The sequence below is a fragment of the Rhodamnia argentea genome, chromosome 4 (assembly GCF_020921035.1).
Source record: "Rhodamnia argentea isolate NSW1041297 chromosome 4, ASM2092103v1, whole genome shotgun sequence".
NCBI classification, from domain to species: Eukaryota; Viridiplantae; Streptophyta; class Magnoliopsida; order Myrtales; family Myrtaceae; genus Rhodamnia; species Rhodamnia argentea.
The window spans coordinates 1,702,353-1,774,441 of record NC_063153.1 but is presented as its reverse complement, the minus strand read 5'-3'; the positions used below and the strand labels follow the sequence as shown (position 1 = coordinate 1,774,441).

General features: G+C 39.9%; 1 protein-coding gene and 3 long non-coding RNA genes across 4 annotated transcripts; 3 read left to right on the top strand and 1 right to left on the bottom strand.

Moving 5' to 3' along the window:
* Positions 1 to 29,600: 29,600 nt before the first annotated feature.
* On the top strand, positions 29,601 to 31,925 carry LOC115753847. The gene is made up of 3 exons (XR_004016912.2): positions 29,601 to 29,683; positions 31,553 to 31,718; positions 31,878 to 31,925. It is a non-coding gene; the product is annotated as an uncharacterized LOC115753847 (long non-coding RNA).
* A 14,241-nt stretch (positions 31,926 to 46,166) lies between these two features.
* On the top strand, positions 46,167 to 61,280 carry LOC115753844. The gene is made up of 3 exons (XR_004016910.2): positions 46,167 to 46,176; positions 50,254 to 50,259; positions 60,745 to 61,280. It is a non-coding gene; the product is annotated as an uncharacterized LOC115753844 (long non-coding RNA).
* On the bottom strand, positions 47,159 to 58,366 carry LOC115753845. The gene is made up of 3 exons (XR_004016911.2): positions 58,255 to 58,366; positions 54,795 to 54,797; positions 47,159 to 47,169 (listed from the first exon to the last, which is right to left on the bottom strand). It is a non-coding gene; the product is annotated as an uncharacterized LOC115753845 (long non-coding RNA).
* Positions 61,281 to 65,190: 3,910 nt separating the features above from the next.
* On the top strand, positions 65,191 to 67,352 carry LOC115753846 (protein ALUMINUM SENSITIVE 3-like). Its single transcript, XM_030692671.2, has 3 exons — positions 65,191 to 65,454; positions 66,434 to 66,679; positions 66,945 to 67,352. The coding sequence occupies exons 1-3, from the start codon at positions 65,227 to 65,229 to the stop codon at positions 67,257 to 67,259; spliced, it is 789 nt and encodes a 262-aa protein (XP_030548531.1). The 5' UTR covers positions 65,191 to 65,226; the 3' UTR covers positions 67,260 to 67,352.
* Positions 67,353 to 72,089: the final 4,737 nt, after the last annotated feature.

The window sequence follows — 72,089 nt, the reverse complement described above, 5'->3', positions numbered from 1 at the left end:
ACGACTTGGGTCGGAGGCCCGCCGAGGTCGCAGGTCGCGGGTTGGTGAGGCATGACGGTGGTGGACTCGCGACAAGTGGGTGAGTTAGCGGTCTTGTCGAAACTCCGGGCGAGCAGATTTGCTCGAGCTCTGTTGCTCACGGATTTGAGTCGCGATGAGCTCGGGTCTCGCAGTTGTCGGATCCTCGCGGCTTACGGCTAGGACGAAACGGCGAGTGGGGACCGGCAACGGAGGGAGTGGCGGACAGTGGTGTGCGGTGAGATGGTGGTGCAGGCGTCGGCAACATAACCCAAAAGAAGAAGAAGATGAAGAATGAAGAAGACGAAGAACAGTAGAGGGAGGGAGGAAAAAGTCGCACGGCAGGAGAGAGAGAGAGAGAGAGAGAGAGAGAGAGAGGAGAAAAAAAGGAAAAGGAAGAGAAAGAGAGAGCTGGTTACGTGGGGGGAAGGAAGAGAGAAGATGATGGTGATGGGTTGGTGGGAGATGGATGGGATGAGGGGACAAGTGGGGCCCACTATTTGGGGTTCTTTTTTTTATAAAAAATGTGTCTTCATGTGTATCATTGAGGGGTAAAATGGTCTTTAAAAAAATCAGGACTGAACGAATAATTGTGTTAACTGGCTAAGAATAGAATTGGTTTTCGTGGGCTAGGCTCGATCCGGACTAGGCTTAGGCACGAGGATTAAAAATCCTAAAGTGCGACGACTACGATTTTCTAAACCTAATCTAAACTGAACTACAAATCGGGAATCATCCAATTAATCGTCACTTACATCCTTACGATCTGAAATTTTTCACATACTGAAATTCAATTTTTAGTTCTTTTATTGAATTCAGTCTCTTGACAGATGGTCTAATTTCCAGGGTGTCACAATAAGGAACTAGATTTTGTGAGAAAATACAACGGGATTGGATGTCCCAAGGCCCACCTCAACTTCTACTTATGAAGGATGGCGAAATACTCGGATAATATCCTGCTACCGATTAATGCCTTCCAAGAGAGTCCGGCTGGCGCCGCTTTTTCATGGTTCATAAAGCTGGATACTGAAAGTTTTGTTGACTGGGATAAACTGGCGGATGAATTTCTCTAGTAAAATAAGTTTAACACTATGACAGCCCTTTCCCCAATTGATGATGGTCCGGCCTAGTCCAAGCTATCCAATGGATACAATTAGACTGCTTTCACTCCTAAGAATGTGTAGAATTTCGCGGATCAAGGTTTGGACTTTCATTACAAGATAGTTTGATTTTCGAAGTTCGCAGATTTTAGTACCAATTGTAATTGCCACTAAGAAGTTCCGTGGTGTATTTTGCCAGTCGTCAAACCAGATTTTAGGTTAGGGGAGCTTTGGATGTTGTAGTACTCCAAAATTTTTTTAAACATATTGTCTGCTTGAAATAGAATTTTGTAAAGAGAGCTATGACAAGCCAAAGTTCGTCGCGCCATCTGAGCTCGCTACTCCATTTGCTACAACAAGTTTGGTACTTGTGTGAACGATCTGCCAAAAATAACGTCACCTAATAGAGTTTTAATAGAGTTAATTTGTGTGTAAGTTTGCCATTAAGTTAATGCTTCCTTGGTAAGATTTTGAAGCTTTCCGAGCGGCTCCACCTTCTGTTTCAGTTTTGGCTTGTGTGAGTGGTGGTTTAATCTTTCACCAATTTCAGAATATCATATCTTGAAGATCTAGCAAAGATTACGGTATAAGATGCACACATCATGACATGGCATTTTAAAATCCGGATCGGACATTGACTATCTTTTTTAGCACTAGGATGTGTGCATGTGGTTTGATTACGGTGACTCTTGCATGTTATACTGATGGTGATTCATGATTTGGTGTCCTAGGACCTCCGGGCTGTGGCATGCTCTGAGTCTTGTGGCGATCGTTGGTTGTTCATGCATGGGCCATAGGTCGACAAATTTTTCATTATAAGATAAAATGGACAATGAATGCGTGTGAAAGTGGAATGGAAACCGACACTTCAGTTGGTTTGGTATCGAACATAGTCTTCAGTTGGCTTGGTATTGTGGCATTACTTCGATTGGTTTGGTAACGTTGTTACGTCGGATGTGTTCTAACGATGCCCCATTAGAGCCAGATCGGAAGGCGGGATATCGTTGGTCGATGCCCGATGATGCGTTTGTCGGATGCCGCGGAGAGAGATACCCTGATTGGTTCCGGAAGATTCAGATTGGTCCAAGACTTGATCACCGGGATAGGTCCCGATAATGATACATTTGACACCCGATTTTTAATTAGTCTTTTTACGTAGAAAAATCATTAAAAATACAATAAAAATTCATCAAATTAAAAAATCAACTTTGGAAGCCTTAGCCAAGCCTAAGGAACCATTTTTGAACAAAAACTGTTTTTCAGTATTTTCTTGAATTTTTTCAATTTCTTTGAATTAGAAAATAACCCAAAAATAAAAAATAGAATTTGTGGCCAAAAAAATATGAAAAAATAGCCAATATTTTTATTTTAATTCCATTTTCATTTTGGCCATTTAAAATTTTGAAAATTCAATTTGAGGTCACAAGAGTCTTCATAAACATTAACTCAAATTGAGCGAAAAAATTACATTTTTTAGCCTTTTTATTTTTTTTTCACTTTTTCCAAGTCATGACATTTTTCTCTAATGCCACATATTGCATTTCGGTCCAATTATTTTTGAAATTATGTAATTTTGGAAAAAATAACTTAACCGCACTTTTTATTTTCAATTTAGTCTATGGTTTTCACTCTAAGTGCAATTAATCCTTTTTCAGAGAATTTCATTCAGATCTAATACCACGAACCTATGTTTTTCATCATTCTTAGAATATTGGTGGGTTCGGTTTCATTCAATTCGATCATTAAGGGGGTCAATTATTCAAAAATCATTTTTGGGCCAAACTTAAAAATTGGGGGTTATGCATAAAAATAAACCTAGAAATATTAAACAATGTCATCCTCTTTTTTTTTTTTTTTTTTTTGGGTAAAAACTCATCTTCTTTTAATATGGTCATATTTCCCAACAAATATATGTTTTGTTTTTCTATCTACGAATTTATTTTACTTCTGTTCCTCATGTTTTGAAATGTATAATGGTGGTTGAAATATACTTCCTCACATGCAGGTCAAAGTTGCCTCGTGAGACTTGATTGTCTCTGATTATGCAAAGAAGAACAACATCCATATATGTACTAATCTGTCCTTGGATATGGAGTATTGCTAAAAGAAAGGGCTGTGTCTCTGGCCTAAATGGCTAACTTGGTATTTTATTTTGAGGCAAAAGAAGCAAATTAGCTTACAATAGTCACAACAAGGACTACCGATGTGCAGCATGGTGAGGAACTAATTGTAACCATAAGTGCTTTTGGACTAGCTGCAAGTCTAAGACTGATTGGGTTGTGAGGGAAAAATTACCTAAAAAGTTATGTTCCTACATCTCATCTTCACCAGAGACACAAGGTATGTTCCTTCTCCTCGTCTTTTTACACGAGACATTTGCTTACTGCTGTTTTGGCTTTTGTGCAAAGGAGGCCTCCGAAATTCAATGTCCTTTTTATACTCTTTTATTTGCATGACCATATTAGCATTTCAGACTTAGAATTTACTTGCATAATGTTGACACCTGAGTTTCGCTGATACATTTTTTTTTGAGGAAAATGATTCACAAATGAGGGATTATAATATTGACACCTTTGGGCCAACCATTTAGTAAGTCACAAATTGGAAAGCATTGTAGCCTATTTGGGGCAAAGTTTTGGCAATAAACAAAAAGCATTATCTATTCACACGTTTGTTTTTCCAAAGGTCATGATGCGTGTTAAAAGAACCTTGATTTATATCAAGTCTTAACACAATCACGGGACGTAGCAAAGCGATTGCTAGGACTTGTGTAGAAAATTGCTAATGATATACTGTAACGTTAATAAAAGGGCTTTGTTAGATCAGAGCTAGGAGAGTCGGAATCACCAGAAGTTGCGCAATAGGTGGTATCCCATGATGTTTAGGTACTAAATCACCTGTCTGACGGGCCTAGATTTAGCTAAATAGAGTTTAAAGTGGGCGCCACTTGCACCCTAAAATATACATAATAAAGAAGTTTTATCATTCTTCAAATAATAATTGTGCATAACACAAGAAAAATAATAATTTGATCCGCAAAATTCTAAATGTAAAAAAAAAAATGAATTTTGATGTGGCGGCCCGCGCTTGCATTAGTGTTGATTGGCCTAATCACCATGTGAAATAAGCATAAGAGCAATGATAAATTTTTTTATTATTATGCAATGGATATATATGTTTTAACGGTCACGCAATTCTTTTTTTTTTTATTTTTAAATTTTCAATGACAAAGGGAGATGATCCTGAGTTCACTTCGAAACGAAATTTTAAGGATTTTGCTAAGAAAAACGAAAAATGTTAAAAGAATTTTCATATCTCCATGTACAAATGTGAATATATAGATATATATATATATATATATAATGAATTTTTTTTTTGTAAATCTAAATCAACGGCACATAAAAGATTTTTTTGTTATTATTTCCATACAAGTTGAAGCACGTCAGAATTTTTTTTAATTAATGACATTTGAATAAAGAATGGAAGAAAAATAAAAAACCACGCAACGCATGGATAACAACGTTAGTTTTAGTTTAATTGTAAACCAACCTAGTTTGTAATTAAGAAAAGTTGAAAATAAACTAAAACAAGCTACTCGAATTTTTCTTTTGCAAAATATTTAGAAGCCAATTAACATACATTGGACATAAAAAGAAAGAGCACGTGCCATGCGAGGTGTCGACGTGTCGTCGCTCTAGAACTGGAAAGCAACACGCGTGACTCGTGACGCGACCTTAATTCAAACGAAGTCCCTTCTCTCTCTCTTTCCCTCTCGAGACTTCAAGTCAAATTCGATTCCACACCTTCAACTGCACCGTCGACGACGGACTCAGCAAGTGCATGGCCGCTTCGTATCTCCTCTTACGTGAATGATGATTGATGATGACGATCGAGCCTTGTCATGAAACCCAAAATGGGTTTTACCAAAAAGTTGAGCAGACCCACGAAGCCATCGCCGCCGTTTGAATTCTGAAACCCTCTTCCGATTGTCCTCAATCTCTCCAGTGGCCGGCGATCCTACCAAGAAACGCGAACCATCTCCGTCTCAGGCGACGATGTCTCCACTGGCTGAGCAGACCCACGAAGCCATCGCCGCCGTTTCCCGGGGCTGTTCAGATCCGATCATCTCCGATTCTCCGTTCGGTTCGTTTCCGAGATTCCCGTTTCGGTTGGTGTTTTCTTCGTCCGGAATCTCTCTTCTGATTCTCCTCAACCTGTCCAGTGGCGACTATCCTATCCAGAAACGCGAACCATCTCTGTCTCGGGCGATGATGTCTACACTCGCTGAGCAGACCCACGAAAGCCATAGCCGCCGTTTCCCGGGGCTGTTCAGAGCCGACCCTCTCTGATTCTCCATTCTGTTCGTATTCGAAATTTCCCATTTTGCTTGATGTTTTCTCCGTATGGAATCTATCCATTCTCCAACGTTGGCTGTTTTCTCGATTTTCTTGTACTCTTTCCTCTTGATTTCGTAATCTATTGTTAACTCCCTTATGCTATGTTTGGAAGAAACGCGTGTGGAAGCATACGTGATTCAATGTTGCAAACAGGAGATGCGAGTATACCAAGTCATCACCTGTCATCGTCACTTCTTCTTGCGAATAAGTTTTTGGTTCTTAATTGCATGTGAACGAACCTTTGCCCCTTTTTTTAATCATTTCTACTGTTCTTCCAGTGGTTAGAGGAAACTGTTTGTCTTGCTTAATTATTTAATGTGCTTCTTCATGGGTTGCTTTGAAAGATATCTTTGCTCCAGTTGTTTCATGTCATATATCTGCAGTACTATCTATTAGTGGGCCAAGTTTTGTTTTGAGGCATATGTGGTTGATGACTTGACTGGGCATTTAATAGAGGATACTATGTATCGACTTACCATTCCTTGAAATTACCTCAGTATCGCTTTTGCTGATCTCATGAAACTGTAGCTTTTAAACAAGTGAATTCGTTCTTTCTGCCACTTGATAAATTGCTGTAAGCTCTTCTTGAAGCAATACGCTATCAACTGGCTGCAGGATGCGACAATATTGAGGAAAAAGCTGGATGAATTTTCTGGCAAAGGTGATTTTTGGCTTGTTACTATCACTTGTATATGGCCTGCAATTTAGTGAAATTCCTTGGTGTTATCTTCAATATAAGATTTTGCTACATACTTGTGACTTATAACTGGAAGTATAAGGGGAGAAAACTTATCTTATAGCTGGGTGTTGGGGCGCCTGTTCAATTAGCAACTTTTGGTAAAACCCACTTTGGCGGCCTTTGTTGTTCGATTACTATTTTATCAACCTTGATCTGGCTCTTCGTTGACCTCAAGTAATGATTTGGAATTGGTGATTTATGCGTCCACGGGTATTGGAAGTGTCATATTTGTCCTTGTCTAGTTATTATAATAGACATGACGGAAATTGCACCGATGCAGAGACATGCATGATGAATGGGATGTGCTTAACTATGTTTCTTTTCGCTTTAAATTACTTCTGTTCGAGCGTTCTCATGCAAATGGGATGGTCAGTCTCGAAGTAACCACTGTGAAGATAGATCGATGAACCATCTTTTCAGTGTTTTTCTTGAGGGTATCCAAAATTAAATCAGTAATAGTATTGCCATAAAGACCCTACGTCTACATAAAAGGTCCTATAATGCACTTAAAGTGTGGTTACGACGTATTTTGACTGAGCTATTAGAGCTATTGCGTCAACTTCCTTTCCCTCCAGAAATGTTTTACTGTATCTTGGTGTGGTTATTTGTTGTTTTATATATTTGGAGGATGGAGATGAGGGTGGAACATCTGTTCTTAATTCGAGACTTGTGAATATTAGCTTGGATGCTGTGTCTTCTGATCTTCATAGGTATTTCCAGACCACTGTACAGGTAATATAACGTTCTAATCAGTGTTTTGTCCCTTGGTATGATAATATCCACCAGGCTGTAGATAGAGTCAGCTATTTGCGTTCCTTGTCAACACAGCCACTTGATACGGAACCAAAGTGGTCAGGAACATCCTTTGCAGCAATTCTTAGAAGATATCACGCAGAGTATGATGACATAGCTGACTGCATGCTGAAAGACGTCCTTGTCCTAAGCTCCTCCACTTCAAGCGTTAAACAGGTCAGATACTCATCCATTCTGCTGCAGGTTATATTTTCTCACAGCTGCATTACTTTCCACTCAGAGAACATTTTACCTTTACGTCTTCTAATTTACAACAGTCCTGAATAATTGAAAAATCATTTATATATTTATTTCGTGGAGAATTTCGTTTGGCTTGTAGGAGTGACTATACAGCAAAAGTGCTTCTCAACAGTACTACTCCCAATAAGGTACTTTGTTTTTTATTTTTATTTTTAAATTTCATTTTTTAAATTAAGTAATCTAGTTTTATATCATCCGCATCTGCTTAAGTTGAAAGCTGCCTCTTTTGTGCATCCACAGATTACTACAACTTTCTTCCTGGAGATATGTTCATGTTGTGGTTCTGGTCGGGAGACTTTAAAATCTCTAATGCACAGTGTGATAAAGGTGAGAGGACTATTCTTCCTATAGTCTTTCTTTTACTCAACACTTGTAAAGTGTTACGGTGGGTTATATCTTCTTAACTTTTATCCTTTAATGTACAATGTAGGTTAATCCCATGAAAAATGTGGTTGTAGGGCTTAATGGTGTCTTGGTTATTCATGCCTTGATTAGCATACATGAATTGTGCATTAGACGTGCACAGCATTGTTCATGGTGAGCCCCATCGTGCCCCTTATGTTTAATCTTGATAGTTACCCCAGTTGTAGATTAAAGGAGATCGTGCAGGTACGCCATGAGGGCTATCTGCATAGCAAAAGGAAACCCGCTACTTCCACCTGGTTTTGCATCAATTTTTGATGATATGGCTTCATCATCACTTGACGTCTTCCTTGATCCATCCCACTGTTTGATGAAGCTTCCAGGCTTCACATCTGGTACATCATTTTAACTCCATCTGTCATTCCTTATCTAGATATGCTACTTGACATTCTCATCAATACCGATCAATAATATTTCAACCCTGTATATAAATATTAGGGGCAACTCAGTTGCTTTTGTTTTGATTAGCTTGTGTGTTGCATAATGGACGTGACAGAAATTGCACCGATGCAGAGACATGCATGATGAATGGGATATGCTTAACTATGGTTCTCTTCGCTTTAAATAACTTCTGTTCGAGCGTTCTCATCCAAATGGGATGATGAGTCTTGAAGAAACCACCATCAAGATAGATCGATGAACCATCTTTTCAGTGTTTTTCTTGAGCGTGTCCAAAATTAGATCAGTAATATTATTGCCATAAAGACCCCATGTATACATAAAAGGTTCTATAATGCACTTAAGTGTGGTTACTACGTATTTTGACTGAGCTATTAGAACTGTTGCCGCAACTTCTTTTTCCTCCAGAAGTGTTTTACTGTATCTTAGTATGGTTATTTGTTGTTTTGTACAATTGAAGGTTGGAGATGAGGGTGGAACATCTGTTTTTACGTCTGTTCTTAATTCAAGACTTGTGATTATCAGATTGGATGCTGTGTCTACTGATCTTCATAGGTATTTCCAGACCACTGTACAGGTAATATAACGTTTTCATCTGTGTTTTTTTCCCTTGGTATGATAATATCCACCAGGCTGTAGACACAGGCAGTTAATTCCTTTCCTTGTCAAAGCAGTCAGTAGATATGGAACCAAAGTGGTCAGGAACATCCTTTGCAACACTTCTTAGAAGACATCACGCTGAGTATGATGACACAGCACTGCATGCTGAAAGACGTCCTTGTCCTAAGCTCCTCCACTTCAAACGTTAAACAAGTCAGATATTCATCCATTCTGCTGCAGGTTATATTTTCTCACAGCTACATTACTTTCCACTCAGAGAACATTTTACCTTTATGTCTTACAACAGTATTTGAATAGTTCAACAATCATTTATATATTTACTTCCTGGAGTATTTTGTTTGGCTTATAGTGTAGTCTGACTTCACTGTGTTTGTATACAGCCAGTTGATTTGAGCATAGAGGGGGGCACACTAATAAGAATTGCCCCTTTTTTGGATCATCTCTTAATGAATCACTAAGTGCTTCTCAACAGTGCTACTTTGATCATTTTGAAATACACCCAATAAAGGTACTAGTCTCCTTTTTTTTTTTTACTTTTAATTGAGTGATCTAGCTTTAAAGCATACGCATCTACTTACTTTGGTAGCTGCCTCTTTTGTGCATCCATTGATTACTAGAACTTTCTTCCAGGAGATTCATATTCATGTTATGGTTCTGGTCAGGAGACTAGCAGACATGAGCTTCTAAGTACTCTCTTTGTAGCTGGTCGATGTGCATGTGTAAATTTTTGAAAACAACCTTCTTTCTTGACCACCATGCTGGTATTTTCTCGGTGGAGCTAATGTTGATCTACACCATTCTGTTGGATCCATTTCTAATGCTTATAACTTGATTAAATTTCAGCTCCCCCCAAAGTGGCACAGGTGAAATTAATTGGTGATTTGAGAGAGAATCGTAAGATTACAGTTCCAGTAGGGTGCAATGGTTCAAAACAAGTTCTTCCATTTTGATGATCTAGAAGAATTGAGCGCTTGACAAACTGCCAAGGTAATTTGCATGCGTAGATCGCTTGTGTATCATATCCTTAACTCTTCGGTTAACTGCAATGGTTTACTTCGTTAAGAAAAAAGTTTGGTTGCTGTGTAATTTGCATTTTAAATGACGTGTTGGAAGACTTGTTAAGCTAATTTTACCACATAGTGCTCAAATGTCAGCTGTATTTATCTCCTTCAGGTGCCACAGGTTCCCCACTGTCTTATTGTTTCTGGGGAAGCCTTCTCTACAGATACCTTCAATTGATTAGTAAAAGCATTGGTGGGAAAGGATTCTCAGGAACAAGGTACTACTTTGGCGACTTGGGAAAGACTGCAAGCATTTATACTTTTTTCCAAATTGAAGGTGTAATTTCTTCTTTACTCACCAGATCACCTGTGATGCTTCTTGCAGTTGAGAACAGCAGGAACAAGTGCGCTATTCCTCTACTCACTGAAATATCAGATTCTGTTCTTAGGGGAGCAGAAACAAGTGGATTTGATGGAATGGTACTATAATGCGAAGCATCATACCAACTTTTATATTACAGCTGGGCTGCATATTTCCTGAGGTATGAGTTATCATCTTTGTTGGGACATTAATGTGACATGAGATGTATTTGTTGCTTTTCAGATTAAGGGTTTCAAACGAGGAATACTGAACCTGGCTGTAGAGTCGTCGTTTTGGGTAGTGCTTTATTGGAAGGTGGCCTAGATAAAACAATAACGCTTGATCAAAGTCTCGGAATGGATGAGGTACTATCTTGGTCATTCGTGTATGATACCAAAGATCATGCAGTATGTGTGCAATATGTGTGGTTTTAATATTTATTGACGTTTGTATCATTTCCAATGTTTCATTTCCTTCATTTTCTAGTGTCTTTAATTGACATATTATCTCCGATTCTTTATAGGATTACCAAGTCGCCATGTCGCAGATAAGTACCCTTCTTGCTTGAAATCAAAATGAAATTGAAGAATTATCATCACAAAGAATTTTTTTTTGCGTTTCCCTAGAATTTGAACATAAAAGTGGAAATGTTGAGAAAAAATATACTTTTAATAAAGATTTCAAATATCTTCTTTATTTCAAAATTATCTTTTCCTTTGGCAGATTATCCACCTTGAATAAATTCCCTCTAGAGATTAATCTAATCGGATGACCTCGACATGATGAAGAAGAGATGTTAGTCTTGCCAAATGAGATGCACCTAGAATGAGGAAAGGCAAGCTATTCCCAAACACGTCCTATAAACACTTGGAGAGTTGAGCGAAAAAGATAACCGGTGTCGTTTAAGAATGAGGGATTCATTCGCAAGTGGTACATAGATCGAAATGATAAGAGGCATTTCTTTCCTCTATCTCACACACTACAGGTGACCATAGTTAGCCACTTTGAGCCTTTTAATGTGGAGAAACTTTACAAAATACCCCTGTCAAGAAACCACCCCACAATGGGGCAAATATGGAGGTTTTGGTTGAAATCATTCGGTGAAAAGATGAGAAAATTTTCATTGCCTTCACTTGCATCGATCCTCCCGCGATATTTTCATGCGAACTCAAACATAAGCTCAAAACATTCCGAAGTGATGAAGAGCATTCGATTCTCTGCCTACACACCGATTATCCCTTGAGAAGCCAACTTGGGCCTATGATTTCATTTTTGATCCCTGTCGGTGATTATCTCCCCACACCGGGGCGAAGCAAGTGATTTACCATGACAATGATTAAAAGCATAATGGCTCGAAAGTCCAAGGTGTTTAAATTTCTCAAAATCAATAAATCATGGAGTATTGAATAAAGTGTGAAAGAAAAATCAAGGGGCATGAAAAAGCAAATGCCACGTAAAAGCAAAGGCAAATGCCCGTAAATAGAAGGAAAGTCAAAATCTTGAGGAGAGGTGAAGAGTCCGCGTCTTGAAAATATTTTGGAGGTGAAATTGAATCAAGATGGACTTTTGAAGCCAATGACATGTCAAAGGAAAGAAGAGCAGTGAATGAAGGAGATTAGGTAATGATGCTCAGACAATAGTCACCGACTTCACAACCCTCAAACACTGAATTTTGAGCCTATTGAATCCTTTCATTTCTAACCCATTGACCCGAGCCTACATTACGTCCTTTGAAAAGTCTCTCCGGATCGGGATTGTTAGGGTTGATGTAAGAGCTTCACATTGAAGATTTCTGCTTGAGGAAGTGGGGGCAATGTTATTTTTTCTCATCTTTGGGTTTCTTGACTTGAAAACCTGATGGATGTGATAGATAAAGACTATTTCTTCTCTAAGCCATTGATGGTTATCCTTTGTTGAAACTGTGACCAAGCCATACATTACGGTCCTTGGAAAAGACCTCTTAGATTGGTCTGTGTACCTATTGCGAATATTTTCCGAAACTTCGATACTGGTAGGGCGAGATAAATTGAGTGTTTGGATGGGAACAAACAGCCTTTAGTAGAGAGTTTGTGAGAAGCCCTTTCGGACTAAGGAGCTCTCATTTGGCATCTCTAATTGACCATTTCTGTGAGTTAAGATCATCTTGATAATTAGTTTCTCTTGTGGGAATTTGATTATTGATGATATTTGCCGGGATGAATGACAATTTCATGAGACCAAACGTTTTTGAAATAAACATGTTTTGCCTGATTTGCTTCTTGCAATCAATATAATTGTTATAATGTCTATCGTTGGATACACTTTGGCAACCAGTGCAATGTTGATAATATTTTCCATTAAGAGTGCAGACGCATCCCTAGACTTCTTAGAGGGCAGATCAAGCATAATTGGGCAGATCTTAGGAGAACTTTAACATGGGGTTGGTGACAGCAATTCCATCATAAGTATGGTTCCTGGCAGATTTGAGGTCCCATCTCATACCAAAGCTTTGTCAAATGGCTGAAGAAGCAGGGGATGACGAAAGAATTCTTCCTTCACGCTCTTCTGGGATGTATGCTCCAGAATGCATAGTAATTATTCCTTGCCCTGCTGATTTCCCTTTTTATATGAAAAAATGGAAAGGATGATGCCTGAGTATGTATATCGTGTAAGAGCACATAATTAGCATGTCTTTGATGTTGTTTACTGTGTTATTTTGACAATTTCCAGTAGCTAAAATATGAAGGCTTGTGAAAGCTAGTAACTGTTTCTTCTCCTTGGAGGGCATGGTCAAGCCCAGCAGTAGCTAGATTTCACTTTTCCATGTGCCGTCTCTTTCCCGCCACTTGATCATGTATTGATATTGCTTCTATATTTTGAGATTTTAAATCATTGTTCATATTTAATCATGGGAGACCATTCCGATATCACCATGGACTTCGACAAGGTGAGTCATCCTCTTGGAAAATGCACTCCTTGAATGTGAAAGACAGATGTTTTGGCAGATTGACCGATTTAGAATTAATCAATTTCCTTAAGGGTGTTGTACTTGTAATGGAACAGATTTTGTCAGCGATGATGGAAAATATGTATATCTACGAATAAGCTTGGAGTATGCTGGGGGAAAGCCAGATTCTCTACCTCAGCAAAAATGGCTTCAAGAAGCTTAAAGCAGATCGGGTCATCATTCCAAGATATAAGTGACAAGGTTATTTCCTTACCAATCCACTTGACTAATCCTAACATGGATAGGACGGTATTCTGTTATTGATTCTAGGATAGGTTTTTGTATTATCCAGGCAATCAATGATTCTTTTGCTGCTTTACTTACAGAGGTACCTCCAAGTTCCTCCCTTACTGGTCATGGGTTTGCTTACAAAATATTGCATGAAGGATACCAAATCCCTCTTGCATTCTGGTGAATCTTTCTGAGTGGGGGATTTTATTCCCTTTTTCCTCCTTGTTTCCTGAGGAGCTAGATAATGACATGTAACCAGAGCTATTTCGCTTCTCTGTGAACTCCATTGATGGTTTTGCGTCTTTCTTGCTCTTTTATTAAGTGTCTGCCTTTGAAGTTCTTAGATTAGTTTTCCGTTAGTGACAATACCTATTCCAGTTCTCCTTTTGGTCTTTGTACTTTGGCAATGATCCCAGTCCTTGCTTCTCGCAGCTCCTCCATTAGTGAATAATGTTCAAATCATTGGAGAGGTGGTTGAAGATACAACAAAGGGAGTTGGAGACTACTTTGGAGGACGCGAGGGGCCGAGAGTAAGTTATATGTTTCTCTATCTTGACTTAGCGTTGTCTCTACGAATACAAATAGCGGTGCCAATCCAAACCTTTTGTCAAAGAGTGGACACTTGTGAATAGAAAGTTTTAAATGCTCAATTTCAATAATCTTACTTCCCCCACAAAGACGGTAAAAAAAAAAAAAATACGATTAAAGAAAAGGAGAAAGCTCCATGCTTCTCGAGAAACCTGGAGTAGCGAAACACTGTCCAACTTGATTGACACGAAAAATCCTTCTTCATTTTACAACTGGATGAGTTATGCCAATAGCATTTGCATGAAGGATACAAAGTCCCTCTTGTATTCCGATGAATATATCTAAGTGGGGGATTTTGATTCCTTTTTTCCTCCTTTCTATCCTTAGGCACCAGATAATTTGTACGTGATATGTAATAAAAGCTATTTTGCTTCTGTTTAAACACCATTGATGGTTTTGCATCTTTCTTGCTCTTTTATTATGTGTCTGCCTTTGAAGTACTAAGTTAGCTTTCCATTAGTTGCCATATCTCTTCCAGTTCTTCTGTTGCTCTTTGTAAATCCATCCATGTGAGCGTATATAAATCTTTGTGGTATGTAGCAATGATATCAGTACTTGCTTCTCGCAGGTCCTCCATCTTTGAACAATGTTCAAACCATGGGAGAGGTCCTTGAAGGGAATACAATAAAATGAGTTCGAGACTACTATGGAGGATGGGAGTGGCGGGGTATGTTTTAGCGGCTTCATGAGAACATTGACAATGGGTTAGTATAGCCATTCCGTTTTTGCATGTATTCCTTTTCCACTAGACAAATTTCTGTTTTTAATCATTGCTTTGTTAGATTGTAGGTTGAATCTGTTAATTATTGTGTTTTTAGTGCTGATTTTTTTTTTCTTTCCCTTTTCTTCTACCTATTTTTCCTTTGTAGTATTATTAAGCTGGATCACTGGCAATATGTTCAATAAATTATTGTCATAGGAGTTTTGATTTAATGTTTCAATGCTATAATGATCCCTTGATGGGCAATTAGGATTTGGCTTGAGACTAAACTGTAAATGTGATTACAGATGGGGAGACGATTGAGAGTTGTAGAGATTCCAAAGCCTGAATTTGGGCGATGCCATTTCATCCTAAAGCTTAAGTGGATTGATGGAAGCTTGGTTTTGCTTCTCCAATTAAACCTATGGTCAGAATATTTTGGATGGTTACAGGTTCCCAGCAGAGGGAAGAGGCATGAAAAAATCGCTGTGTAGCCAAATCTAAATACGTGGCACCAAAAAATATGTTAAGAATTTGAAGTTAGGCTAACTGTGCTTTCATTGGGAGTATGTACATAATTCTGGAAATAATTCTGACATAATCAATTTCATTTACATCTTTTTGCCAGTGATTTTGAGAAGGTGTCCAGCGGGGGATATCTTAGTATACATCGACCAAGGAAGATATTGGATGGAGCCTAGCTTTTGTGTATGTTCCGATAAGTTTTGAGGGTAGGTTCAGTTGCCACGGTTGTCAATAAATTTTATGGTCTTTACTCAATTTGAAGCTTATTATTTCTTCTTTTACTGTCGAAGCACTTGCTAATTTTCAGGACAAGCAAAAAAATCGGTTTCTTTGTTGTCTCGTAAAGTAAGATGAGGTAACTTTGATTTACTCTAATACTTAAGAGAAATGTTTTTGTATGTTCTTTCTCATCAGCCGTGTTATTAGGTGCCCATGTCTTTTATGTGAAGTGTCTAGGAAATAGTCCATCTTTAGTTGGATTAGCAGACATGAGCTTCTAAGTATTGTCTTTGTGGCTGGTCGATGTCCATGTGTAAAATTTTGAAAACAATCTTCTTTTTTGATGGCATGCTAGTAATTTCTCAGTGGAGCTAATGTTGTTCTACACCATTCTGTTGGCTTCCATTTCTAGTGCTTATACCTTGACTAAATTTCGGCTCCAAAGTGGCACAAGTGAAAATAATTGGTGATTTGAGAGAGAACAGTAAGATTACAGTCACTAGCCATGTTACTGGAGGAACTGAGGCCTCCAGTAGGGTGCTATGGTTCAAAACAAGTTCTCCAATTTTGGACCGAGAAATGGTCTAGAAGCATTGAGCGCTTCAAAAACTGCCAAGGTATATTGTCCTTTGTTTGGAGAGATCATTTGTATGATTAATTTGGATGTGTCCATACATCTGTTTGGTCAATTATTCAATGAAAATTCTTACTTTTGCTCTTCCTGTTTCTAGGCACTCCGCATACCTTGGGTGGTCGTTGCATATCACATAGTTGCAAAATACTTTCCAATGACTCCAATTGGCAAATCTGGTGAACCAGCTTATGTTGCGTCTGAAGAGAGGTCGAGAGAAAGTTACTTGTTGCTCCATCTTGACTTGGCATTTTTCACAATGTATAGAGAAGACATTATACAAATAGCCATAGCAATCCAAACCATTTGTCGAACAGAATGGGACACTTGTGACTAGAAAGTTTTAAATGCTCATTTTCCTAGATCTTACTTCCCCCACTGAGGAAAAGCAAAAACAGTACGATTAAAGAAAAGGAAAAAGGCTCCATGCTTCTGGAGAAACCTGGAGCAGTGAAACACTGTCCAACTTAATTGACCCGAAAATTCCTTTTTCATTTTATATCTTGATGAATTATCCCGATAACATTGCATGAGGGATACAAAATAACTCTTGTATTCTGGTGAATCTTTCTGGGCGGGGGATTTTATTCCCTTTTTATCTCCTTTTCTTCCTGCGGAGCTAGATAATTTTTGCGTGACATGTAATCAGAGCTATTTCGCTTCTCTCTAGACTCCATTGATGGTTTTGCGTCTTTCTTGCTCTTTTATTATGTGTGTGCCTTCTGAAGTTCTTAGTTTAGTTTTCCTTTAGTGACAATACCTATTCCAGTTCTTCTGTTGGTCTTTGTACTGTCGAAATGATCCCAATACTTGCTTGTCGCAGCTCCTCCGTCAGTGAATAATGTTCAAGGCATTGGAGAGGTGGTTGAAGGGAATACCATAAAGGGAGTTGGAGACTACTTTGGAGGATACGAGGGGCCGAGTATGTTTGAGTGGCTTCGCGAAAACATGGACAATGGGTTAGTATAACCATTATGTTTCTGCATGTATTCCCTTTCAACTAGTCAAATTTCTGAATTTGCTACACAGCCGTTTAATCATTGGTTTGTTAGATTGTAGGTTAAATCTGTTACTTATTGTTGTTTAGCATTGCATTTCTATTTTCTTTCCGTCTTCTACATGTGTTTTCTTAGTAGTAGCATTAACGCCCTTGTGTGTTCATTAAAATATCAAAGCATGTTTTGAAAAATTTGTGCTGTGTTCTATTTCCTTGAATGTTTTAGTCTCTACTCGGCAAATATTAAGGTTTGCTATCGGAAGTGTTGAGAATATTTGGCCGATGGGGCATATTTGTCTATTTTCTTTATTATTTTATGAATAACAGCAATAAGGGCAATATTGTAATTCTTGGCTGTTACGTTACTTAAGATGTAGGGCTTCTTTCTGTGTTTTATTTCTTTTAACATAAATAAGGGTATTATGGTCAAGTACAATTTCTTGTCAATATAACATAGGAGTAGGGTTTTTGTAATATACAAAAACAGAGAACTCCTTATTGAAATTTACGATCTGTTTTTCCTCCTCTCTTCTTCTCTTCTTCTTCTTCCTCTTGCTTCTTCTCTCTCGGCTATATTCTATAGATTCTCTAATCAGCATCGTCACTTGGTATCAGAGCAAATCTGATCACGTGATTCATCCTATTGTTGGTTTGAGGGTCCCCAAATAAGCCTTTTCCTTCTTTGGTGTGCAGCTACCTAAAGCTGTAAGTACTACATGTTCTCTCTCCTAATCTCGATACGTATAAGACTAGGAGACATCAGATCTACCAGAATCTGGTTGTAGCTATGGATTACAATATTTACTGATCAGTGGAATCAAGGATCAGAATATTATGCAGCTTGAGATTTTAGCATCCAGTATATCCATTTCAGCACCCTTTTCTTTTCTTTTTTGTGAAATCGATGAAGCCAATTGCGTTTGATCATACGTCGGTATTAATTATGTTGAACCAAGGGCTACTTTGTTCCTTGCACCGAAGTTTCAATCTTCTTGGTCTATGATATATATATTTATATCGGGATTATCACCATGAGTGATGCGAAGTCTTTTGCAAACAATGTCAATGTTTAATGTTCAGATTACCACCATTAAATTAAATGGGGCCTCCAATTACTTGTTTTGGCCTCAAGCTGTCAAGGTCTATATTAATGCCAAAGGGAAACTCACGTCTTACAACAGACCCTCTTAATGCAGATGCTAATGACTATGGTAACTGGATGAGAGAGAACGATACACTCTTAGGATGGTTGTGGAATAGCATGGAACCAGCCATTGCCGCTAATGTCATGTTTCACAAAGCTGCCAAGGGAGTGTGGGATGATCTTAGAGAGAGCTACTCACAAGACAAAAATATGTCTAGAGTCTATGAATTGTATGAGAAAATATTCAATTTTAAACAAGGGGACAAATCTCTTAGAGAGTATTACGGTGCCTTGAAAGGCATGTGGGAAGAGCTCAAATGTTTATTAGTCCATCACTACCGATCTTGAGAGACTAAAAACACAAAGAGCTGAATTTCAAGTTGCTAAGTTTCTATTTGGGCTGAATACTGACTTGCAGCTTGTGAAGAGCCGGTTTCTTGCTGGAGAGCAAGTTCCTTTTATGAATGAAGCATTTTGTCGGATTCAGCGCATTGTCTCTCCATCTTCTACGTCATCTAGAGATAGTTCAGCACTTTTGGCTACTAGTGGTGGTTGTGGCCGTGGTGGATTTTCTAATGGCGGCCTTGGTTCATGGGGAGGTCGTGGCTGTGTTGGTGAACGTAGTGGATAGAGTTATGATCGAGACAGTTGTCAATATGGAAAATTTGGTCATACTGTCGGCACTTGTTGGGCCAAGCTCGGCAAGCCCGAGTGGGCCGAGCGATTAGCTATTGCAAATGTTGCGTCCGAAGGGAGTGTTGTTGGAAATGTGTCTTCCGGCGACATGAATCCATCTATCCCAACTGGGTGTAGTTTATTTGAGTCTTTGGCTTGAGATGATCCGGTTACACAACTTTTCAAACGAGTTCAGCAACTAGAGGCTTCCAATTCCTAGCACCTGGGTCATGGATTCGGGAGTTTCTAGTCATATGACGGGTAAGCAAGAACTATTCTCTTTACACCACAACTCTAGTTCCGTATTTGAAGTAATTTTAGCTAATGGTTCTTCTACTCGGGTGGTTGGATCAGGGGCTATTTCACTCTCACCTTCCTTATCCTTGTCCTTTGTCTTACATGTTCCCCAACTTCCTCCGAATTTGTTATCCGTTAGTCAATTAACTAAAACCCTTGGTTGTTCTATTACATTTTACCCTTCTTGCACTTTTCAGGACCTTCGGACAAAGAAGGCTATTGGTGGAGAGCATGAACGTTATGGACTCTACTATCTAGATGTTGTCTCTACTGTTGACACCAATGGTATAGCGGCTAGTTCTACTATTCCTATGTTAGGACATTCCCGTTTAGGACATTTATCTTTATTTAAGCTACAACAAATAATTCCCGAGTGTAAATCGGTTTCTACTCAAGTGGGGCTTGTGAACTTGGGAAACATCATTGCATTTCTTTTTCTAGACGTGGCGATTCTCGTGCATTTACTTTACTTGAACTTGTTCATTCGGACATTTGGAGACCTTCGCGTTTTGCTAGCGTAAATGGTTTTAAGTACTTTGTTACTTTTGTGGATGATTATTTTCGCCTAACATGGCTCTATATGCTTCATGACCGTTCTGAATTTTTATCTGTTTTTCAATTGTTTCATAGTGAAGTTACTAATCGCTTTAATACATCCCTTAAAATTTACGAACCGATAATGCTCTAGAATATTCACAGAAATCAATTTCTTTGTTTTGTTCTAATTTTGGTATTATACATCGAACAAGTTGTATTTATACCCCTTAGCGTAATGGTATGGCCGAGAGAAAGTACCGTCATCTTCTAGAAGTTTCTTGTTCACTCTTGATTTGTATGAATGTCCCAAAATCGTTTTAAAGTGATGCTGTCCTCACTGCATGTTACCTCATAAATCATATGCCTCTACTGTCTTTAATAATCGATCACCGGTCGGTGTTGTGTTCCCCGATAAGACGTTATTCCCTCTTACCCTACGTGTCTTTGGGTGTGTGTTTTGTCCATAATTTATGTTTCGATGCTAATAAATTATCTTCTCGTGCCACTAAATGTTTTTTTCTTAGAGTATTCATATACTCAAAAGGGATATCGATGTTATGATCTTATGACTTGCACCCAATATATTAGTGTTGATATTACTTTCTTCGAGAGCACACCATAATATTCTATTGAGGGTAAAGAGTTTTCAACCGACATTGTGGCTGATCCTCCTATTCCACAACTTATTCCCTTAAGACTTGGTTAGTCCTTTTCCCGTGTCTCCCTATCGCTTGCGAAAACAGTTTACGGCACCACTAGTCTCCAGCTCTTCCATGCCCTCCATCCAATCTCCCTCCTTGTCTCCTAGTCCGGACGATCTTCCAATTGCCCTTTGCAAAGGTACTCGTTCTGGTACACAAAAATTCTCTTTTGCTTACCCTATCGAGCGTTAGGTTTCTCTCTCACATCTTCTTTCTCCATTACAAAATTTTGCTCTATTATTACATACTCATATAATTCCTAGTTCTACCCCTAAGGCCTTATCGCGCCTTGAGTGGAAGAGAGCTATGGATGTGGAAATGGAAGCTCTTTATGTCTTACCAAATGTGGTCTTTGGTTGATCTTCCACTTGGGAAAGATGTCGTGAAGTGTCGGTGGTGTATACTATCAAGTACAACCCAGATGACTCAATTAAGTGTCTTAAGGCCCGCTTGTTGCTAAAGGTTTTATTCAAACCTATGGGGTGGATTATTTTGAGACATTTTCCCCCATGGCACGTCTTAATTCTGTTCGTGTTATTATTTCCCTTGTTGTGAATTTTGATTGGCCATTATATCAATTGGATGTGAAGAATGCTTTTCTTTTTGGTGATTTGTCCGAGAAAGTATATATAGACCAACCTCTAGGGTATGTTGCTCGGGGGAGAATCATAGTAAAGTATGTAGGCTGCATAAGGCTGTTTATGGGTTGAAACAGTCTTTGATTTGAAAATTTTAGTTCAGCGATTTCCAAGTGTGGGTTCCACTAGTGTTATTCTGATCATTCTATTTTTATTTGCGGGAAGGAGTTAGGGGTGGTCATTCTTGTTGCGTATGTGATGATATAATTGTCTCTGGCAGTGACGTGACCGGCATTTATGAGGTCAAATCTTTTCTTCAGCAGCAATTTCAAATTAAAGACTCGACTTCAATTTAAAGACTTGGGAGCTCTTAGGTATTTTGTGGGTATTGAAGTATTAGGAAGTAAGGTATTAATTTGTCTCGGCGAAAGTATGTTCTTGACCTTTTGTGAGACCGGTACACTAGCTTCCAAGCCGATCGATACTCGTATGGATCCAAGTCGGAAGTTTGGAGTTGATGATGGAGATGATATCGAAGATAAGCATCGATATTGATGTCTAGTTGGGAAACTAATTTATCTTACTGTTACACGTTCCGATATTTCCTTTGCTGTTGGTGTAGTGAGTCGGTTTATGGAGTCACCCAAGAAGGCTCATTGGGATGCTGTTTGTTGAATTATTCGTGCCTAAAAAACTCTGCTGGTAAGGGACTGATTTATAAACCGGTCGGTTCTTCCACTCTGATTGGCTATTTTGATGCTGATTGGGCCGGGTCAGCATGTGATCGACGGTCTACGACTAGTTATTGCACCTTTTTTGGTGGTAATTTGGTTACTTGGAGAAGCAAGAAGCGGACTACCATTGCCGGATCTAGTGCGGAGGCAGATTTCCCATTAATCAACTTTTTGATATGATGTGTGATAATCGGGTAGGTATTTATATGCTGGAAATCCGGTTTTTCTTGAGCGAACTAAGCATATAGAAGTTGATTGCCACTTTGTTTGTGATGCTGTGAAGCAGGAGTTGATTGCTACTCCTTACGTTGCCTCTAGAGATCGGCTTGCTGATATCTTCACTAAAGCGTTGTTTCGTCCTGCCTTTGTTGCTGGTTGTTCCAATTTAGCCATGGGTGACCTATATGCTTCAGCTTGAGGGGGAGTGTTACGTTACTTAAGATATAGGGTTTATTTCCGTGTTTTATTTCTTTTAACATAAATAAGGGTATTATGGTCAAATACAATTTCTTGTCAATATAACGATAGGAGTAGGGTTTTTTTGAAATTTACGATCTGTTTTTCCTCCTCTTCTTCTCTTCTTCTTCTTCCTCTTGCTTCTTCTCTCTTGGCTATATTCTACAAATTCTCTAATTAGCATTGTCACATTGGCCTTTTGGCTTTATTATAAATAGATACTTGGGGTCACATTGACTTAACCAAGCATTCAATTCAGTTTTTTTCTCTCAACATGGTATCGTAGTAAGGGCTGAACTAAAACCCTAACCCTAATCTCTTCTCTACTCAAGCGTTCTTTTCTCTCTCTCTTCTTGCCTTCACTCTCTCCCACCGCAGCTCCTTCTCACCTTTTTCTTTGCTCTCTTTCACAGTGTAGGGCAGCACTTATGAGGTGATTCTTTGAATCTTGCTCTAAATCTCACCTCTATGAGAAAAATTAAAGGTTATTTGCAGTTTGCGATAGTTGGTTCATCCTCTTCTACGATTTTTTGGATCTTATTTGAGATTGTTTCTGCCTTGCCGCCGGCCTACAATTATCTTGTTGTGAAGACCAAAATACCGTAGTTCGTGAACTAACATTTTTTTTTTAGATTCTGTGGGAAAAATCAGAATTATTGATTTCTTTTTTAGGTTTTCAAGACCTTTAAAAAAAAAAGATTTTTTTGCCTTACCTTAATTTGATTTGGTTGATTTTTGGAAGACAAATTCAGACTACTACCAGAGGACTTCGTTCCATGTTTTTGGCCTTTATTGGCATGTTTTTCGTGGTTTGATTATTCCTTTCACACTTTTCGAATCGACTTCTAAGACATAATTTCTGAGGGTCGGACTCTACACCTATTGGAGATGGTCGTATAGATTATATTACTTTTGCTACGATCCCTGTGAAGCTTGATGGCACAAATTATTTGATATGGTCTTGATCGACATTTTTGACCATTGCAGGTTGTGGGCATATTGGATATCAACGACACGTTTGCGATGCCGACTACATGAGGTACTACTCAGGAAAAGTGGATCTCGAATGATTCTTTGATATTGTCCGTTTTGCTTAACTTGATGCAGCCACATATTGCAAAAGGATATTTGCTTCTTGATACTGTGGCACAAATTTGGACGGCTGCAAGGGATACTAATGGCTGACTCGGGAATGACGCACAGGTATATGAACTTTGGAAAAGGGTTCATGACACCACTCGGAAAGAGATGACTATATCTCAATATTATGCCGAGCTTCGGAGTTTGTGGCAAGGACTATGATAAAAATTTGAAGTTATTCTATCTCTGCTGTTATTGTGCATAATTCTGGAAATGATTCTGACATAATGGGTTTCATTTACAAGTTTTTCCCAGAGATTTTGTGATGGTGTCCATACGAACACCGTATAAATTGACAAAGGAGGATATTTGGCAGAGGCTAGCTTTTGGGTATGTTCTGATAAATTTAGAGGCTGGGTCCACTTGCCACGGTATTGAATAATTGTTATGGTGTTTACCCATTTTGGAGCTTATTATTTCTTGTTTTCCTGACGAAGCACTTCCAATTTTTAGGACAAGAAGTGGAATTGGTTTCTGTGTTGTCTCGTACGAGGTAACTTTGATCTACTCTAATACTTAAGATAAAAGTTGTCGTATGTTCCTTTCTAAACAGTGGTGTTTTGAGGTGCCCACATCAAAAAGTGTCTTGGTCTTAGTCCATCTCTAGTCAGGTTAGCAGAAAATGAGCTTCTAAGTATGATACGTGGCAATGATCCCAGTACTTGCTTCTCGCAGCTCCTCCATCAGTGAATAATGTTCAAATCATTGGAGAGGTGCCTGAATGGAATAAAATAAAAGGAGTTGGAGACTACTTTGGAGGACGCAAGTGGTCGAGTGTGTTTGAGTGGCTCCATAAGAACATTAACAATGGGTTAGTATAACCATTCTGTTCTTGCATGTGTGTCCATTCTGCTAGACAAATTTTTCAACTACACATCCTTTTAAGTATCTCTATGTTACATTGTATGTTAAATCTGTTACTTCTTGTGTTTTTAGGGTTGAATTCTTAATTTCATTATATCTTCTTCTACGTATGTTTTTTTAGTAGTAGCATTAAAGTCCTTGTCTAGTTATTAAAATATCAAACACGATTAGAAAAATTTGTATTGTGCTCTATTTCCATGAAAGTTTTAGTCACTGCTCGGCATATTTTAAAGTTTGTTATTGAAGTATGCAGAATATTGTGTAAGGACATGCATATGCTCATACTTGTGTTTTTCTATTGAAATTAAGATGGACGACTGGCAAACTGTTCCATAAATAAAGGTCATTGGAATTGTTATTTAATGTTTCAATGCTATAATAATCCCCTTGATGCGCCGTTAGGATTTGGCTTGGGACTAAGCATAAAATTGACTACTGATGGGGAGATGAAAGAGATTTAGAGATTCCAACTCCTGAATTTGGTAGATGCCAATTCATCTAAAGGCGTAAATTGGTTGATGGAAGCCTGGTTTATTGCTGCTTTAACAGTTGCCCACATAAACCTTTAGTGAGTGTTAACGATAAAAGAACAATAGTAATATTTCTGAGAATAAGAGAAGTACTTATAGGCTTAAGATTAAGCCTAGTACAATTACACTTGTATCCCAACATTACATTTATATCCCAACTTGCTAATACTCTAACACTCCCTCTCAAGTTGGAACGTACATATAAAAAAGACCTAACTTATGACAAATATATAAAACTCTTCCACGTCCAAGAGGCTTTGTGAAAATGTTTGCTAGTTGCTTTTCATAACGTGTGCGCACCGATCGTATGTCTCCACAGTTCACCTTTTCTCGAATAAAATGACAATCCACCTCTATATGTTTTGTTTGCTCGTGAAACGCCGGATTACTAGCAATATGAATAGGTGATAGATTATCACAACAGAGAGTAGATGATTCGATCATAGGCAATCCAATCTCAGCTAAAAACATACGAACTCATTGGAGTTCACCTGTAACATTAGCTATAGCATGATACTCGGCCTCTGCATTTGATTGGGAAATAACATACTGCTTCTTACTTTTCTATGACACAAGATTACTACCAAGAAAGACGTAGTATCTCGAAGTAGATAGGTGATCTATAGGGCAACCAGCCCAATCCGTATCAAAATATCCTATCACCTCCAAGGACTCGGGATTAGAATAACTAGATGAAGATGACCCCGATTATGAAACACGTAGTATCTCGAAGTAGATCGATGATCTATATGTATTTCCTCGTGAAAATCACCATGAAGGAATGCATTTTTAACATCAAGCTGATAAAGAGTCCACTGTGATCGAGCAGCTAATAAAATAATGATACGAATAGAAGGAATTTTAGCTATTGGAGAAAATGTCTCATCATAGTCAATACCATAAGTCCGAGTATAGCCCTTTGCCACAAGATGTGCTTTTAAGCACTCAACTGAACCATTTGGATTGTGTTTGACAACAAAGACCTAGCGACAGCCCACTAACTGTTTATTTGCCGGTAACGGAACCAGCTCCCAAGTGTTATTACGATATAATGCAGCAATTTCCTCTTCCATAGCACGAGCCTAACCGGGATGAGTCAAAGCTTCCTGCACACTATTTGGCACGCATACGTATGTAAGGGACGACACAAAGGCAGACATATGAGGACTCATGTTATGATAAGACACAAAGTTAGAAAGAGGATACTGAGACCGAGTACGATGAGCAATAGGAGAACCGGCAAGAGATTGTGGAGGAGGATCAGAAGCCCGTATTGGAGGTGGTGATGGTGGGGCGCTTGCTGGTGGAGAGTTACAATCCCAAATAGAGCGAGGACCGCATGTATAAATCTGAAGAGGAGTCGGTGATGGTGAGCCTGGATCCGATGGAGCAGCATCGGGAGTAACAGACGGTGGTTCCAAATGAGACGTAGGTGCAAAAGGTGGTAGAAGATCGATGGTTAATGGTGCCCGAGGATGAGCATCGCCAAAAAATACTTGATCCTAAAAAAAAAGCCACATCAGCAGAAACATACTTCCAACGATGAGTAGGATTATAACGGACATATCCCTTTTGAGTACGGGAGTAGCCCACGAATATACATTTTTTTGCACTAGGAGATAATTTGTCTATCGGGAGACAAAGAATGAACAAAACAGACAACCAAATATACGAGGGCGAACGGACCATAAAGTACGAGGGCGAACGTACCATAAAGGACGATCGGGATGAAGAAGAGCATAAGGAATAGCTCCTTTCAACACGGAGGACGGAAGACGATTTGACATGCTATAAGTAGTGCATAGCTTCAGAATGATTTAGGCATGTGAAGTAGTAGACAACGAGCAACATCCAACAAATGACGTTCTTATGTTCAAGAACTCCATTTTGTTGTAGAGTGTGAGCGCAAGAACTCTGATGTAAAATACCATGAGATTTTAGAAACGGAATAAAGGTAGAAGAGGAAAAGAACTCACGAGCATTATCGATACGCAAACACTTAATAGAACAATCATACTGAGTTCGGATTTCATTATAAACCTGGCAAAAACAATGAAAAACTTCAGTATGATCTTTTCTTAAATATAACCAAGTTGTACGGGTACAATCATCAATAAAAGTGACAAAATAGTGAAGACTAAATGAAGACTCTCGACTAGGACCCTATACATCGGAGTGAATTAACTCGAATGGATGTGTAGCACGACCCAAAACACGAGGAGGGAAAGAGTCATGATGGTGTTTACTCAACCGATACGTTTCACAATTAAATCGAAGACCTGAACTAGACACGAAATGAAAACGTCGGAGTACGTCTCGCGATGGATGACCAAGGCGGCAATGTAATCGATAAGTGTCATCCACGGCTTTATTCTGAACTGTTGTAGCAGCAGCAATAATTTCAGGGTCTAGGATGTACAATCCACCAGCTTCACGTCCACCACCTATTCGGCGTCCGGTCTTCCGATCCTGAAGAACACACGAAGACAAAAAAGATAATATCGCAATCAAGATCATGAGTAATAGAACAAACTGATAATAAAATAACACTCACCCCACTTACTATAGAACTTCTTCGAGTATCCACAAATCTCGGTAACCCCACATGTCTATCCACCTTCAGAACACAAAATTCAGAGAACCGACACTTCAAAAACATCACATTCAGCCAAAAAACAGCACCACCAAATTCAATGCTCCTTTCGGACACCACAACCATGTGGCAAATTCACCACTGCCAGCACCAAACCAATAAAAAACAGCACTAAATTTCAACCTCAGATCAATGAAATCAGCACAGAATCAGCAATAAACCACCTAGCAACGAAAAAGGCTATTCACAGGGGCCACACCTTCATCGATAACTCACTCACAGCAGCACAATTAGCACACTTAACCCATTCACTAGAGCACTTGACTTACAACAATGAGGTCGCAAGAGAAATTGACCTCAAATTAGGTTGTTGGACCGGGAGATGTCTGCCCTGGGGTCGCATGGTGAGCGACTCAACCTTGGAATCGTCTGGTTTGGGTCACCCGGTCCGGGTGACTTAGGCCCTGCGATCGCTTGGCCGGGTCGCCCGGCCTGGGTAACTCAGGCCTTGGAGTCGCCCGGTGCGGGTGACGCCTCCCCTATGTTGCCCGGTTTGGGCGACTCGGACCTGGGGTCGCCTGGATCGACGACTTCTTCCGACGTGGAGGAGTTTTGTGGTGTTTGCTGGTCTCTCGTGTCAAATCTAGGGTTTAGTTTTTTTTTTTAATTATGCTCTGATACCATGTTAACGATAAAAGAGCAATAATAATATTTCTGAGAATAAGAGAAGTACTTATAGGCTTAAGATTAAGCCTAGTACACTTATACCCTAACATTATATTTATATCCCAACTTGCTAATACTCTAAGAGTGAGAATACTTTGGATAGTTACAACTTCACAACACTTGGAAGAGGCATGTGAAAATCACTGCCTAGCCAAACCTAAATACTATGTTTCCAAAAACTATGTTAACAATTCAAAGCTAGTCTAGCTTTGCGATCATTGTGCATGCTACATTATTCTAGAAATGATTCTGACATAATCTCTTTCATTTGCCTCTTTTTCCCAGAGATCTTGTGATGGTGTCCAGAGGAACATCTGTGCACACACTGACCAAGGAAGATTGGGCAAAGACTAGCTTTTTTCTATGTTTCGACAGATTTTGATGGTGGGTCCACTTGCCACTGTTGTAAATAATTGTTATGATGTTTACTCATTGTGAAGCTTATTATTTCTTCTTTTCTGGATGAAGCACTCACTTATTTTCTGGATGAGAAGTTGAATCGGCTTGTGTGTTGTCTCGTAAAAGTAAGATGAGGTAACTTTGGTCAAGTTTAATACTTAAGAGTAATGTTGTTGTCTGTTCTTCGTCAACAGCTGTGTTTGGAGGTGCCCTCCTCTTATATGGGAAGTGCCTATCTCTAGTCAGACTAGCAGACATAAGCTTCTAAGTATTACCTTCGTAGCTGGTCGATGTGCATGTGTAATTTTTTGGAAACAACCTTCTTTCTTGACTGCCATGCTGGTATTTCCTCAGTGGAGCTAATGTTGATCTACACCATTCTGTTGGATCCATTTCTAATGCTTTTAACTTGATTAAATTTCAGCTCCCGCCAAAGTGGCACAACTGAAATTAATTGGTGATTTGAGAGAGAATTGTAAGATTACAGTTCCAGTAGGGTGCAATGGTTCAAAACAAGTTCTTCAATTATGATGGTCTAGAAGAGTTGAGCGCTTGAAAAACTGCCAAGGTAATTTGCATGCGTAGATTGCTTGTGTTTCATATTCTTAAGTCTTTGGAGAACTGCACTAGTTTACCTACTTCGTTAAGAAAAAAGCTTGGTCGCTGTGTAATTTGCAACTTTTGGTAAGACCTACTTTGGCACTGCCTTTGTTGTTCGATTACTATTTTATCTCCGTTGACCTGGTTCTTCGTTGACCTCAAGTAATGATTTGGAATTGGTGATTTATGCGTCCCCGCGTACTGGAAGTGTCGTGTTTGTCCTTGTCTAGTTATTATAATAGACATGACAGAAATTTGCACCGATGCATTGACATGCATGATGAATGGGATATACTTAACTCTGGTTCTCTTCGCTTTAAATAACTTCTGTTCGAGTGTTCTCATGCAAATGGGATGGTCAGTCTCGAAGTAGCCACCGTGAAGATAGATCGATGAACCATCTTTTCAGTGTTTTTCTTGAGGGTGTCAAAATTAAATCAGTAGTATTATTGCCATAAAGTCCCTACATATAGATAAAAAGGTTCTATAATGCACTTAAAGTGTGGTTACGACGTATTTTGACAGAGCTATTAGAGCTATTGCCTCAACTTTTTTTCCTCCAGAAATGTTTTACTGTATCTTAGTATGCTTATTTGATGTTTTATATATTTGAAGGATGGAGATGAGGGTGGAACATCTGTTCTTAATTTGAGACTTGTGAATATTAGCTTGGATGCTGTGTCTACTGATCTTCATAGGTATTTCCAGACCACTGTACAGGTAATATAACGTTCTCATCAGTGTTTTGTCCCTTGGTATGAGAATATCCACCAGGCTGTAGACAGAGTCAGCTAATCCCTTTCGTTGTCAACGCAGCCAAGTGATACGGAACCAAAGTGGTCAGGAACATCCTTTGCAACAATTCTTAGAAGATATCACGCAGAGTATGATGACACAGCTGACTGCATGCTAAAGTCAGATACTCATACATTCTGCTGCAGGTTATATTTTCTCACAGCTACATTACTTTCCACTCAGAGAACATTTTACCTTTACGTTTTCTAATTTACAACAGTACTTGAATAATTCAAAGATCATTTATATATTTATTTCGTGGAGTATTTCGTTTGGCTTGTAGGAGCGACTATACAGCAAAAGTGCTTCTCAACAGTACTACTCTCAATAAGGTACTTTTTTTTTTATTTTTACTTTCATTTTTTAAATTAAGTAATCTAGTTTTATATCATCCGCATCTGCTTAAGTTGGAAGCTGCCTCTTTTGTGCATCCATAGATTACTACAACTTTCTTCCTGGAGATTCATATGCATGTTATGGTTCTGGTCGGGAGACTTTATGATCTCTAATACCCAGTGTGATAAAGGTGAGAGGACTATTCTTCGTATAGTCTTTCTTTTACGCAACACATATAAAGTGTTTTGGTGGGTTATATCTTCTTAACTTTTATCCTTTTATGTACGATGTAGGTTACTCCCATGAAAAATGTGGTTGTAGAGCTTAATGGTGTCGTGGTTACTCATGCCTTGATTACCATACATGAATTGTGCATTGGATGTGCACAGCATTGTACATGGTGAGCCCCATCACGCCCCTTACATTTATTCTTGACAGTTCCCCAGTTGTAGATTAAGAAAGATTGTGCAGGTACGCCATGCGGCCTTTCTGCAAAGCAAAAGCACACCCACTACTTCCACCTGGTTTTGCATCAATTTTTGATGATATGGCTTCATCATCACTTGACGTCTTCTTTGATCCATCCCACGGTTTGATGAAGCTTCCAGGCTTCACATCGGTACTTCATTTTAACTCCATCTGTCATTGTTTATCTAGATATGCTACTTGATTCTCATCAATACCGATGAAGAATATTTCAAGCCTTCTTCAGGAGGATATAATTTTCTGGTGGGGAAGCAGTCCAAAAGGGGTAAACTAGCTAAAGTGGCATAGATTAAAGTTATCAGACCCAAGTACTGTGTGCCCTGTATATAAATATTAGGGGCAACTCAGTTGCATTTATTTTGATTAGCTTGTGTGTTGCATAATGGACGTGACGGAAATTGCACCAATGCAGAGACATGCATGATGAATGGGATATGCTTAACTTTGATTCTCTTCGCTTAAATAACTTCTGTTTGAGCATTCTCTTGCAAATGGGATGGTCAGTCTCAAAGTAACCACTGTGAAGACAGATCAATGAACCATGTTTTCAGTGTTTTTCTTGAGCGTTTCCAAATTTAGATCAGTACTATTATTGCCATAAAGACCCTACATATACATAAAAGCTTCTATAACGCACTTAAAGTGTGGTTACTAAATATTTTGAATGAGCTATTAGAGCTGTTGCCACAACTTTTTTTTCCTCCAGAAGTGTTTTACCATATCTTAGTGTGGTTATTTGTTGTTTTGTATAATTGGAGGATGGAGATGGAGGGTGGAACATCTGTTTTTACATCTGTTCTTAATTCAGGACTTGTGATTATTAGCTTGGATGCTGAGTCTACTAATCTTCATAGGTATTTCCGGACCACTGTACAGGTAATATAACATTTTCATCCGTGTTTTTTCCCTTGGTATGATAATATCCACCAGGCTGTAGACAGAGTCAGTTAATTCCTTTCCTTGTCAACGCAGTCAGTAGATATGGAACCAAAGTGGTCAGGAACATTCTTTGCAGCAATTCTTAGAAGACATCACGCAGAGTATGATGACACAGCACTGCATGCTGAAAGATGTCCTTGTCCTAAGCTCCTCCACTTCAAACGTTAAACAAGTCAGATATTCATCCATTCTGCTGGAGGTTATATTTTCTCACAGCTACATTACTTTCCACTCAGAGAACATTTTACCTTTATGTCTTACAACAGTATTTGAATAATTCAACAATCATTTATATGTTTACTTCCTGGAGTATTTTGTTCGGCTTATAGTGCAGTCTGACATCACTGTGTTTGTACAGCCAGTTGGTTTGAACATAGATGGGGAGACACTAATGAGAATTGGCGCTTCTTTTGGATCATCTCTTATCTCAACAGTCCTACTTTGATCATTTGGACATTTACCCAATAAAGGTGCTGTGCTCTCTCTCTCTCTCTCTCTCTCTCTCTCTCTCTCTTTTATTATTATTTTTTTATATATTAAGTAATCTAGCTTTAAAGCATCCGCATCTGCTTATATTGGTAGCTGCCTCTTTTGTGCATCCATGGATTACTACAACTTTCTTCCTGGAGATTATATTCATGTTATGGTTCTTGTCGGGAGACTAGCAGACATGAGCTTCTATGGTCGATGTGCATGTGTAAATTTTTGAAAACAACCTTCTTTCTTGACCGCCATGCTGGTATTTTCTCAGTGGAGCTAATGTTGATCTACACCATTCTGTCGGATCCATTTCGTTAAAGATAACAATAGAGTTTGTGCAAAATGAGACATGCCGAATTTGTGGTAGACAGCATGGTAATGTGCCATGCAGAACTCGGACTGGAGCTCGCTTTAGATGTGGTCAGTAGGACCACATGGCACGGGACTGCCCTCTGTGAGTCCCACTACTTGCACCAGATGAACGTCTGAATCGGGGTGGACACCAGCTCAAGGTCGATTGTATGTGATAACCAAGAAGGGGTAGAGGCTATTAAGACCTTATCAAGTGCAATCTTAGTACACGATAAGAGTGCCCATGTCTTATTTGATACCGGTGCCGCACATTCATTCAAGTCTGAACAATTCGCATGACTAGCTAGATTACAACTAAACCGCTTGAAACACTCCTTAGTGTTTCTACTCTCTCTTAGGAAAAGTCCTTCTATCTACACTAATATGTAAGGGGTGTAGAGTTATCATCATCGGGAGAGAACAAGTGGCGGACTTTTTGTATTAGCTATGTATGATTATGACGTTATTCTAGGTATGGATTGGCTTAGTGTGCAACGAGCCAAGGTAATCTGTTATGAGAAAGCCTTCAATACCTCTTGTACGGCACTAGAAGCATGCCAACTTCTTGGGGATGTGTCAAGGATATTTAGCAACCGTAGTAGACAAGTCTAGTGAAGAGTTAAAATTGGAAGATATCTCTATTGTATGAGAGTTTCCAGATGTCTTCTAAAAGAGTTACCAAGGTTGCTTCGGGAGCGAGAAATATAGTTCGTTATTGAGCTAGCTCTAGGGACACAACCTATTTCCAGCGCTCCCTACTGTTTGTCTCTAATGGGGCTTAAAGAATTAAAGGTTCGGTGACAAGAATTACTCGATAAGAGTTTTATCCGACCAAGGGCATCACCTTGGGGAGCACTTATATTCGTGAAGAAGAAAGATGGCATTGAGTCTTTGTATTAACTATCAGCAATTGAATCGGGTAACTATTAAGAATAAGTACCCATTACCCGAAATCGACGACTTGTTCGATCAATTACAAGGAGCGTCGGTGTTATCCAAGATAGATTTGGGGTTTGGTTATCATTAACTAAGAATCAGACACGAGGATATTCCAAAGACCACTTTCCGAACTCGATATGGTCATTATAAGTTCCTAGTAATGCCTTTTGGTCTTATTGATGCCCCTGCAGCCTTCATGGATTTAATGAATCGAGTGCTGAAGCTATTGGAGCATTTTATTATAGTTTTCATCGACGACATCTTGGTATACTCAAAAACCCAATGACCATGAATAACATCCGAGAATGGTATTACAAACACTTTGAGAACATAAGTTATATGCCAAATTCAACAAATATGAATTTTGGCTAAATCGCGTGGTATTCTTAGGCCACATTGTGGCACATGGAGGGATATCGGTAAATCCAACGAAGGTGGAAGCGGTAACTAAGGGTCCATATGGTAACGTTTCAGAAAATCGGGTAACTATTAAGAATAAGTACCCATTACCCGTAATCGACGACTTGTTCGATCAATTACAAGGAGCGTCGGTGTTATCCAAGATAGATTTGGGGTTTGGTTATCATTAACTAAGAATCAGACACGAGGATATTCCAAAGACCACTTTCCGAACTCGATATGGTCATTATAAGTTCCTAGTAATGCCTTTTGGTCTTATTGATGCCCCTGCAGCCTTCATGGATTTAATGAATCGAGTGCTGAAGCTATTGGAGCATTTTATTATAGTTTTCATCGACGACATCTTGGTATACTCAAAAACCCAATGACCATGAATAACATCCGAGAATGGTATTACAAACACTTTGAGAACATAAGTTATATGCCAAATTCAACAAATATGAATTTTGGCTAAATCGCGTGGTATTCTTAGGCCACATTGTGGCACATGGAGGGATATCGGTAAATCCAACGAAGGTGGAAGCGGTAACTAAGGGTCCATATGGTAACGTTTCGAGAAAAAGTGTTTTGTTCCTAAAGTGTTCTAAGAACACTTTGGGAATAGAAATGCGTATGGTAAAAAAGTGTTTCCAAAGTGTTCCGGGAACACTTTTGAGAAACAGACACTTTTGGAATAGAAACAAGAAACAAGAAAAACTTGTTTCTGTGTTCCTGAAACACTTTTTGGGAACACATTTGGAACATTTTTTTAGAAACAATTGGGAACAATTTTGTTTTAGAACACACTTTTTTCTCTTTTGTTCTTGCATGATGTTGACACTTGATTCTTGATCATTTTATTTTAAAAAATTAATTAAAAATATGAAAAAATTCATAAAAATTACAAAACAACCTTGGAAGCTTTGGCCTAGCCTTAGCAACCAATTTTGAACAAAAAATATTTTTGTAATATTTGACATTTTGCAGATTTATTTTAATTATAAAAATAGCCGAAAATAAGGAAAAATGTGGTCAGAAAAATGTGCAAAAATAGTCCATATTCTTATTTTAATTCCCTTTTCATTTTCGTCTCTTAAATTTAAAAAAATTCAGTTTGGGACCACATGCCTCTTCATTGAACATAATCCTAAATTGACTAAAAGATTTCATTTTAAATCATTTTAGCCAAAATTTTTACTTTTAGAGTCATCATGAGATTTTGATACATTGCATCTCATTTCAGTCCTCATGTTTGGAAAAATTGCACAATTGGACTAAAATGACCTAATGCACAAATATTTTTCATTTTAGTCCCCGGTTTCACTCAAAGTGTAATTAATATTTTTCTAGGTTCCCCGTTTAAAGGTAATCATTTTTTAACTACTTGGGAACATTTACGTGTAACTCATAATTGTAATTTTTCCTATCTTATAGAAAACATATTTGATGTTCTCATTGTCTAATTCCAATTCGTATTCTCTTTCAGTTTTTTTTTTTTAGTTGATCTCGTCCATATCATCATTTGATAAATCGTGCATAAATTACATATATTGGTCTAATTTGATTTAGTAAATTGAACAAATGCGATTGAATTTGATTTAGTAAGTTAAAAAGATAAAGACATTTTAATTTTAATATATATAGTCCCCTTAAATGAAAAAAATTAGGAGCAATTTTTTTGTAGTGCGCTTACCAAACGTGTTTCTGTTCTTTTTTATTCTGGGAATATATTTTTTTTGCAGTTACCAAACGCGTTTTTGTTCCCAAAAATCGTTGTTGGGAACAAAAACAGAAAAAAATATTTATGTTCTAAAAGTTGTTCCGGGAACAGAAACGTTACCATACGTAGCCTAACCGGCCAAGACCAATGACAGTAATAGAAGTTGGAAGTTTCTTGGGTATGGTTGGATACACAAATTTAACAAAAAAGATGTCAAGCTTAAATGGACTAACAAATGTGAGCAAAGCTTTCAAGAACTTAAACAGAGGCTAACAACTACACCCGTCCTAACTACACTAGAAGGATTGGGAGGCTTCGCTATTTATAGTGATGCATCCCGTAAAGGACTGTTCTAATGCAGCATGGCAAAGTAGTCACTTACGCCTCCAAACGACTAAAATCATATGAGTTGAACTATCCGACTCATGACCTAGAACTTGCAACTATTATCTTTGCCTTGAAAATTTGGAGACATTATCTATATGAAGAGAAGTTCGAGATCTACACCGACCATCAAAGCTTAAAGTACCTATTCCGCCAAAGGGAGTTGAATATGAAACAACGACGTTGAATGGAATTATTAAAATATTATGACTACGAGATACTATATGGCTCAAGAAAAGCAAACAGAGTCATAGATGCTCTTAGTCAGAAGTCGGCCACTGCACACATGATGGTCAAAGAGTGGACCCTCCCGGAGAAAATTTGAGATACAAAATTTAAGTTCGAAGTAGGGCAACTTTCCAGCCTGATCGCCACCCTTCGAATTGACCCAGAAATAATACAAAGGATTAAGGCAAGACAATAAGATGACCCCGAGATAGCCAGATTTCGAGAAGAAGCTCTAAATGGAGAGAAACCAGACTTCCAAGTATCTAGTGATGGAGCCTTGAAGTTCCGTGGGCGTTTCAAGGGTCCTAACAATGAAAAATTGAAGGAAGAAATTTTATCGGAAACCCATTGGAATAATTACAGCATCCACCCAAGAAACACAAAGATGTACCAGAATCTTCGACAATAGTATTGGTGGAACAGAATGAAAATGAATATTTTTAAACATGCTGCAAAATACTTGATGTGCCAACAAGTCAAAGCTCAACATTGTAAGCCTAACGGAACACTAGAACCGTTAGGAATTCCAGAATGGAAGTGGGAGCATGTGACCACGGACTTCATTCAAGGACCGCCAATGACTCAACGAGATCACAACTTCGTTTGGGTAATTGTTGATCGTCTTACCAAGTTTGCCCACTTTTGCTTGTTTGGACCGATTTCAATGGAGAAATATGCAGAGCTATACGTTCAATCTATAGTGCGATTACATGGAGCTCCTATATTGATCCCTTCTGATCTAGGTTCGAGGTTTAGATCCGCTTTCTGGTGGAGTCTGCAAGAGGCATTGGGAACAAAGCTACAATACAAGACGGCATATCACCCACAAATCGATCATCGGTCAGAAAGGACCTTCATATCTTGGAAGATATGTTGCGAGCATGTTCTATCGATTTCAAAAGCAATTGGGATAAACATTTGCATCACATGGAATTTGCCTACAATAATAGTTATCAGCAAAGTATCGGAATGAGAAGCATTGTATGGAAGAGCCTGTCGAACTCCAATTTGTTGGAACGAAGTTGGCAAGAGGCAATTAAATGGACCCGAACTAGTTCAAATAACAACCGATGCGGTAGCAATAATATGAGATCAACTTAAGATGGCTCAGAGTCGGTAGAAAAGCTATGCTGATTGAAGAAGGAAACCATTAGAGTTCAGCATAGGCGATCATGTATTCCTCAAGATTTTCCCTATCGTAGCCGTGTCATGCTTTGGCCAGAGAGGAAAGTTGAACCCGAGATTCATAGGGCCCTTTCAAATCCTAGAGAGGATAGGAAACCTAGCTTATCGCTTGGCCTTACCAACGAAACTTTTCAAAATCTACGACGTATTCCACGTATCTATTCTAAAAAAGTATGAACCCGATCCAACTCATGTATTGAATTTTGAGACAATTGACATAGACGAAAGTAGTGCAAATTTTAGATTGAAGGGAATGAGTACTAAAGCATATGACAATTCCTTTACTCAAAGTTCTATGGCAACCGCATGGCGTGGAAGAGGCTACTTGGTAAAGTGAGGATATAATGAAGAAGAAGAACCCACACATATTTGGTAACCTAGGTACGTTCAAATTTTAAGGATGAAATTTCTTAAGGGGAGAAGAGTTGTGACATCCCGTATTTTTCCACGTTAGAAATAAATAAACAGAAGAATTTCTCTTAACTTGTTCTTTAAGACACATGAAAACTCTTCACTATTTTCGAGAAAGATATTTGCACGCTTTTAGAGAAAGATATTTGCAGGATTTTCAAGAAAGATACTATAAATCTTTGTATGATTTTCGAGAAAGATATTTACACAATTTTCGAGAAAGATATTTCTAAATTTTTGCACGGTTTATGAGAAAGATATATTGAGAGCACGATTTCCAAGAAAGGTATTTATAAATCAAAGTACCATTTTCAAGGTTAGTAGCTCACCTCTTCTCAGCTCACGCCACCCTTTCTACTCTCTTTCTCACATGCCTACTCTCTCTGTCTCCCCTTCGGCACGCCAACCTCTCTCCTTTTCACCCCATTGAATTGTCGCGTATTGTTGCCACCACCTTGTGCCGCCTCGTGCCACATTGTCTTCTTGCTGCACAACGTAGGACATCGTAGTTCGAGCAACAGGTAAATGGGATTATTAGATGTAATACGGTAATGTTCGTTTGTTACTTAAATGAAGTATTGTATTAGATTGATATGAATTGTTTGCATTTCGTGTGCAACACGAATGTTATTGCATCAAGCAACAACGATATTTTCTTGCATTAAAATGATTTGATGCATGCACCTACAAGAATGTGTTTATGCAGATCATCGGAGGAACGACGTATGGCCCGGATAAGCAATTATGTCTTGAATAGGCAAATGTTCCCTTAAAGTCTCAAGGGTTCATATTGTGGGTATATTGAGTCGTTGTTCTCGTGAATGTGATTATATGATACGTTCACCTTTTGATGACGTTGAACCCACAAGTGAGCATTTCTAGGGATACAACTTACTAACTATGGCCCGGATAATCAAATATTAATGGCCCGGATAGGCATGAAAATTGGCTAGCCAGGAATGACCGTTTGATGTGAGTTGCATTAATGATATGTTCATGGCATTTGAACAAAATTTAGGTGGTAGACCCTACGCAAATTCATGTTCATATTTATAATAGATCACATGATAGCTTTGTTGAGTATAAAGCTAATATTCTTGCTTTAGGCCTAGTAATTTCATTTACTGGATCGCTTGCTTATTCCTTTATTTTTCAGGAAATTGATGGAACCACCACGAGCTCCTCTGTTTAGCCAAACCACCCATATGTATATATACCCGAGCGACGCCGTTGATGTAGAGCCTTGAGATGTGGGTGATGGTAGTTGAGAGAGATAGAGTGAGTGAGTAGTTAGCCTTTTTTGTATTTTATTTAGAGAGTAGTAAATGGGAGGTCATATGGTGATGTAAGATATATTATGCATATATTAGATTATGTGTGTTTATCTATGGAGATTGCTATATCTACTATTTCAATATGCCCACTGTTAAAAATAAAGGTTGGCGTAAAATAAGGAAAACGGTTAAAAATAAATAAATAAGGTGATAAGGGGAAAGGTCCTAGGGTCATTACATTAGCCTTGGCCAAACCCTCGTTGTGAAATTGCCAATATACCCTCAATCGGTTGTGCCAAATGACTAACATGTTCTTAATTACCAAATTACCTTTTTGCCCCTATATTATTATTCATATAAGATAAAAGCATTAATGGTTGAGTTGATCGTGGACCCCACCTCATAAATGCCCATCACTCTCACCATTAATTCTTTCTCTCTTTTCTCTCTCTCCTTCCCTCATCTCATCCCCCGACCGAACTTCATTTTCTCCACTCCCTCAATTATTTTTGTGCGGCAACCCCCGACCACCACTACCTCATTGCCACCTTCTCCTCCTCTCCGCTACCACAACCAGCTACCAAGCCTCGCCGATCACCGTCCTCTATCCCCCATACCGAGCCGACCCGAGAACCACCCGTGTGTTGCAACCCACTGAACCCTACTGTTCGTTGTCGCTACACATGTCGTAAACCGCCACATCACCCACGACCCTCCGCCCTATGTCCACCAAGCCATAGCCCGATGTTTGTCTAAGCCTAATCGCCCGAGACTCGCGAGTCGTCGTGCCGTACACCACTTACCATCTACAAGCCACATGCCATCGAGTAACCCGCCGTGAGTCATTACCACCGCTACCGCCGCACTCGCCGCCGAACAATTTGTTGTGAGTTAACCCATAATCTCCGATTAGGACGTTAATTACGTTTATGAGATAGATTAATTAGTGTTAATTATGGATTAATTTAGTTAATCGTGATCGGGTTAGATCGGTGACTATGGTTAAGTTAGTTGATCACGGTTAGTTTAAGTCAACCTTGGCTAGTTAAAGTAATCGTAGTTACTTTTAGTTAATTGTAGTTACTTTTCATTAACCGTAATTACTTTATGACCAACCATAGTTAATCTATTTAATTCCCGTTAATTTAATTAATCGTGGTTGATATATTTTCCTGAAGTCGAGTTGATTGAATATTAATGTGCTAATTAATCGGAGTCAAGTTAATTAATTAAGGTGTGTTAGCTAATTAAAACCGGGTTAATTAATTAAAGTAGACTTTAATTAATTATGATTGGACTAATTAATTATACTGGGGTTAATTAATCACGATTCTAGTTATGCTAATTAACCCGAGTTGGATTAATTAATTAATTATTATTGAGTGATTGTATGATGAATGATAGGTCTCTTGACATTATGATTATGATTAAGACAAATAATCACCCTAAATAACATGCAAAGTCCGGTAGATAAGGTTTGTTCATGTAATCGTGTGTGAGTATCCCATTGCATTTTTGTAAGCATAAAAATGGCATTGAGTCGAGTTTTGAGTACGACCATGAATGCATTGGACTAAATGCATAGATATAAACCGGCTTGATTGGCTAGTATGCTCGCGGGGTCACATGATGGATGCCTGATATGTTTGTACCGGTGGGAGTTCGGAATCACGAGATTTATTGGATGCTTGATATTTTTATGCCGATGGGAGTTCGGAATCACATGACTTATTGGATGCATGACGGTCGTGCCATGCGGGAATTTGGAATAACATGGCTAATCGGATGTCGGTTGTGGTAAGTTGCGGACCGATACTCCTTACAAGAATGCTTGATATGTCCATGCCGGTGAGAGTTCGGAATTACATGGCTTATCGATTGCCGTGTCCAAGTGGTCACTAATAACCGAAACACATGTGATGCATTATGCCCGAATTATGATGAATGTTCTGGTTGTGTGCCTTGAATATGTGCTATTGATTGCCGTGATATGTATTGCATAATGTGTGGATCAAGGCATGGTAAGATTGCTTGTGATTGATGGTTGATTATTGGGTTACACCCGATCATGTGGTAGTTAAAGCGTTGTGAGAGTCGCTCGCTATTGATCCGTTATCGATACCTGTCCTACATGTTTAGACCACATGAGCGAATCGATGCCCTACTTGGATTGAGGCGTTGACTCACGTACGTTTTATGTCTCACACGTTATTGCAACCATTTTTCGGGCCCTTAGCTATGGAGTAGCGGTTTACTAGATCTAAGTAGAGGACGAGGACGTTAGTCTCTTTTTAGAGTAGCTTTGAGTGATGTTAACGCCGACCCCGCACCGGCATCTTTTGTGTGGCATAGGAAGTGGCCCTAAGGGAGGGCTTGTGTGTATATACTTCCTAGGGTTAACGATATATATAAATAAAAATGACCTTTTGCTGATGTCATGATTGGGTTGCCTGCTGTTCTATCCCCGTTGTTTATATTATTGTCTAGGGAAGTAGAGCGTTCCACATGCACTTAAATAAAAGATAAAAAGAATGCATCAATGACGTGCCCGTGACGTCGTTCTTTTATGACTTGAGGCATTTTAGCAGAGTTATTGTTGCTTAGGGATCGGGGCGTAACATGGATAATAAGTTCCTTCTTTCAAGTGCATTTCGAGGAACTTTATTTCATTTTTAGCAATGATCACTTTCTTCCGGGAAAGCATAATGCTATGCTTTTGGACAATTTCAACAAACCGAGAAAAGAACTTATAGTGAGACTCTTTATCACTATAGAGAAGGATGTCATTAATGTAAATTTGAGCGTTTGCTAAAGTTGGCTAAAAGATTTTGCACATAGCTTTTTGGAAAAGGGAATGAGTAATTTTAAGTCCAAAAGGGATAACTGTCCACTAAAAGTGCTAGTCGGGAATACGTAATCCAATTTTCGTACGATCTTCAAGATGGATGTCGGGAAAAGTACACTAAAAGTGCTATAACTTGTGTACGACGTTCACTTGAGTGCCATAACTTTCAAACATTCACTTAATTGCCATAACTTTAAAAAATCGTTCACTTGAGTGTTTGATCGGAGCAAAATCGTTCACTTGAGTGCTACAAGAACTTTTTTGGCATGCCACGTCATCTTTTGGCAAGCCACGTCGACCTTTCCGACGTACCACGTCAACTTTTCCGATGTCCACGTCAACATGGCACTTAAGTGAACGATTTTTTTAAAGTTATGGCACTTAAGTGAACGTTTTGAAAGTTATGGCACTTCTAGTGTATTTTTCCCATGTATGCCTAATTGCCAAAATCCCGCTTTAAGATCATATATGGCAAGGATAAGAAAAAGGGATTTTTTATGACATAGAGGGAATTTATCATCTTGGAGAAACTGGTTCAAAAGCTGGTAATTAATCCCCAATCGGAGCTTACCACGGTTTGACTCTGCTAATTTGTTGACATAAAAGGCTTCACAAGCCCATTGAGAATGAAAGCGTTCTATGAGACCCTAAGCGAGCAATTCGGTGCATTCTTGTTGAGCAAGGGTAAGATGTTCTGGATTCATGCTAGAATGACTGGCTCTTATAGGATTAATATCGTCATTCTTTATGAATGGAAGTCTCACAAAGAAGTTTGGATTTTTCCAGAGGGGGTAAGGATAGGTTTGGGAGAATTGTGAGTGAGATTCAGAACAATAGGATAAAAGACTTTGGCTGATGGGATGAAGGATTTTTGGCTGGATGATAAAAAGTCTTTGGATGTCCACATACTTTCGAAATTGATCTTTGAATTGTAAGTAATTCCGAGTTGTAGAAGTTGGGCAAGAATATCCCACCCAATGATAAGATCCTTATCGATGGAATTGCATCTAAGAATTTTTGTGATGATAGCACACTGGAGGAAGATCTAGAGTGTGACCGGTTTACTAGGTAATTGGTTGTGAAAGTATCACTAGAAGTAAAATTGAAATACCTTGCGTAAGATGTCCGGAATTCTTCCGAGAGTACTTTAACATCCATAAGGGATGCTGCTACTCCAGTGTCTATAAAAGCTATCATATGAATGGGTATATCATTCTTAGAAGTGAATATTTGGATAGGATAAGGAAAATGGAAAACAAAGTATTGAATGTGGAAAGAATCAGAGAGAGTTGAGAAAGAAGGCAAAGATGTCGCCTGGAGATTGATAATCTAAATCAGAAGAATAGGCTTTTATGGCACATAGGTTTTTAGGCAATGGTTCATCATCAATGGAAAATATTGACTCAATATCATCATTATCAAGAGAATCCCTGTGCTTTATTCTATCTTCTAGATCATGTAACTACCTTGATGCTTTGCTTGCGAGCAGGCTTTAGCAAAGTATCCTTTCTTGTTACGTATATAGTATCTATTTGATTTGGCTTTCCTTCGATATGCATGAAAAGAATGCTTTCTTTTTCAAAGCAATTTCCATTTGCCTTTACCACGCTTCTTCTTGCCAAAAGAGAATTTCTTGAAGTGTCTTTTCTTCTTATGACCCGAGCAAGAAGGGTTATTGCAATCTTTGGAATGCTTGATCTTCAAATCAGGTTTAGCGCTAGCTCTGTTAAGATCTCAATTTTCATGAAGATAACTTTTAAAAAGTTTTTTCCGAGGTACAATTCTTTGATTGCAATATGAACTGCTTGTTGGATTTCTTCAAGCGTGGCTTCCGCAAGAGACCTCTGTCTTGCCTCAAAGTCTTCTCAATAGCTTATACGACTTCTTTAGAAATGTAAGATAGGAAGACAAGTTTGAGATTTGGGTCCGCATCCAAGAGGTAAAGGAGCTTGATCATCTCTTTAAAGTGGCGATCAACGTTTTTCCCGGCTATAGAACAACACTTTCGTTCAAAGAACTCTTTTCATTTGAGTTCTTTAGTATTATCAAGTTGGCTGACGAAGAACAAATGAATAAGCTAGATAGCCTTATCAAGGGTCATTATAAGGAACATCATCTGATTTTGTTGTGGTGCTGCTTTCCACCAATCCTTTAAGGCTCCAATGAATCTACTAGTGAACTCAAGGAGTACTTCATAAGTATTGTGCTCTATAACGTGCCTAGTAGTCAACCAAGGATGAAATTCTTCGAGATGCTCGGGCCACTTATGATATGGAAGATCATCTAAGGTAAAATATACCTTGGAAGATGAAGAAGTGGATGATCCAAAGGGATAAGTGTTTGGTGAGTAATCTTTTGGGACTAGGTCTCACATCATAATATCGCCAGTAGTGCATTGAGAAGAGTTATCAGATGAGTCGGACTTAGATGAATCAGAAGCAAGAGATTCATCTTGAAGAGGCTCTGCATGGTTTTATAGTAGAGATTGATGGGATCTAGTATCTAATTTCAATCATTCTCGAAGGGACAAAATGTTAGATTTGGGAAGTGGTGCAACAAGTACTAAGAACACTATGAATGAGGAGAAGGAAAATCATGTAGAGGGTTCCGTTCTTGGAGCTGGGGTCATAGAAGGAAATAGAAGAGATTCGGTAGAAAATAGAAACCTTTAGTTCTCGAGGATCTTGATCCGGCGTTTGAGCTTTTCAATTCTCGGGGGTTTGATCTTCTAGATAATGATCGGGAGGAATTTGCTTTGTTTCAAGCAAATGAAATCTCTTCCGAAAATCTTCTAACATCTTCTTAGATACAACAATTGTCCGATCCATTCGCTCAAGGTGGGCAGCAACTATGCTAAGGGCCACATTCCGAGCAAGCACATTTCTTGTCCGCTAGTTTAAAAGGGTCTCGGAGGGAGTGGATCCCTTACGTCTTCCTTGCATATCCACATTATTAGGAGCGGGTATCTTGGGCGCATGGTAATACTTCTACCGTGGATCAGAGAACTTCTCGAGTGGAGGAAATTTAATAATACTTGGACTGGGTTCAAGGCTAGAAAAATGTAATGGAGGGAAGTCTTTAGGCTGGAACACACAGATGCTGGGTAATACTAGAGGTGGTGCTAGTTTCGGAGCGCATGTGTATGGCTAAAGGAGTTCAATAGGGTAAGAATGTTTCTTTACCTATTTCTAGATTGGCCTGTAGAAAAGAGAAGTGACTGACTTTTTTGGTGATAGAGGTGGATGTGGTGATAGTTTAGGTTCATCCGGACGTGGATGTGGTGATGGGGTAATTTAAGGAGGCTTGGGTGAGCTATACTCAACCATGTATTGCCATCTTCCTCCATCTTCGCGAAGTGGTCCCACCATAAGGTCACCATCAAGGTATCTCCCGGTAGAGAGAATCTTTTTTTTCTTCTTCTTAGAAGGTCTGTTATCTTCTTTTTCTCGTCGGGAACATGACGAACAAGTATAATCAATGTCCCAAAAATAATGTCCCGTAGGATCCTTGAAATAATGGACATGTTGTCCATCCGCATTAAAGGAGTGAACAAACTCTTTAGGATCAAGACACTCTATGTTGACCGGGTCAATTGGACATGGAGTAAAACACAAAATGATGGGGAAAAAAAAGGGAAAATGGAAGAGGAATCTCCCTTTTCCTTGGTAAACTTGATGGTAACAGTACCATCTTTCTTTTTGGTACACTAGGGTTCAAAGGATTGGACTAGTCTAGTGTTCTCGTAGAGTTTTTCATAGCTGGTTATCCAACTATGAGGAAAGAGTTTAACAAGCTGGTCTTTGGGAATTTGTCTAGGCATATGGACATATGAAGTCCGGTCGTGATCAATGGAGATAAATAGGGCATCTTTAGAACTTGGAAGGTTGAGATCAATGGCATGATTTTGAACTCTATAAATCATTTGATAATGGAGGGTAGCAACTATAGATTCGGAAGTCCGGGGTGCTTCAATAATCTGTAATTGTACTTTGAGGGCCAAAAGAAGACTGGGATTAGAACGGTTATGTTGAAGTTTGGAAAAAGGGTAATAAAGTAGGACCAAAGATTCGAGTAATCTGAATGGTGCCAATACAAGCATGCTGGTAGTCGATAAAATGGATGTCAAGCAAAACAACTCTTGCCACAACAGGCAACCTTTTGCATCTACAGAAAAAAAAAAAAAAAACCAAGATGAATGTCTCCAAAATGGAGGTGATTATAACCCCGTTGAGCCCATTGAAGGGGGAAATATTGGGGAATCTGCAGAGTGATAAACTGCTCTTTATGAGTGGACAGAACAGGGTGCTGATCAAATTTGGAGGACTCGACATATTCCTTAATAGTGCGAGGAGTATGTCTTATGAGATGTTTGATAGATCCGATGGGTGAAAAGGATGAGGGTTTTGAGAAGGCGTAATAAGGGTTCATTAGAGGAAGCTGGGTTTTCGAAATATTGCTTTCCTCAGCAAAATAGGCTACCTCATAAAGATAGTCCATCATGGAAGCCATAGATTTTCGAAGTTTAGGCGGAGGGGCTAAAGTGACTGGAGATTCAAGATGAACAGGTGAAGCACCTCGGAGAGTTTCCATGAGAGAGGAGTTCTTTTCACCATGCATGTCCCGACTTAGAATCCTAATCTTAACTTGGTTTCGACGATGAATGGCTCTGATACCAAGAAGGAAGCAGAGACAAGCCCGAGTCTAAAGAAGATATGTTGTACCCAACAACAGGCTCTCTTAGCCACAGACAGGGGACTGCCTTTTAGCTTCGATGCTCAATATTGACATTCGATAAGGTACCTTCGAGATAGGCTCCGTACTAGGAGCTATTTCAATTACAAACTCCACCTCTTGCTCCGGAGGTAATCCTAGTAGTTTCTCGGGAAATACGTATGGGAATTCCCGAACAACTAAGATGTCCTCAATCACTTTCCTTTCTCCTTTAGTTAAATCTTGTATTGCTGCTAAGTATCCTTAACATCCTTTACTTAGAAGCCGTCGTGCCTCTATAGCGTAAATCAATGGTGCCGATAATGTCGCTCCATTTCCCACGAATTCAAATTTAGGTCCATCCAATGGATAAAATTGGATCCTTTTCCGATAACAATTTACTTGGGTTCATACCTTACAAAGCCAATCTATCCAATGATGATATCAAAGTCATAGAAATCCATTATGATCAAATCTATTACCTAACTTCATCCTTCTATTATAATTTGACACCCCGGACATACCAAAGCGCACATAACCTTATCTTTCAATGGAGTCAAGACACTAAGCGGCACTTCTAACAACGTAGACTCTACTCCACCTAATTGTGCAAATCATGCTGATACAAACGAATGGGTCGCACCTGTATCAAACAAGCATATGTTTTTCGACCACGCAAGGAAAGTGTACATGTTATAGTGTTCTTGGAAGCCTCCACTTCCTCCTAAGTAACCATATAGACTTGTCCTTGTGCCGAAAGCATTGGAAGATTCTAGTTTCCTAGCCTTTCTGGTCACTCTTGTCGCTCAAACCGTTTGTGTCGCTCCGGAGTATTCCTAATCACAACCTATTGAGGTGGGCCATATCGTAGATAATTCTTACTCAAGTGGCCTTGTTATCCATAACCAAAGTATCTTCTAGTTTGGGACATCTCATCTAATATGAACATGTGCCATTCGTTAGTTATTTTCCATCCTTCCATCCCGTCCAAAATCACGTTGCCATTGCATTATCGTGATTAAAGGTAGGTCTCCCCTGACTCATCATTTCCTTCCCCTTTTTCACCAGCTCATGTTCCATCGTTTGGGCTCGCTTATAAAGAGCATTATAATCCCTTATGTCGAAAGGCACTAGCTATTTCCACATATCCGTCCGTAGCCCATTTAGGAAGCATTTTGCCTTGTTATCACCATTTTCCACCAACCTAGGGGCAAATCTAGATAACTCAGCAAACTTCGCCTCATTTTGATCCACCGACATTTTACCCTGGACCGGTTGCATAACCTCAGCCACTTTCTTATCCTTAGCGTAGTAAGAGAAATACTTGCTATTAAAAGCTCTGATAAAATTCTCCGATGTAACCACCGCATCAGGTGGGAATACCGTGTCCTTTGATGCTCTCTACCAATATTCCACATTACACTTAAGTTGATATTCAGCCAACAAGATCTTATCCGCAACATTACAATGAAGCAGTCCAAACACCTTTTCCAGTCCTTTAATCCACCTATCGGCTTCCTCCGGACTTGTACTTCCAATAAATTTAGGTGGTTTTAGTTTTAGAGACTACTCAACTAAGCCTTGAATACGACTTTCTCCACCTCTTGCATTCATAGCAGCTTGTTGCTGAGCATGTCCTTCAAAAATAGCCCTCACATGAGCCATATCTTCCAACAATCCATCGACTCAAGAGTCGGTTTCATTAGTCACTCGTCAAGTTGTTCTAGTGGATCCACATGATCTTCTCATCTTACTTTAAGATCTTCTAAACATTGACAACCTTTAGGATGTTAGCAGTTATTGAGCATTGGTCCTCCTACCCAAAAAGTAACCTACTAGGTAATCCTAATAAGTAACATATGTTACCGCCCACCGAAAGCAACTACAAACACACACGCTTGAAAGGTTTGAACGCATGCACCTACCAAACAAGTAAGGTTTTAGTGCACCTTATCCGTCCATCTCCTAATAAGGTCCTTACCTCAAACTATACTCTAATACCATCTTTATGAGGACCCCCGCGTCGTCCCAAGGCGTCACAATGTTTAGCAGGTCTCACATTAATGTAATATAGAATATAATCGGAGGCGCATGCATGAAACATTGTGGGTGCCTTTAGGATAGAGCATACTATAGAAGATCAAAGACAAGCACGCATGCGAAAGGGTCCGGTTTAGTAGGGCTTATCTCACACACCCGCTAACCATTCACACAATCATACACAGTAGCACATCAAGTTATCCATTAAACATACATATATAGATTTATATGAGTCTTTTATATTCTTAGGAACATTAAGAAAAGGTTCCATCCCCCCGTACTAAGCTCCTCTATCGCCACTACCCCCTTTAGGACCTTAGTACTACGCGGCCTAGTGAAAAAGTGTCCGCCGCTATGCTACCATCAAAAGCTTGCCCGTACATCACACTGTCCCGTAGCTCCATCACATCCATCACTTCGTCCCATGGTTGTCATCACCATCATCGTCAGAAGGCATGAACGGCAGTGGTCTAGAAAGATAACCGGATGGGTCCAACATAAATAGTGACACGAAGCAAAGCGAGATCAACTCCTCTTGCAAACCCACATCTATCCACAATACAAAAACCAAAACACGAAACTGTTTTGTAGGGAACTCAGGATCATGATATTCTTCCCGCTTATGTACAAAGTTAACAGAAGCACCATATCGAAGGGTGGGGATGGCAAGTAGAATCGTTATACCTACTTATCCGAAATATAGCTTATCTAACCATAGTGAGCCTAAAGCTTAGCAATGAAACAAATAACTCTACAAGTAACTAGCAATTCACATTCAATTAAATAGGAATCAATATCCAAAATAAGTAGGCATGAAACTTAAAATGACATCACACAGCACATGCCTCAAGACCTTACGCACGCAAAACATTCATACAATTCTAGATACAGCCTTTAGTTTTCACTTCATTTCCAAGTTCATGAGGGACATATGCCTCATATTTATTCGAGACATATGCCTCATATTTATTCGAGGGACATAAGCTTCGATTCCGGGCTTTACCCTAACTTTTCATCCATGGGACGCCGGCCATGGAAATCTTGAGGGATACATGTCTCAATTTTCTCAAGAGGGACATAGGCCTCGATTCCCTTACTTTGAGGCTCTATTCCAATGGGACACAAGTCGTGGACTTCCCGATTCCACTCAAGCTCCCACGGGTTAATCGTCCGGACACAAGCGGACATATCATATCCACGTCGGGATACAGGCCAACAGAAACCTCGGATTATAGATTCGATGCAATTTCACCACACATAATTCATCCCACAACTTACACTCAACGTAATTATACTCTTTCTCTCATCATAACACATATTTCTGCTCCCGTTGGCTCGGCCATTGGTTCCCGCCCCTGTTCTCGTTGGCTAAAGTTGCGCATCTCCGGCCGATTAACCGTTCGATCAAGCCGATCTTTGAAATCCGAAGTTGCCCCTCCACATCCCACCCTTTCACCGCTCGGATTTACAATCAATGTTGTGAAGATGGCTAGGGGATAGATCGTTTGAACTCGGATTTCTGCTGCTCGTGCTCTACGGTGTGCTGCTCGATCCGGTGTTCCCGTCCACTTTTGGGGGTCCAGCTTTGCTTAATCACACCCTCGAACTCACGGTCGGTATTTGAAATCCCCCTTCTTATATCTTGAATGGAATTTTGATATGGGACGCAAGTCTGGGAAATCTGGAGCTCGGCTTCCACAGCAGAACCCTACATTGTCGGGTGTTACGTGAGGGGAGCCTGCATCCTCTGTACCACCTCGGGTGGGAGCTGGTGGTATAGAATCGACCGCCGATGGTCATGAACGCTCTCTTCGTGTTCAATCTTCCGCTTCAACGAAAGGAAAAGCTACTGATATGGGTGGTGATGAGGCTTATGCGACTCTAATCCCCGGCCGGAATGATTCCCGCCCTAAGATTCGAGGTCGAAGTCGGAGCCGAGCGAGCTTGAAACAACCACAGCCTCGTGATAGAGCTGTGAATGAGACGGGCCCTGTTCAGCAACGAACATGGGCTGCTGTTACCAAGGTCGCGACTCGGGGGTATGCTGTTACCTATATACCTCCCGTGCAATTCGAAGATAAGCTTGTGGCAAACATCATGGATGAAATCCTTGAAGCCGCTAATCCTAAGTTGAAGGAGTGTTTGGTGGGTTATTTAGTTGGGAGAAAACTACACCGTCATGTTGTTGAATCGTTTGCTAAGGGATTCGGGGGATCCCAACTCTCCAGGGTGTTGGCGAATGAGGAAGGTTTCCTTTGTTTCATATTCCCAATGCAGATTTCCGTCGGAAGATCCTTGAAGGGGGACCTATTACCATGGCTCGGGCGCCCTTGTTTCTGCAGCAATGGCACCCTCTATTGGAACTCAAGAAAGAGATTCACGAAACTCTACCCGTATGGATCAGACTGAAAAATGTCCCCTATTCGTTATGGTCTTCACCAGGAATCGATGCCATAGCAATTTTGATTAGCAAGCCACTATATGTTGATCAAAGAACTGAACTTATGGATAGCATCTCGTTCATTCGAGTCTATGTTGAAATTAAGGTTGCAGAGCACTATGACAGATCCGTCGAAGTGCTAGTTAAAGGCAAGCTTTATAACATAAAAGTATTTTATGAGTGGAAACCACGGGCGTGTGGCAAATGTGGTGTGTTTGGGCATAAATGCTCTCCGGATGTGGTGGTGCCTTCTGACCCACCAGCCACACAAATGGTCCCTCCCCCAACCGTTGACAAAGTGCCTCCCCCAGCCTCGGAGCTAATACCTCCATCCGTCGATATAGAATTGTCAAGAGCCGAGGTGCCAATAGCCCCTATTCACACTAAGAAGGGGCGGCGATTGTCAAGTGCCCCTCGAAATACATTTGTGGTATCATCCTCCGAATCGGATGGTGAACTGGATGGTGAAGCAAGTGACGTTGGGAGTGGATTTGATGATGACCCTAAGTCCAAAGAGGTGGAGGATGACCTCACAATGAATGAGACTCCTGTTATTAGGCAACCACCACCCGAACGAACCCGTAAGGTTGATTCATCGCCCGACTTCGGTTTTGATAGTAGCCCACATATTCCTAGAGTTGCTAAGCCTACTGCCAAGAAAAAGCAGCAGCACAGAGGTGGCTCTGCTCGTAGGTGACTCTCTTCCCCTCCTTGTGAATATGTATATAGGTGTTTGGAATATTAGGGGTCTCGGTAACCCTATCAAACAAGCTGAAATTCGTACTTTAATTCGTGCCCACAACCTTTGTTGCATTGGCATTTTGGAAACTAAAGCTCTAAGAGCTCTTTTTGACTCTCTTACGGTTAACCTAGTTCCTAACTAGAATTGGGTGGAGAACTATATACATTCCCCTTGAGGAAGGATTTGGGTTGGGTGGAACCCTTTAGTTGTTAATTTTGCAGTCACTTCCTCTTTGGCTCGGGCCATCCATGGGTACCTTCGGCTGTTGGACTGTGATATATCGTGTTTCTTGACCGTTATATATGCGGAGCATACGTTTGTGAAGCGCAGGCCCTTATGGGATGATCTTATCCATACTTGCCCGGCTGTGGCCTCTTCCCCTTGGCTTGTTGCAGGGGATTTTAACGCAATCAGAGAACCATCCGACGTAGTTGGAAGTTCGAGTACGTGGCTGCCTTCTTTCAACGAATTGAGCGAATGTTTAAATCAGGCTGGATTAGATGATCTGCGCTATGTGGGACGCATATTCACTTGGTCCGCTTCTGTGGGGGAGAATCGAAAACAGAGGAAAATTGATAGAGCACTTGTAAACTCTCAATGGTGCTAGGTCTTCTCCTTCTCTGAAGCCAATTTCCCCGCACCGTGGATATTTGATCACTCCCCAATTATTATTAGGGTTTCAAACCCTACCGTCGGCAGAAAACCGTTCAAATTTTTTAACTTTTGGATGTCTCATCCGACATTTATGGCCCTGGTTGCCGAGGTATGGGATTCCCCTATATTTAGCACCCCCATGTTCATCCTTAGTTGGAAACTCAAACTACTTAAGCTTCGGCTCAAGAAGCCGAACAAGGATGCTTTCTCAGATATCTCCTTACGGAAGGCTAAAGCAAGAAATGCCCTCGCTTCTATCCAGGATGCCAGGTTATGGGATCCACGGAACCGGGACCTTGCAGCTTAGGAGAAAGATTGCCTTCGAGTCTTCTCGAAACTTCGCCTCCAAGAGGAGACCTTCTATAGACAAAAATCGAGAGTTCAATGGCTAAAAGAAGGGGACCTCAACACGAAGTTCTTTCATCATTCGGTCAACCAGAGACATCTCCGCAACAGGATCATCTCAGCTACCGATGATGAGGCAATGTAGTTATTGAACCAGCCTCTGTTCAGCGGCTTATTGTCTCTCATTTTGAAGGGCTGTTAGCTTCGGTTCCAACCCTTAATCAACCCACGGTTGAAGAGCTACGAGCTGTTATCGGGAATACTCTTGACGACAACTAGGTACGATACCTATCTCGACCTGTTTCTGACTCGGAAATTAAACTCACCCTATTCTCCCTCTCTTCTGGCAAGGTGCCGGGTCCGGATGGGTTTAATGTGGAATTCTTTAAACATACATGGGATATCGTTGGTTCCTCGGTCATCTTGGCTGTTAAGGACTTTTTCGAATATGGTAGATTCCTTCGGGAACTCAATACTACTATCTTATGTTTGGTGCCTAAAGTTCCAAATGCGACGTCTATGAGTGATTATAAGCCAATTGCTTGTTGCAACACTATCTACAAGTGTATCACCAAAATTATGGCCAATAGATTGGCAAGTGTCTTGCCGTTTCTCATTAGCACTCCCCGCAGTGCCTTTGTCAAGGGACGCCGTATCGGTGATAACATCCTCATTGCCCAAGAACCGTTTGCTGATTTTCATCATGTGCGGTACTCCCCCAAGTGTGCAATTAAAGTTGATTTTCGCAAGGCATGTGATATGGTTGATTGGGATTTTTTAGAAACTACCTTGTCGGCCTTCGGTATCCCTTCTTCCTTCATTACGCTGATCATGATGTGTGTTAGGACACCTAAATTCTCGGTCTCTATCAATGGGGGACTTCACGGCTTCTTCTCAAGTGACAGAGGTATACGACAGGGGGACCCAATATCGCCTTATCTTTTCACCCTGGTTATGGAAGTATTCACTGGTATTTTAACTTTACGGACCAAACAACCAAGTTTCAAATACTTTTGGAGATGTAAAGCAGCCCAGCTCTCACATTTATTTTTTCCCGATGATGTATTACTTTTCTCCGAGGCGCATGACTTGTCCATTTGCCTTCTTAAGGATGGACTTGACAGATTCTCGGGTTGGTCTGGATTGATGCCGAATTGTAATAAAAGTGAAATCTATCTTTGTGGTGGATCAGATGCGACACGGACTCGAATTCTTGAGGTACTAGGCTTTCGGGAAGGTACCCTACCTTTTCGCTACCTTGGTGTCCCGGTCATCGCCTCAAGACCGGGGAAGGAACATTGTACTGCCTTAGTGAACTCTGTTACGTCCATAATTCAATCTTGGACTCATCGGTTCTTATCCTTTGCTGGTCGGCTTCAGCTAATCAGGTCGATGCTTAATGCCATTCATGTATTTTGGGCAAATGTCTTTATTATGCCAAAGGCAATACTTGCTCGCATAGAGCAAATCCTTCGACAATTCCTATGGAAAGGACCGGGGCTTGGTGTAGGAGGCGCTAAGGTATCATGGGATGACATATGCCTCCCAAAGGAGGAAGGGGGACTCAGCATACGGAGACTCTATGACTACAATAAAGCGGCGATGGCTAAACACATATGGATCATCTTCTCGGATAAGGAGTCTCTTTGGTGCAAGTGGATTCATTCTAACTTCCCGAAGAAAGCTAATTTTTGGAATGCTAAATGACCGGCATTTTGCTTGTGGTCCCGGAAGAAAATACTTGACCTACGGGAGGAATTTTCCCATTTTTTCGGATGGCGGCCGGGTAAAGGGGATACGGTATTGTTCTGGTCCGATCCATGGCATCCTCGGGGACCTCTTGATAAGGTATTCTCTAATACCCAGATTAACAGATCGGGCATCTCTCGCAAGGCCACAATGGCTGAGTACTTCTTGGGATTGGGATCTCCTTTTGAGGTACGTTCTATCATTGAATCCTGGCCTAAGCGGCTCCCGGTACTTGATCAAAGACGCCTCGACAGCTTTCAATGGCTTGGCCATACATCGGGGACGTTCTCAATCGCCTCGGCATGGACTTCTATTCGGCCACGTAGAGACATTATGTCATGACATTCCTTCGTATGGAGCAGTGTCATGTCCCCGAGACACTCTTTTCATCACCGGCTCATTACATTGAAGCGCCTCCCCACCCGGGTACTACTCCTCACATATAACGTAATTGCTGAAGCGACTTATGCATTTTATCGAGCTAGACCGGATAGATAGATCACTTATTTTTTGGCTGCCATCACATCGATTCTTTGGCGTCGTTTTAGGCGGCAAAATGTAACCTCCCTTGGTATAATCGATGCTGGGAGGACAACCTCCATTGGGCCATTCACCATATCGGTGGTCGTTCCTTCCACCACCGGATCGCCCGTTTCTCCTTCGGGGCTCTTTGTTACATCATATGGAGTGAGAGGAACCGCATATTGTTCCGCAACAAGATTCTCTACATACCGGCAATCAAACAGTACCTTCTCAAGGTTGTAAGAGATAAGGCGCTTACCTTCAACCACGTACAAGACACTCCTCGCAATAGGAGGTTGCGAGCGAGCCGGGATATCGACCCTATTGTATTTACCTAGCTTGAGGGTCGTTCTGATTGCTTGTTTGTCTTTGTCCGGTTTCCCGCTTGGCCGGGCCTTCTCATTACACGCGAGCCGTGGCTCCCTTTTGTACCGAGTCACTCTTGCACTTGTCCCGACATCTATTGGTGTCGCCTTAAGTGCAAGCTTTTGTAGTGTCCGGTCTCTTTTTTGATGTATAGCTGGGCTTTTGCCATAAGTCAATATAATTCTTACCTTTACCCAAAAAAAAAAAAAACACATCACATTCCTTGATTCTTTAGATGCAATGCGACTCGACAATGAAATCACATAATCAGGCTATCATAGAACATTAGACGCCTCACATATAAACCATAACAAACCTTAGAACACGAAACCACACAGCACACATACACGGGTCATGTATAGCCGAACCCTCCTTAGGTTAAGCGACACCAATGGAAGCTCAATCCATGGAAATTCACATAATCAAACTACATAATCCTCATATCCATAAGCTATAGTCAATAATACAAGCAACGGATCGTCAAATCCACTTCGTTCCCTAGCTCATGCAAGATGAACATTAGTTTCATAAACCCATTCCCAAAATATCGTATTTCGGCCAATCAAAAGATAAATCTCAAGTAAGTAGAAGAATTAGAAGCTTCACTAGACTCAAGATCGCAACCAAGCAAAAACGACGTTGATTTGAGGCCCAATGGAGCTAGGGTCTTCTCGAGTTAACTCGCGGCCGAAAGCAAAAGAGAGGGAGAGAGAAGGCATCAGAGCTTGGGAGTCTAGAGCAAACCTGATGGAGTATTGTTGAGGTCATGTGGCTACCTTCATCGCTATCAAGGAGTTTGAGCGAACCGGAAGGGCGTCGAGTGGGTTTCTCGGCTCATGGGTCTCTCTCGGGTTTGGAGGGCGGAATAGCCGAAGGAGGGGAAATGGGTCTCGTGCACGAAGAGGGAAGGAAAAATGAGGGTAGGGATACTTGTAGGGGTCTTAGGCTGGGTACGTCTCTCGTTCAAATTGCGTCTCAATCTCACTCAATTTCATTCAATTTCCAAACCAAACTCTCGATTTATAATCCATAACTCATCACATCTCATAACATAACATTGAGCTTCAGTTTTACACTTCCTTAACTTCACATAGCTTCTCATTTATCACGTACTTGTCATTACAAAACTTGATTTACTCACTAATTAAACAGACAGAAAATTTGGGGCCTCACATTGACACACTTCTTAGTACGGTTCGGTGAATGCATTAGTTCTTCTACCGTCATTTATTTGCTTCGAGATTTATTTTCAGCCAACCTTTTTTGTCTATTGCTTCTCGGTCAAATGTTTATTAGTGTGGTTTCCATTATTTTAGAAATAATCACTATGGCATGGGTTTAATTAAATAATCTTGCTTTAAAAGAAAGAATATATAAAACCCCGGGCTGTGATATGCATTCGAATAATTGCATCTATTTAGTGTCTCAAGTTGTATGAAGACAACTGTAGATGGAAAAAAGGTGCAAAGAACTAGAATTGAACTCATTGTCGGCGGGGGTGTGTCTTGCCTGGAGAACCAGCTACACGAATCAATGGGGTGTCAAAGTTGAACTCTAGCAATGGCCCTCCCGCTTTTTTTGATTTCAAGCATGAAGCGAAGTCACCCAGATTCCAAGGTTTTGGGGAATGGATGGAAGGGAGAGAAGTTTGGAAACCTTTTGAAGGGCAATATTTTTTTGCTACTATTGTGCAGTTTGATAAGGAAATGGCTTGTACTGGGTGGCTGTGTTACACGGACACGGGACACGACATGCGACACGACACGACACGACACGACACGCCGATACGTGAATTCTCAAAAAGTAGAAAATTCTGACACGCTAGGAAACGTTTTATATTATATGTATATTGTTTTTATAATTTCAACAATAATGCATCATGATGTCGAAACTATTATTAATCTCCTCCTTAGAAAGGTCTCACAAAATATATCATGTGTAGGTAAAACAAAACCATACCTTGCGATCAAAAAATATATCATGTGAAGAATTCAACTACATTTCATTTCAATAATCCATAAAACTTGGAGGGGAAAAAAAGCAATCCACATTCCACCTTAAATTTAACATTTAACCATAGGTGGAAAACCAAAAACAAATCTCATTTCACCATAAAAAATAACAAGAAGTCATGAATTTACATTATCCACTCCTCCCGACAAAAGAACAGATTCTATATCGGGCTCATCAAGTGAAAGATTTGCAACTTCAAGCACCCCAACATCTTGAAACGTGTCAAATGCATCTCCGCCAATATCCCACATCTTGATCTCTCCTTCTAAATATCGTGGGTCTTTTCTTGATAGAAGATGAATGTTGCTATAAATGAAAACCAAATCTTTTGCACATCTTGGAGTCATCCTATGTCTTCTTGCCGATTGTACAAAGGAGTAGGTACTCCGGTTTCTCTCGACACAAGATGAAGAAAAAGGTTGTGCAAGAAGCTTGAAGGCTATTTTTTGAAGCATAGGTGCACATGCACCATGTTCAAACCACCACATCCGAGGGTCCATAAAATACCGATCTCGAATGGAATGAGGGTCTTGAAAACGCCCACTATTGCATGCAAAATCTACATACTCCACACTCACCTTGTAGAGCTCATCCTCATTAGGAAAGTATTTCCTAAGACATTTCTTTCTTTCTTCACTGATCTCATAGTCCATGTATGGAGAAACTCGAGTAAAATCTTCATCGAGCCATTGATCACTATAGTACCTTATTTAACAAAACATATATAAGTAAGAGGAGCATTATATCAATATGTTAAAGAAAGAATAACTAATATAATATAAGTTTAGAACTTACTTAGGATTTAAGGCATGTGCCAAGCAATGAAGTGGAGTGTTGTTCCTAGTCCAAAGATCCACAAGAATTGTATGAACCACCTCATAAAACGTAGACTCCTCATCGAGCCTTTTCACTTCATGCATACATATAACTTTCTTCACTTTTCAATCATCAAATCCCACATGTCATAAACTAAGGGAAGACAAGGCTTATCGGTGTCGTAAACTCTAAGCATGTCATAAATAGGAGCCACGAAGGAAAGTATGTAATCTATTGAATCCCACCAAATATCATCCAACACTTTTTCCTTGACAAACCTAGCCCTCCCTTGATTATCATCTCGATAAGTACTCCACTTCTCACAAATAACTATACTTTGAAGATCATTTTTTATCAACTTAAACCTCTTAAGCATCACAATCATCGATGCAAAACGGGTATCCACCACGGAAAGCAACTTTAAGTGAATAAACTCGTTGTATATTGCCAATCTCATCGAATGGTTCATGATGAAATTTTTGATTTGCATAACATCATCAACAATCTTTGTAATCCAATTACATTCATCGTATGTTACTTCATTGGCCTCCACATTCTTTGTGCCACAAATGTTCTTCAAAGCTAGATTAAGCGTGTGCACTACACAAGGCGTCCAAACAATGGACAGAAATTCTTGTTCAGTGAGTTGGCCCGTGCCCTTACAATTTGAAGCATTGTCCATAATAACTTGGACCACATTCTCATGTCCAACTTTAGTGATTACTTCTTTCAATAAGTTGAAAATGAAATGCATATCCTTCCTTTCATTCAAACAATCAACCGATTTTATAAACATAGGATTTCCATCCGACACCGCCATAAAGTTAATAAGTGGCCTCCTTTGTGAGTCACTCCATCCATCACTCACGATACTTACACCCTTATCCTTCCACATTTTTTTAATTGGTGCACACAAGCTCTCAATATTTGCTTTCTCTTTTTGCAATAAAGTAGTCATCAACAAATTAAATTTCGATGGTACATATCCCGGAATGTTGTGATTAGCGGCATAAGTGAAAGCTTCGTGAAAGTAAGGGTTATTTGCTAGGTTAAATGGAAAGCCCGCCGAATAGAACATCCTAGCAATCAAATGATCTAAATGTTCCCGTTGAGACATGTTGAATGCTTTCTCAATTGGTCATCCACTCCCACTCCCACTTCCCATTTTCCTTTTCTTAGAGTCAAAGGATGAATCCATTTGCACACTACTACAACTAGAAGGTGTCATAGGCACATTTCTAGGAGCATTACTCTATAATCTATCATTGACCTCCCTATCTAATCTTTCCATCTCCAAAAGATCTTGTTTTTCTACTTTTTCGCATTTTGCAATCCCTCTTCCACTTATCATCAACAAATGAGCCCTAATTCTCCTGTAGGAACTCTTAAAATCTTTTTCACAAAACTTGCATTTCCAAGAACAATGCCCCCCGTATCTCCATGATTAGCCAACTTAGTAATATACCTCTACAGTGGTTTATTTAAATCTTCATTGCTACTGTTGTCCATGCTTGATAAGTTGATAAGTTGATATCACTCTACAAAAATGCAATTACAAGGACTATAAATTTCAACGTACAAGTTTTGGCCCCCAAAATAGACATCAAACATAGACAAAGATATGCATAGGAGACAAAGACACTAGTTGAACATACAATATGGTTTTGAGATCTCTAAGAGTTGTATGTCATATTATCAAGTGATATGTCCAAGCTGATTATGATTACCTTATTCAGTCAATAAGGAAAAACGCTAAAAGCGAGAACAAGACCGGAGCCGGGAGCATCCATTTTTCTTAAGTAGAATACTAGTAATCAGAAGTAAATTGAGATGCACAAACAATACAGAATTATAGTACCAAGCTGCGCAACGACAAAATCAAGCCGAATCAAATCTCAAGAAAATTTCCACATGCGGCACAAGAACTGGGTATGTTATAAAAAACAATTCAAGAAACGATGGAATCAAAAGAGCATAGAACAATAAAATTAAGTGGGGCGGGGGGTGGGGGTGGGGGGGGGGAGGAGGGGAGAGATGGGCGTACGCGATTCGCAGGCCAAGATGAAAGGCAAGGTGAAATTGAGGAGATCCAAAACCCCCGTCTTGAGTAGCAGCGTGAACGGAGGAGATCTAAAACCCCCCGTCTCGAGTAGAGGCGTGAGCGGAGGACCGATACCTTGAGGCAGCGTGGCAAGAGCAGAGGCGCGAGCTAAGGCGCGAGCAGAAGGCGCAAGATGAGGTGTGATCGAGGTGGCGAGCTAAGGCGCGAGCAGAAGCTAGTTGATAGTCGCGAGTGAGAGAGAGGGAGAGGCCAGCATGAGCAGAAGTTGGCGATGGGAGTTGGCGACGGCGGCGAGTCGCGAGAGGTAGAGGCCAGTCGACACTCGACAATCACAAGAGGGAGAGGGAGAGGTAAGACTGGCGACCGAGAGGGGTGAGTTAGAATTAGGTCAAATTGGGCATTTTGTCTATTTTAACGTCGGACACGCGAGTCCCTCGCGTGTCCGTGGAGTTGACTGCGTGTCCGAGAAGAGTGCGGCGGTGTCCCAGCATGTTGGACACGTGTCCGACACGGAAAAAAATTGCAAACACAGCGAGTCCGTGTAACATAGCTGGGTGGTCTACGAAGACGGGGACTCCGAAGATCTTAAGTGGCATGAGCGGGAAGATATTCTACTTCCTTTGGACATCACGGTTCCTCTGAAATCGTTGGCACTAAAGGTCATCGGGAAAGGCCCGAAATCCACTAACAAATGCCGAAGGAGCTTGATGCCGTTTCGAAAAGGTAAGGCCGCTAATTCGGGAACAAGGTGAAGATAAGCGAGGGTGGTTGAGGAAGCTGGTCACTGGATTCATACCTTCTGAATGCAGATGCTGAGCACCGCGGATCGGCCAAAGGATGGTAAAAGTACCGTAGGAATATGAACGAACTGTAAATGATTTTGAGCTGCAATTATGTTTCTCCCTATCTTAGGTGCCATTTTACTTCAAATCTCGTCTTTGTTAAATTGATATGAACAGATACTACACTCGATCTCAACCAGAAAGGTATCTGTTTGTATTTCTTCTCCTTGCTGAGGATCATCGAAGAAAAAAGGTGCCTAAATAAATTTACCCACTTCTGGATTTGTCTGTCTCTTCATTTAGGGAGACTTTGCTATGGTCTTCCGGCGGACACGTCTTTAGGTGCATCTATCAATCAAATCATCCGATTATGCGCTAAGAAGCGGGTCACATCTCAGGACCATATCTCTTTAGCAAATCTAATGTCGACTGTGCTCTATATGACCATTCTGAGGGGTGAATGCACTAAAAAGCAGGTCATCTCAGGACTGTACTTCTTACGAGGCACTTTATCATATTCGCGGCTGCTACCGTATTGTTCTTGACATTATATGGGGTAGGTGCCACCTAATGATCCGCGCTTTATCAAATTCCAGTCTCGTGACTCTGCGATTCACTTCGATTGTCTTTTTCCTAGTCTACTTTTCCTAGTGGCTGCTAAGCGGACATCCCCCAGTCATATCACTTCAAAGTGTACTGGATGAGTCATAGTTAGTGCTCTGGGTGCACCGTTTGAATGTCTTTCAGAGCAGCATGAGGAATGAGATAATGAAATAAAGAGAGCCGGTGTGCATGCTGGGACACCTGCACCAATCTGTGCTTACATTGGCTAATCCAAACATTGCATAATCTTGGATAAATCTCCTTTCCTCTTCTCCAAATGTTCCTTGCATTCTCGGGGCTAAATTCCAGTTAAGGTTGTGTTTGTTTAGCTGAAAATGAATTCTGATAATCCATTTTTCATATTTTCACATGTTTGGTTACCAACAAACGAAAAATAATTTACAATAAAGGAAACACACGCGCCAAAAGTAACTAAGCAAGGACAACGTTTTCTCTTTCCTTGGAGATAGGAGACCATTTGCCCCAAGCATCCTATAGAAAACAAATCGTCTCGTCCATGCGGACGCTTACTCGAAGAACCTGTCATCGAGTTTTTCTTCTTCTCTACTGTTTCTTCTCTTCACAGCAGCATTCGAACTCTACTGCTGTTTCATCTATATTCCAAAACCAATTTCAGAAACCAACTTCATATTCCAACGGAAATAATCGGGCTGAACTAAATTACTGGCTTCTGAGCAACAAGTAGAGAAGGGTTTTCTTTTTTTCTTTGTCTTTTTGTGTTTGGGAGCATGTCATGGAGATTTGAGTTCAAAGCAATCTATAACATTCAGTCAAATAGAGTGCAATAGGTGTTTGCTAAAATGCCAAAACTAGCTTAAAATTTTGCGGTCCATGTTTTTCGTTGTCATCAGTTAAATTTTTTTAGTTTTTTAAATTGCTCCATCTTTTGATAAATAAATTGAAAATTGATATTTCAATTTTTAGCAATCTATGATCTAATGTTATGTATGGAAAATAACTACCTCCGAAAACATTGAAAACCCCATTTTTAGCTCATCCATGGTCCAGTCGGTGCGGGACCCTAATAAAAGCTCGCATGGGGAAGTCATGGTGTAAATTTGCCCCACCAAGGCAAATTCCATACAAAAGATCTTAAAAATTGTACCACTAAGAATCTTTATCGTAATGGAATTGTCATTTACAAAGAAGGTGACTGAAAAATAATCAATATATATATATATATATATATATATATATATATATATATAGTTAGCATCATGTGACCACTTATCCTATTTTACTTATCCCAATTCATTCCCAAACCTTTCAATTTAGCCAATTTAGTCATAAACCTTCTAACGATTAAATCTTTCACTTGTGCTAGTTTAATTCTAAACTTTTTGATGATACGCCAATTAAGTCTTTCTGGCCATTTTAGTCGGAAAAAATTGCTCACATTGACAATTTTTTAAAAAAATTTAAGTTTTTTTTAAAAAATTTCTTCATTTATTTTTTTTCCCTAACCCTAGGATAGCAAGGTCGCCGGCTGATCCTTGCCAAGCACAAGGGAGGCTGTGACTCCCTTGTCGGCCAACAGGCAAGGGTTGTGGACCTCAACTATAGTAGACGAGGGCATGGAGGCCCTCGTTTGTGGCCATTGCAGGCCGTGACGCCTTCACCTGGGGCCAATGAGGGTTTGTTGGCGACCTCCCTAGCCCAAGGTTAGAAAAAAAAAAAAAGGAAAGAAAACATAAAAGAAGAAAAAACTAAATGAAATAAATAAATAAAAATATGGGAAAATATTAGAAATTTAAAGTATTTCACGTCGGCGCCAGACAATTTAAAGAGATCTCGAGAGGTGCAATCCTTTTCCTTCTTTCTTCTTTCCCTCTTTACTCGTGCCTTTCATTTTCTTTCCTCCCCTTTATATTGCTGTCAGTCCTTTTTTGACCAAGTGTATTTTCCTTAAGTTTATCTCTTTATTTGACCAAGTAAATATTACAATTGACGACGAGAACGAGGAGTGTGACATGGTTAGATAGAAACAGGGAGTGATCCACTTGCAGGCGCCAGAAACTGAAAATGTGCTCACCCTACTAATGAAGTGGCCGGCAGCATTATGCTGGTACTTTTTCTTCAAGCTCAGCATCAGCAGTTGTACTTGTGATTGCTCTTATGGATCCTGTGACTTCATACTTGAGCAGATTCAGTCATTTAGTCTGCATCAATGGATGCATAAATCGTGATCCCATACCATAATTATTCCTTCCTTTTTGTTCCTTACTCCTTGATTTCTCCCAGAATTTATCCGTGTTCTAACACTACATTAGATGATCGCAGAGTACATGTTGGTCATGCTAAAAACCCATTTCTTAACACATATATGATGGGCTAAAGTTGTTATATGGGTTATTATATTCGATGAATGGATCATAAAAAAGATTTAAATGTAAATGGGTCTTTACAACCTACTTACATCCAACCCACCTCTATGATTCCTTCTTCATTCTCTCTCGCCCTCACTCAATCTCAAGCCCACTCACTCCGCATTCTCACCTCATTTTGGATATGATTTTTTCTAAATTTGATGGTATACGAAATTGTTTTAGGATTATGGATTGAGTTAGGTATGGGTCAATGGATTTATACTGTAATAAATGGGTTATAAACACGAGTTAGTTGTGCCTATTTGGGTAGGATCATACACAAATCTGACCCGACACACCCGTTTGTCTACAAATAAAAATGCTTAAATCGCGGATCGATTCTGACCGCCTCGAGTTCATAAAACCAAGTTGCACATGTAATTTCCCAAGTGATTGCTCTTCTCTGTTCTTGTCCCTCGCAGAATCTTCCTTCTCTCCGTCATTCAACTCCAATCCCAGCCCAGCATTGTTGAGATTGGGAAAGAGCTGACTAAACTGCTCAGTCCCAATCTGTACTGATCGGTTTGTACGTTGGGACACCTGCACCAATCTGTACTTATGTTGGCTAATCCAAATATCGCATAATCTTGGATTAACAAGATTTAGGTGAAATGATTTCTGAAAATCCCTTTTTCATATTTTCACATGTTTGGTTACCCAAAAATGGAAAATCATTTACATTTTAAAGAAACGCACACTCCAATAGTGAGGAATAGGTGTTGGCTAAAATGCCAAAACTAGCTTAAAATTTTATGTTGTTCTTTTTTGTGTTTAGTGCCATGTGATAGAGATTTGTGTTCATAGCATTCTATAACATGCAGTCAAATAGAGCGGCATAGGTGTTTGCTAAAATGCCAAAACTAGGTTAAAATTTTACGGTCCATATTTTTGGTTGTCATCCTTTAACTTGTTTTTAAAAAAGATCCAAACATTGAGAAGCCACTTTCGGCTCATCTAGGATTTTCGAGTCGTGATGTTGAGCGGCTGCGGTCCAGTCCAAATTTTGTTCCTCCACGTCAAATTCCATCCAAAAGGAAGAGTGGGATATGTTAAGCTGAATCTATAAAGTAGTCTTTCCTCATCGCGAGCTTCCTCTTTGTGAACTGCCATGCTCCACCATTACCACAAGAAACGACAGCCACATCAAAAACAACATACCAAAAACTTTTCAATCGGCGTGTGTTTATCTTCACAATTACTCACTCTTTTCTCTGGCAGCACGTCCAAATTCGTATAGCTTTCTTCTCTGACTGAGCAACGATGGCTGCTGAGTATCATTTTGCGAAGGGCATGATTAAGCCGGTGGCCGCACTCACCGTGGTGGCTATGGCGGTGGGACTGTCCTACTTGCAGAAGTTGGGCTTGGAGAGGGAGATGGTTTACTCCATCTTCAGAGCTTTCCTTCAGCTCTCTGTGATCGGTTTCGTTCTGCAGTTCATTTTCAGCCGCCAAAGCGTTGCTTGGATCTTCCTGGCTTACATCTTCATGGTTTGCATTGTCTTCCTCCTCTGATCAGCTCTGGATTTATTATTATTTTTTTCTTATAAAGTTTCAGTCTTCTTTCTTTCGATTTTGCAACACTCGGTTGGTTTTGTTTTAGTTGGTTATTGATGTGGGAGTTTTTCAAACTTTTGGCACACGAAAGCAAGGCTCTTTCTTTTCCCCCGTTATAGAAACTTCTCTGTATGTCTGAGACTCGTGCCTCTGTGTTGTCCTGTGCTTATCAAAAGGTTGTAGGAAAATTCTCTTATCTATGAGTGTTGATCCAGCCGAAGTGTGTGGAGTCCCGACAAACCGATGTGGCCGAGGAAATGGAACAGTATTGGTTTTCGATCAGTAGCATCTGCAATGTACTTTGAGCTCAGCCAGAGGCGCAGATTTTACCATTCCTAGCGGGTAGAAATTTGAGTCAAGATATTACATTCAACTCAAGCACAAACATGCATAATTCCATTCCATTCAAGTGCCAGAAGATTCCGATAGCTTGGGTGGTTGCACCAAACATAGGTGGAAAATGTCCTTGGAATCATTAGTTACAGGATCTTCGTCCTGTTTTGCTTTCCGAGTCTGATGAAAAATTATGTGAAAATTAGGGCCACCGATTGGAGTTACTCTGTAATGGATATGGCATGATCTGCGGGCATAGATGTAATATAAGCTAAACAGGTACAGAATTGTCGGCGTTCTTTTTTCCGAAAAGGCGACAACTTGAATGGAGAATTTTAATCGAGATGTGCACGCTCCTTCTACAATTTGCTTCTTATAAAGCTTACATTTGAAGTCATTCAAAGGCATTTTATCGAAGGATTTCAGCGTCAGCTTTTTAATGGCAATGGCTTGATTGATATCAAGTTCGGCGTTCTCCTTGTCGAGTAAATTTTTTTTGGAATTGAGCAGGTGAACCACACCTAGGAAATGAAAACAGGATTTCCGCTGATCTTCTCTTTTCCTTTTCCATTAAGTGCAGGTTTGTGTTGCCGGTCACACAGCAGGACAACGAGCTAAGCACGTGCCCAATGGCAAGTACATCGCCGGAGCCTCGATTTTGGCCGGAACTTCGGTGACTATGCTGGCGTTGGTGCTGTTGCGCGTATTTCCTTTCACTCCTCGTTATATTATACCAGTTGCTGGGATGATGATTGGAAATTCGATGACGGTAACTGGAGTCACCATGAAGCGACTTCGCGACGACATCAAGTCACAAATTAATCGGGTTTGCCGCCACAAATCATATTACCTAATGATTTTTTTTCTTCTCCTGGAAAATGTTGACTAAAACTTGTCCAGAAGATGATAAAGAAAGTTGTCATTGATGAAATGGGTACGGGCAACTACTTTGTCTAGGACCCAACTCTTCCAAATAAGCTTATAAAACCATCTTCATATAGATTTTAGCCTCAACATAAGGGAAAAAAAAATGCAGGTTACTTTCCCTGGCAGTGCACTCTTTAACTAATTACTCATGAACTTTTTGATAGGTGGAGACGGCTTTGGCTCTCGGTGCGACCCCGGAACAGGCCATAATGCAACAGGTGACAAGTGCGCTGGTGATTGGACTCTCGCCGGTGTTGGACAATGCCAAAACGGTGGGTCTGATCACGCTTCCAGGAGCAATGAGTGGGCTCATAATGGGAGGCGCTTCGCCCCTCCAGGCCATTCAGCTTCAGATCGTGGTGATGAACATGCTTGTTGGCGCTTCCACGCTTAGCAGCATCACGTCGACTTACCTCACCCAGCCTGGTTTCTTCACCTATGCTCACCAATTACGAGTCTCTGTCTTCTCTTCGGATTGAGATTGCATCATTTATGTTGAGGATACGATCGTTGGTGCAAAAATCGAGTCAAAGATCGATCGGTCATTTTCTCCCTGATACCAATTTGTAATTGCTGTACTTATTTCTAAACAAGAAGAGGCTAAGATTCATGTGTTACGTTACTTAAGTTATAGGGTTTATTTTCTGTGTTTTATTTCTTTTAACATAAATAAGGGTATTATGGACAAGTATAATTTATAGTCAATATAACGATAGGTATAGGGTTTCTGTAATATAGAAACAGAGAACTCCTTATTGATATTTTACGATCTGTTTCTTCCTCTCTTCTTCTCCCTCTTGCTTCTTCTCTCTTGGCTATTTACTGCAGATTCTCTAATCAGCTTTGTGACATGGTATCAGAGCAAATCCGACTACTTCATTCCTTTATCCTATTGTTGGTTTGAGAGTCCCCCAAATAATCCTTTTTCTTCTCTAGTGTGCAGCCACCTAAAGCTGTAAGTTTTACTTGGTCTCTCTCCTAATATTGATACATATAAGACCAGGAGACATCGGATCTATTAGAATCTGGTTGTGGCTATGGATTACAATACTTAAATCTGGTTGTGGCTATGGATCACAATACTTAAATCTGGTTGCGGCTATGGATCACAATATTTACTGATTAGCGGAATCAAGAATCTAAATGTTTCAAATACAACTTGAAATTTCAGCGTTCGATATATCAATTTCAACACCCTTTTCTTTTTCCTTTTCTTTTTTGTGAAATCGATGGAACCAATTGCGTTTGATCTTAGTTAGTATTAATTTTGTGGAACCAAGGGCTATTTTATTTCTTGCACTGAAGTTTCAATCTTCTTGATCTGTGGTATATATTTATATCAAGATTATCACCATGAGTGATACGAAGTCTTCTACAGATAATGTCAATGTTCGGATTACCACCATTAAATTAAATGGGGCCTCTAATTACTTATTATGGGCTCAAGCTGTCAAGGTTTATATTAATGCCAAAGGGAAACTCACGTATCTTATGACAAACCCTTCTAATGTAGATGCTAAAGACTATGGTAACTGGATGAGAGAGAACGATACACTTTTAGTGTGGTTATAGAACAGTATGGAACCACCCATTGCCGCTAATGTCATGTTTCACAAAACCGCCAATGGAGTGTGGGATGATCTTAGAGAGAGCTACTTACAAGACAAAAATATGTCTAGAGTCTATGAACTGTATGAGAAAATATTTAATTTTAAACAAGGGGACAAATCTCTTGGAGAATATTACAATGCTTTGAAAGGCATGTAAGAAGAACTCAATCTTTATTAACCCATCACTACTAAACTTGAGAGGCTAAAGACAAAAAGAGCTGAATTTCAAGTGCCCAAGTTTCTATCCGGGCTGAATACTGACTTGCAGCCTGTGAAGAGCCGGCTTCTTGTTGGAGAGCAAGTTCTTTCTATGAATGAAGCATTCTGTCGATTCAACAAAGACAGGTTCAGCACTTTTGGCTACTAGTGGTGGTCGTGGTCATGGTGGATTTTCTAATAGAGTCTGTGGTTCATGGGGAGGTCGCGGTCATGTTGATGGACATAGTGGACAAAGTTATGATGCGAGACAGCCGTCGGTGTACATACTGTGAAAAATCTGGTCATAACGTTGACACTTGTTGGGCCAAGCACGGCAAGCCCGAGAGGGCTCGGCGATTAGCTATTGTAAATGTTGTTGCCTCCGAAGGGAGTGTTGGAGATGTGTCTTCCGGCGACATGAATCCATCTATCCCAACTAGGGGTGGTTTATCTAAGTCTTCTGCTCAAGATGATTTTTGGTTACACAACTTATCAAGCGGGTTTAGCAACTAGAGGCATCCAATTCATCATCCCCCGCCACTCTTGCACGTACAAGTAACATGACCCTTATCTCTACTTTGTCTCCTAGCACTTGGGTCATTGACTCAGGAGCTTCTAGTCATATGACGACTAACCAAGAACTATTTTCTTCCCACCATAACTCTAGTTCTATATCTAAAGTAATTTTAGCTAATGGTTCCCCTACTCGGGTTGGATCAGGAGCTATTTCACTCACACCTTCCTTATCTTTGCCCTTTGTCTTACATTTTCTCCAAATTCCTCTGAATTTGTTATCTGTTAGTCGGTTAACTAAAGCTCATGGTTGTTCTATTGCATTTTACCCCTCTTCTTGCACTTTTCAGAACCTTCAAACAAAGAAGATGATTGGTGGAGGGCATGAACGTGCTGGACTCTACTATCCGGATGGTGTCTCTACCGTTGACGCCAATGGTCTAGCAGCTAGTTCTACTACCCCCATATTATGGCATTCCCGTTTAAGACATCTATCTTTATTTAAGTTATGACAAATAATTCCCGAGTGTTTATCAATTTCTACTCTTGAGTGTGAGGCTTGTGAACTTGGGAAACATCATCGCAATTCTTTTCCTAGACGTAGTGATTCTCGTGCATCTAATTTATTTGAACTTGTTCATTTAGACATTTGGGGACTTTCGCGTATAGCTAGTAGAAATGGTTTTAAGTATTTTGTTACTTTTGTGGACGATTATTCTCGTCTAACATGGCTCTATATGCTTCATGACCGTTTCGAATTTTGATCTATTTTTCAGTTATTTTATTGTGAAGTTACTAATCGCTTTAATACGTCCCTTAAAATTTTGCGAACTAATAATGCTCTAGAATATTAAAAAAAATCAATTTCTTTGTTTGTTTTAATTTTGGCATTATACATCAAATAAGTTGTACTTATATCCCATAGCAGAATGGTGTGGCCGAGAGAAAGTACGGTCACATTCTAGAAGTTGCTCGTTCACTCTTGATTTGTGTGAATGTCCCAAAATCAATTTGGAGTGATGCTATCCTTATTGCATGTTACCTCATAAATCATATGCATTCTACCTTCCTTAATAATCAGTCACCGATCAGCATTGAGTTCCTCGACAAGCCGTTATTCCCTCTTACCCCTCGCTTCTTTGGGTGTATCTATTTTATCCATAATTTAAGTTCCGGTGTTGATAAATTATCCCTTCGTGCCACTAAATGTGTTTTTCTCGAGTATTCATGTACTTAAAAGGGATATCAATGTTATGATCCTGTAACTTGTACCCAATATGTCAGTGCTGATATTACTTTCTTCGAGAGCACACTATACTATTATATTGAGGGTAAAGAGTTTTCAACTAACATTGTGGCCGATCCTCCTATCCCACAACTTATTCCCTTAGACTCGATTAGTCCTTCTCCTATGTCCTCCTCTTGTAGATGTATCGGTGGCAAAAGCAGTCTACGATGCCACCAGTCTCCAGCTCTTCCATGCCCTCTGTCCAATCACCCTCCTTGTCTTATGGCCCGAACGATCTTCCAGTTGCCCTTCGCAAAGGTACTTGTTCTTGTACACAAAAATCCTCTTTTGCTTATTCTATCGAGCGTTATGTTTCTATCTCACATCTTCCTTCTCTGTTACATAATTTTGCTCTATCATTACATACTCACACAATTCCTACTTCTACCACTGAGGCCTTATCTTGCCTTGAGTAGAAGAGAGCTATGGATGTGAAAATCAAAGATCTAATGTATTGCCAAATGTGGTCTTTGGTTGATCTTCCTCTCGAGAAATATGTGGTGAAGTATCGATGGATTTACACTATCAAGTACAATCTATATAGCTCGGTTGAGCATCTTAAGGCTCAGATTGTTGCTAAAGGTTTTACTCAAACTTTTGAGGTGAACTATTTTGAGGCATTTTTTCCTATTGCATGTCTTAATTATGTTCGTGTTATTATTTCCCTTGCTATGAATTTTGATTGGTCATTATATCAATTGGATGTGAAGAATGCTTTTCTATACAATGATTTGTCTAAGGAAGTATATATGGAGCAACCCTCAAGGTATGTTGCTCGGGGGAGAATCACAAGTAATGTATGTTAGCTGCATTAGGTTATTTATGAGTTAAAACAGTCTCTAAAAGTATGGTTTGAAAACTTCAGTTCAATGATTTCCAAGTGTGGTTTCCAACAATTTTATTCTGACCATTATGTTTTTGTCCGCAAAAAAGAGTAGAGGGTGATCATTCTTGTTGTGTATATGGATGATATAATTATTTCAGGCGGTGACGTGACCGGTATTGCTAAGGTGAAGTCTTTTCTTTAGCAGGAATTTCAAATTAAAAACTTGGGAGGTCTTAGGTATTTCCCTGGTATTAAAGTCTTACGAAGTAAGAAAGGTATCAATTTGTCTCGGCGAAAGTATGTTCTTGACCTTTTGTGTGCGACTGATACACTACCTTCCAAGCCGCTTGATACTCCTATGGATCCAAATCAAAAGTTTGGAGTTGATGATGGAGATAATATTGAAGATAAGCATCAATATCGATGTCTAGTTGGGGAACTAATTTATCTTATTGTTACATATCCCAATATTTCTTTTGATGTTGGTATGGTGAGTCGGTTTATGGAGTCACCCAAGAAGGCTCATTGAAGTGTAAAAGAATTCAACCTGGAGATACCTTAGGGTGATCTAGTCCGACGAATAAATGAACCAACTAAACCAGGAACAAACAGATTATTATCATTCTTTTCTTGTAACAAGTAGCAGTAGCAATAGGAGCCCCAGCTAACATTAGCACCCCAGCTAACATTAGCATACATCCAACCATCTGAAACTCCCAAAAAACAAAACATCATGCAGATAAGTAAAAGGACACACTTCACTAGTCCAAAATTACTTCTAGTGAAAACAATAATCAATCCATATACAACAACCGAAGTGTAAGTATCTCTAATCACTCTGGTTCTCTAGTATTTGTGACAAATGCTTCACTCC

Bases quoted from the DNA above. Each gene is read 5' to 3' on its own strand.
- LOC115753846 (XM_030692671.2), top strand. From the start codon at position 65,227: ATGGCTGCTGAGTATCATTTTGCGAAGGGCATGATTAAGCCGGTGGCC. The intron at 65,455-66,433 runs GTTTGCATTGTC...CATTAAGTGCAG, and splicing joins TCCTGGCTTACATCTTCATG to GTTTGTGTTGCCGGTCACAC. The intron at 66,680-66,944 runs GTTTGCCGCCAC...ACTTTTTGATAG, and splicing joins TCAAGTCACAAATTAATCGG to GTGGAGACGGCTTTGGCTCT.